Source organism: Zingiber officinale, chromosome 11B, assembly GCF_018446385.1.
Source record: "Zingiber officinale cultivar Zhangliang chromosome 11B, Zo_v1.1, whole genome shotgun sequence".
In the NCBI taxonomy this organism is placed as follows: Eukaryota; Viridiplantae; Streptophyta; class Magnoliopsida; order Zingiberales; family Zingiberaceae; genus Zingiber; species Zingiber officinale.
The window spans coordinates 88,570,769-88,642,857 of NC_056007.1; the positions used below are offsets into that span (position 1 = coordinate 88,570,769).

The window sequence follows — 72,089 nt, forward strand, 5'->3', positions numbered from 1 at the left end:
GCTAGAGTCGACAGTTTGATATTATCTGCTCAAACCTACTTGATTATAAGTTCTTGTGACTCTGATACGCACTCAGAATTGTAACAAGTTTACACCCAACAAATATCAAATGATCAATGTGGTTAACAAAAATTCTCATCATGAAATTTGTCATCTTATGTTTTTTCCTTCTAGTATTTTTACATAGGTCATCTCATACCAACGTGACTTTATATCTAAGTTCTTCATAACAAATGTAATCATAGAACAGAGCTTTTGGACAAAAATTAAAAGACATTCCATATTTAAGGAATCATCAAATAGTTTTTTTTTTTTTTTTTTTGTTTAGAATTCATTGTCCCATGGCATAATACAGACGACAGACATATAACATTTCTGACGTAATAAATAAAGATAGATTCTCAAAAATTTATATATAAACATCAAATGAGTATCTTTGTAACTAGAGAATATCCTTATCTTCAACAATATTATAACAGGCATACAATTATAGAATAGCTACTACGATATAAAAAAAAACCACTATTTCCCTCTAATCAAAATCATTATACATCGAATATTCTTTATAATTAAAATTATTTAAACTCCATCAAAAATATTTTAACTGAATTAAAATCACTTTAACATTTTTTTAGTAGCTTCTTAATAGTTACTACAATATTATATTAATTGTTAAAATAATTATAACAACTATCTAAATAATGCAATAATATTATATTTAAGCACTGTAATAGCTAGTTAATAGTTATTAAGTGATTTCTATTGAGAATCAAATTATAAATATTTTACTGTTGCACTTAGCCCCGGGGGTATTTTTAAGATAAAAGAATACATGATAGGACGCCCATTTGATATTTTTACATAACTATTAATGTTTGCCCCTTAACTTTTGTACCAAATCGATAATTAACGAGTAACAAATATCCATTCCAAAAAGAAAAACAAGGGAGGAAAAATGCAACAAAACAGTAGGCATAAATTTAAATATACTTAATAAAAAAAGATTTGAACAAGAGAGCCATTGATCACAGCATCAACAACTCCTTTCGTGCTTCACATGTCTTGCTACAAATGCTGGGAATTAAACTTGCTAGTGGCTTTTTCATATGCACATTAGAGTAAAAGAAGCCATCACGTTTTTTCAACGCTCTGGTATTCTTGGAAAAGAGCTAAATCATAGAAATATTTGTCCTAATATAGGAATCCAAGTCAGGCACTCAGTAAATAGTTCGGATCTTTTGTCTTGAAATAATTTTATCCCTATGTCTTCTTATCGATATGACGATCATGACATCCTTAAGATATGTACGGTATCCTTGTAATATATAAGACATCTTTGCGTGTAATATGACCTGCTCGATCGGCAAGGAAACATGGAGATAGAGATATTTTGGGACAGAGAATCTTCCGAACTCACCTACTTAGACATTTTCCAACTGTTAAAAATTGATCTTAAGATTTATTAAAGTAATCATCCATGTAGGTATACCAATTGAGTGTGGGATTGCTTTTTCATTAGCTCATGGTAGCAAAAAAGATAGAATCCGTCATCTAACGGTCTCACACGGTCGCTCTCGTAATCATCGATAAAGAGATAAATCGGAAAACTGTAGCTAATCAAAAAGGATTTTTTTCTTGATTTTAAATCCTGAATGAAGCAGTTCCAACCTATGCTTATGCCAACTGTAGAAAGATTTGCTTAAGATTGCCTGCTTGATTCTTGCTTGTTGGAGACGATCTCTGAGCAAAAATGGCAACGCTGGGCATCGATGTGTACAGGCAACTGATAGATATCTCAGCTCAGCTCCTTCAGGTGCGTATCCTTATCGTTGGACCGGCAGTGCTGCATTGAGGCCTGTGACCAGGATTTTAGTGCAGATTTCGTTCACCAGGACACGCAAATGTGGCCTTCGTGTAAGCAAGCTGAGCAGCAGCAGCTCTACGTAGGCGTGGTTGACTTGGAACTTGTAAAACACTTGTAAACGTAAGGATGGCATGGTTGGATCGGAGGAGGAAAATCTTGGCATTTTTTGTTGGATCACTAGTGGAAGATGACAAGGGAGGAGGCGTAGAATTTCAGAGAGCTGCCTCCCTAACATCTGGCTCTATACAGAACAACAATCACGTGTGTTTTTTCTCTACGAGGTTTTCCTCCTTAATTTCCGTCTTCTCGCTAAGTCCTTTCTCACCTTTGACTTGATGACTTCCACTTTGGAGGGGGATTGAGGTCGTATAAGACAAATACTATACAAACGTTTATCCACTTTAGCAAGTGAGTTTTAAAATTAATTACTAAATATTAAAATTAATCACTTTAACAATTATAAGTGACACAGTAAAAGTAGGGTTAAAATAGTAAAAATTAATATTTTGAAAAATCAGATCGATCATTGAACTGATGAAATGACCGGGTCAAAATTGGTAAGGTTTGACCGATCGAACCGATAATCACGCTTCAATCCTGATCGAACTTGTGATTTTGATCGATTTGGAGCGGTTTTGATTGGTTTTAAATGGTTTTGACCGATTTTTTTATTTTTTCAACTTTAATGGTTGATCGGACCGGATCAAGAGCCGGTTCGTGATTCAACCGGTTTGACCCGCCGATCCGATCCGATTTTCTCAACACTGGTAAAAATAGGTTAACATAGTGGTCAAAATCGTAGGATCAGATGGATCATGAGATCATGGATTATGGATCATGTAAGGTTGGTCAAGCGGACTTTCAGAGTCAGTTGGACGTGAAAGGCTGACCAGACTGTCCGAATGATCATTATCTGTAACTTGCAACTAAGATTAAGAGTCAAATACTAAGTTACCCGACCCACCGGCCATGCCGATTGGACTTTAGATCTGATCGGATACAATGTGCCTTTCCGGCAATAGTAAAACCTGATTAGGAATAGGTCAGTACCTTCACTCTATACGGTCGAGCTGGCGATATCCCGAACTAGTGGGGGTCGGTCGACTTATAGTGGGACTTACATACATGTCTTATCTTACTCTTTTAGAAATTTGTACTGCCGATAATAAAGAATGCCCCGCGCGTAAATCGTACTTTAAAAATTTGTAATCCGTCATATCATAGAGATTTGCGCGTTCGCTCAAGAAAAGATGTCAAAGGCACCTCTCGACTTGTCTTTTCTTAAAAATTTTTTTGAAAAACATGTAAATACTTTGGGATGCGTACATAGATAATACAGTGACATAATAAAAGAAAATTTCCATCTATAAGTAAAGATAGACAAAAATATGCGATATTTCATTATTCTCTCCTCTCTCTACCATTCTCTTAGCCTGAACTGAGTACCTTAAACGTCGAAAGACCATATCAAACACCCTTTTCTTAACTCGGCATTACCACTCCTTGTCTTATAAGACTGTACGAAATCTTTATCCAGTCAACAGTCAAATCATATTCCCAATAAACCGTCTTCTCAGCTCTGCAGAGGATGAATAAGTTTATGAAATTAATTTAATATATCACGAGATATCAGTCACACACGAGAGAAGCGAAAATTTTAAATTCCTTATTAACTCGAAATTATTAAAACCCTCTGTTTCCTTCGCATTAGACATGCCCAATATATCTTCCAGTTTAATGATTGGTTAGAAATCTAATTCAAAAAGCTTTTCCTTTTGGTGAAAGAGAAAGTTCTTTTCAAATAACGTAACATGTAACATGAAATTAGCTGGATTATTCTATGAGCTTAAATAGAAAAAAATGGATAAATATGTCTACGGATGCACTGTTATCCTATTCTTCATCGAGATTGAAATATATTTACATATAGCAAGAAAAATGAGTGAGTATGATATTATGATGTGGACAAGCACCAAGTACAATCGATGTCGTTAACGCTTAATCAAATACTATTTTAAGGAAACCCCTTCTCTTATGTTCATCTACTCCGAGATAATTAGTCCAATTTTGCGTCTAATTCAATGGACGTTCCACGCAAATTAAACGGCCTTTCAGAGCAGCCATCCACACCATTCCCTAGCTCCGGCCAAGCACGCCAGCATTTTCTATTATTATATAATATCCTTGGTTAAGTTCTTCACGTAAGCAAGCTTTCTAATCATCATCAGTACTTCCACTGCTGAAACAGAAGCAACACACACTCTGTTCTATGAATCGAAAGGTATTCACAATATCATTGATGTTATTGTGCAAAGAATTTCAGATCGTCCTGCACCTTAATTACTCGCTTAATTGATGTTTTAACAAGTTAATTGACTAATTAATCTTCCATCTCAAAGCTGCTGTTGTAACCAAATTATGTCCTCCACGGTCCACATGCTCTCCGCCGGCCATTCACTCTGCTCCGGCTGCATCCACTGGCCACAGACGTCGTCGACGTCGCTCGCGAAGCTCTCGGGGGCCGCCGCCGGGGGCGGCATCGGCGGGGACGAGAGTCGCTGCGTCTCGAAGGAGGCGCCGGAAGTCTCCGCGCTGCAGGGGAGCTTGCTCTGCTCGCGGATCCTCTCGGCGAGGCGCGGCATCCACACGGAGCGCACCATGTCCGCGAACCGCTCGCTGTCGACGTCGCACCGCATCTGCTTCGCCTGCTTCTGCACCCGCGTCCGCCAGTAGTTCTTGATTTCGTTGTCGGTCCTCCCCGGCAAGTGGCGCGCGATCTTCGACCACCGGTTGCCCAGCCGCGAGTGCAGCTCCAGGATGAGGAGCTGCTCCTCCGGGGTGATGTTGCCCCGCCGGACGTCGGGGCGGAGGTAGTTCAGCCACCGGAGCCGGCAACTCTTTCCGGTACGCCGGAGCCCTGCCCGAGGGCATCAAGTAATTAATTAATTAATTAAGCACCAGTCGATGCATATTAATTAATGAATCGAGAAGTACCGACCTGCGGAACGAGCGAGGGAGTTCCAGCGTCCCTCGCCGTGGGCACTGATGTAGTTCACGAGGAGGAGGTCCTCGTCCGTCGTCCAAGGTCCTCTTCTCAGGTCGGACTCATGATCATCCGGCGCCGCCCTCCCGCGGAACTCCATCAGAGGGTTTTCATGGAGTAAACAGGATAAAGGAAATGGTGATTGGGCTGTAAAGAATGGTCAGGTTTTTATAGAGGAATTGAATATAATTGGAGAGACAGACGAAACACGTCACTGACTAAACCGCATTGAAATTTAGTTGAAAGCGGCTATTTAAAAGCCAAAATAGTAGGCTTTTAAATTGACACGAAGCAGCGTAACGAGCGCTGCCTTCCAATTAAGCCTCGACGTTGCGTTTTCCTTTTCTCACTAGCTAGCTAGTAGTCCCTTGAGTATTCGCTGCCTGCGCAGCTCGCTCTGTTGCCTTCTTCCATGATGAGACTCTTCTGATCATCGATTTGGGGTTAGGTTTTGTGATATATATTTTGCTAAATAGTTACAAAGCTTAATTCTGAAGTTGGCTAGTGTGGGTAATAAAATTAAAATTCTATTTTGAAAATACATAGAGTTGATGATAAATTTAAAAGGAAAAAATATTTTCATCGGTACGAATCATTTTAAATAGAGTTTAAAAATAAAATTTTGAGGGTTTACGTCTAAAGTGGACAATATCAGATATGTAAATTTTTATAACACAACAAATGGTATCAGAATCACTGCCCAGATCAAATATCATGTGGGGTGACCTTAAATGAAGTTGAGAAATGTACGAAGCAGGTCAGAGTTATCGGATATTTACATAGAAATCTAGAGTAGGTCAGGATGATCCGATGCTCGAGGGAAGATCCGGAGCAGGTTAAAATGATTGGATGCTTGTGAGGAATCACGAAACAGATCAAGAATAATTGGATACTCGAGAGAAGATCCGAAGTAAATTAAAATTACTGGGTGCTTACGAAGAGATTTATAGCAGGTCAGAATGATTTAATGCGTATGAAAAATTTAGAATAAGTCAAAAGTAACATGATGATACTTGAGAAGAGTCTAGACAAAATAATAATAATAATAATAATAATTCTATTTTTAGGAAAGGATTATTAAAAATATAATTAAAATCCCATATTAAAAATACCTAAAAACAAATCATAAATTTAAAAGAAAAAGATATGTATCTTTATTGATATCAGTTAGTTTAGATAGGTTTAGATAAAATCTAAAAATTAAGGTGACGTTTATTTAGAGGTTTGGGAATGAAGGAATGGATTCATTCCCAAATTTTATGTTTAGTTGATGGAAATAGAATCAAGATTTTGGAATAAAGCTAAAAAATTTGGGTATGGATGAAACTTACTCCCTCCCTTGGGTTTTGATGAAATAGGAATGTGAATTAAGTTTTTGACAAAAATATCCTTAGTATATTTGTTCAATTTTTCTTTCATTTCACACACTCTCTCTCCTTATTATCTCTCGTCATATTTTCTCTCATTATTATCTCTTATCATACATTCTCTACCATTTTCTCTCTATATTTTCTCCCATCACACCCTCTCTCTCCTTATTTCCTCTTTCTTCATTCTTTTCCATTACACTTTCTCTCCCATTACACGCTCTCTCATCATTTTTTCATCATACTTTATCTCTCCTCAATTTATTTTACCATTCTCTCCTCATTTTCTCTCAGTATACTTTTTCTCTCTTCATTCTCTTTCATCGCACTCTCTCTCCTTATTTTCTCTAATCATACTTTAATTTCTCTCTTCTCAATATCTCATTTTTTCTCATCACACTTGCTCTCTCTTCATTTTTCCCATCACTCTTTCTCTCTCAATCAATTTTCTCTCTCATCATTATACTTTCTCTTTCCTCAATATTTCATTTTATCTCATCATACTTTCTCTCTCTTAATTTTTCCCCCATCACTCTTTCTCTCTTATCATATTTTTTCTTTTCCCAATCTCTCCTATCATGCTCTCTCTCCTAATTTTCTCTCATCATACTTTCTCTCTCTTCATTTTTTCTATCACACTTTCTTTCTCATCATATGTTTCTCTCACATTCAACTTTTCCTCCTATCTAATTTTTTTCTCTTATTTTTCTCTAAGAGTAAAAAATGGAATTTATGTTTATTCCGATTGAAAATATTCAACTAATCAAACATCATTTTTAAGAATGATACTCAAACTCATATCCATTTATATTTCATAATATTATTATACTCATTCTCATTCCAATTTTAAAAAAAGAACCAAACACCACATAAAATTATTAATATAAATCTAAAATAAATAATATCATACATTTATAAATTTCTTTCATTCCATCCATCCGACCTCATGACTTTGTACGATCATATTTAAAAACTCGATCCATTGATATTGTCATAACAATAATAAAAATTAAGTCTTATCCCAGCTGCTATGCTACTGTCGTCTAGTGAAATTTTAGTTGGATGCGGTGGTGTTAGATGAATCTATAAGGTCATTTTGACATCAGACGCTATCTTGACGCCACACTGCATTAGCTCTCTAATGATCAAACACGCAATATTCTAATATTTATTTGTGACAAATTTATAATATTTAGTGATGTGCTTTCGCATCTTTTTAGACCTTGAAAAAGGAAAATGGATATATTCCTTTTCTTAGGGTCAGTATAATTGGTGGAAAAGCTACTAGTGGAGGAAGGGCCCCCGTGAGGTCGAAGAGAAAATTAAAAAGGACACGTGCGTATTTAAATTTCCAGCGGACAAGCTAGACTTTTTCATTGGTTTTTTCTTCAACTAAATTTAATTCTATTTTTAGCATTTCTATTAGAATTTTTAATACTTTAAGAGCCACCTTAAAATATTTTAAGGATGACTTGGACAATATGGTTAGAAAATGCGTTTTTATATATAAAAAGGTATTTTTTTTAAATTTTTGGCAAAATAAAAAATAAACCTTTTGTTTTTTTATTGGAATCGGACGTTCTGTTTTTCATATATTATAAAAAGGACGCTCATTCTATGTCAATAATTTTTTAAAATAATAATAATATTATTATTTTTATTACTTAATTAAGAATGAGACCATTTAATAATTAATTTTAATAAAAGTTAAATTAAATTATGTTAATACTTTTTATTCTTTTCACGTTGAAAATAGTTTTAAAATTTATTAGTAATTTTTTCTAATTATTTTTTTATATAAAAAATACATATAGTAATAATTTTGTTTAGTCCACATCTTATGATTGGTAATACCGCGAGCGGAGAAGTTTCTATAAATATCTTGGACCGTAACGTTATAAAGCATACCTGATATAGGAAATAGTGGATGACCCCAGTGATAGGGCAGAAACATTAGTCAAGAGAATGTGACAGTCAAAAGCCAATAGAAGATGGTGGTCAAGGTCAGAACGACGGGTCCAAGTAATTCACTTCTCTTATCCTGGTTGATTTTTTACATCGGTCGAATATTCATGGCTCAACCCCCTCACTTCTCTTGGGCACCACCCTAGACTTACACTCGGTCGGCTTCTTAGTCGGTCGGACCTTCAGGAATCAGTCCTCTCACTTCTCCTAGGTACCGCCCCAGCCTTATGCTCAGTCGGCTCCTTAGTCGGTCGGGCCTTCATGGCTCATTCCCCTCATTTCTCCTAACACTGTCCCAGTCGACTTCTTAGCCGGTTAGATCTTTAGGGCTCATTCTCCTCACTTCTCTTAGGCACCGTCCCAACCTTACTCCCAGTCGACTTTTTAGCCGGTTGGACATTTAGGGCTCAGTCCTCTCACTTCTCCTGAATATCATCCCAGCCTTACGTCCATTCAGCTTCTTAGCTGATCGGACCTCTAGGTCTCAGTACTCGCCTCATGAGCACAGTCCCAACCTACTCCCGGTCGACATATAGAACAGTAAGATTATCCCTAGGCGACTCCTCACCGGGGACAACATTGTAAGAGAATCTCAATAGTTTATCAGAGTAATGGCTAGTCGTCAGGGAATATTCCGATGCTCTATCCAAGGAGAGTTCATCGTGCACTTTTTGTCATTTAACATTCCCTGGCATCCAACATTCTCTGAGGTTTAATAATTATGAAAATTATGAAAGACAGTATAAAAATGATGGCTCTTGTTGGCCAAATACACTCATCCACTCATACACTCACATCTAATGTTCATCTTCTTATTCCCGTATTTCCTTTCCATTGGGGTCCTGTTCTGACTTAAGTGTCGGAGGGTATGTGCCAAGGACCTCTTCCTTGGTTTTTGGAATCTATTGCTCCCATGTGATGGGTTTGCGTGTGCACATGTTCGTGATACTCCCAAAGGGCGGTTCTTCCTCTGCCTCGTGTGGAGGTTTGAGGTAATCGACGCACCTACGAGTCGTAATCTCAAAGTCCTCTCCTAGCCAACATCCTAGCCATATTGTTGGTCCTCCATCTGACTCAGCTCCCGTACAGGAATAAATTTGGCACCGTCAATGAAAATACATTCACCTATTCTGAAACGTGAAGATAAAGGACACCGATAAAATCAACATCCTATAACACCTGAGGAATACAAGTTATTCAAGGAGGCCAAGATGCGAGCAACCTCAGAAAAATAAACTGCAGATTCTCACCTGCGCTGTGTACCCGTGGCCTCGAGGGATGGGCTCTCTGCCTCGGACAGAAGGTCCAAGAGGAAGTAGTCATACGACTTCCCCCGGGCGTTGTATCGAGCCCCTGGTGAAGATTGCAATAAAATGGAGCGAACTCAGACTTTCTCGGCCGAGAACTCACCCAAAAAGGACTCGAAGACAAGAAAGACCCCAGTCATTTAGGAGACATTCGAATAACTTAGCATTCCTTTCTCTCAGGAGGTGCTCGGCGAGAAACTCCCTAGGGGTTTTAAGCCTTTGTCTATCAGAGAGTACGGAGGTAGAATGATTAGATGATCACATCTGAAAATTCCAAAATGTTACTCTCCTGCACCAATATAGCGACATCATAAAATGCCAAATGTTTTTTTACCACTTTTTCTGGCTCAACACTAAGATAGTTTGACAGATTGTCAGTCGGGCCTATCACTTATTTCAAGGAGTTCAAAAATACTTTCATACACCATTTTACCAATAGTAGGAGATATCAGAAGACTAATTATAGTTTATTTGCCCTTAAACAAGGAATCGCGGAATCTCTATGAGCATACATCAAGCATTTCCAATATGTGGCATTGGACATCCCTTCCGCCACCTCTGAGATATTAATACATATCTGCTTTCAAGGTCTGTTAGAGAGAGATTTCTTCCGAGCCCTCATCCGAAAATTTGCAAAGGATTTTGATGATTTATTGGGTAAAGCGATCAAATACATTAATATGAAGGAAACTCAAGCCGCTCGGAAGAAGGAGGTAAAGACTCCTGCTTTAACCGGGCGGGCAAACATGAAGCCACCACCACCTCCCGTCCATCCCAAGGACTCCCAACTGAATTTTCCCTTGGATCGTGGTAGGGGTGGCCTAGCAGGTAGGGGTCGTATGGACCCTTATCAACAAGTCTTCCTCATGGGAGGCTCGATACTTTACTTACCATCTGTCTCACACTCATGATACCGAATATTACCTCCAGTTAGCCCGGGACTCTCGTTAAGCTGTTGAACTAGGCTTCCCCTTGCTCGAAGTTGCGCCTCAACTCCTAAAGCAGTAGGCCGCTAATTCCAAGATTACAACCCAACCGATCAATCTGCCTCAAGGAATCTCAACAATCTATAAGAGTAATGACTAATTTGTCAAGGAATATTCTTATGCTCTATCCAAGGGGAGTTCATCGTGCACTTTTTGTCATTCAACATTCTATGAGGTCTAATAATTGCATAAATTATGAAAGACAGTATAAAAAAGGAGGTTCTTTCTATTGGCCAGGTATGCTCATTCGCTCATACGCTCGCATCTATTGTTCATCTTCTTCTTCCCCTACTTTTATTAATTCCCATCGGAGACATATTCTGATTTGAACGTCGAAGGGCCTGTGTCAGGGACCTCTTCCCTGGTTTTTGGGCTCTAACACTCCCATGTGATGGGTCTGCGTGTGCGTGCGTAGGTTCGTGATACCCTTGGAGGGTGGTCCTTCCTTTGCCCCGTGTGGAGGTTTGAGGTAGTCGGTGTACCTGCGAGTCCTAATCTCAAAGTCCTCTCCAAGTCAACATCCCATCCACATCGCTGACCCTCCATTCGACTCAACTCCCGTACAGGAATAAATTTGGCACTGTCTGTGGAAACACATTCACTCGCTCTGGAACGTGAAGATAGAGGGCACCGGTAAAATCAATGTCACTATGATGCCCGAGGAATACGAGCTATTCAAGGAGGCCAAGATGCAAGTGACCTTAGAAAAACAGACTGTAGATTCTCACCCGTGCCGTGCACCTGTGGCCTCGAGGGATGTGCCCTCTGGCTTGGACGAAAGGTCTAAGAGGAAGTAGTTATAGGACTTCCCCTGAGTGTTGTATCGAGCCTCTGGTGAAGGTTGCAATAAAATAGAGTGAACTAAGGCTTTCTCGACCGAGAACTTACCTACAAAGGACCTGAAGAGAGGAAAGACCCCATCCATTCAGGAGACATTCGAACAACTCAACGTTCCTTTCTCTCAACAAGTGTTGGACGAGAAACTCCCTAGGGGGTTTAAGCCCTTATCTATCGAAGAGTACGGAGGAAACAATAACCTAGATGATCACATAAAAAAATTCCAAAATGCCACTCTCTTGCACCAATATAGTGATGTCATAAAAACCAAGTGTTTTTGGCCACTTTTTCTATCTTGGCGCTAAGATGGTTTGGCAAACTGTCAGTCGGGTCTATCACTTATTACAAGGACTTTAAAAATGCTTTCCAACATAATTTTGCCAGCAGTAAGATATACCAAAAGACTAATCACAGTCTATTTGCCCTTAAAAAAGGAATTGCAGAATCTCTATGAGCATACGTCAAGCATTTCCATTAGGTGGTTTTAGACATCCTATTCGTGACCTTTGAGATATTAATAAGTGTATACTTCCAAGGCCTGTTAGAGAGAGATTTCTTTCGAGTCTTCATCCAAAAATCTATAAATGATTTCGGCAATTTATTGGGAAAAACGGCCAAATACATTAATGTAGAGAAAACTCAAGTAGCTCGGAAGAAGGAGGTAAAGACTCCTGCTCTAACCGGGGGGGGCAGACAGTAAGCCACCACCACCACCCGTCTATCCCAAGGACTTCCAACCGAATTTCCCTTTGACTCGAGAGGTAGGGGTGGTCCAGCGGATCTGGGCCGTACATACCCCTATCAACAAGTCTTCCTCATGGAAAGCTTGATACTTTACTTACCATCGGTTTCACTCTCATGATACCGGAAATTGCCTCCAGTTCGCTCGGGACTATGCTGAGCTATTGAACTAGGCCTCCCCTCGCTCGAAGTTGCACCTCAACTCTTGAAGCAGTAGGCCACTAATTACAACATTGCAGCACAACCTATCAATCCGCCTCAAGGTAAAGATAGCCTAGGTGGTCCGTTGAGCCGCATAGGAAAGGAGCTGATGGAGACCCGAGACAAGGAGAACCAGGGAAATGTTGTGATCCAAGATATTATGTAGACGGGTTCGCTGTTGCGTAGAGAAGAGGTATAAAATCGATTGGAGATGTAACTAGGTTAGCACCTTAGGGGATAGGGCGTATGAGATACCCGAAAGACTTATGTCCTACGATCATTATCTCTAAAAAATCAACGTGAACATATTCCAGACTCACACCCCAATACAAGTTATAAATTAGTAGGGCTCTCGTGCCGAACAACCATCCGGTCAGATGACCGTCCAGTCGGATTTCAGACTCTTACCCCAGTGTGAGTTATAAACAAGATAGGCTCTCACGTCTCAACGACCATCCGATCGGATTCTAGACACTCACCCCAGTGTAAGTTATAAGCGAACAGAGCTTTCACATTCCAATGACCATCCGGCCGGATTCCAGACTCTCGTCCTAGTGCGAGTTATAAGTAAGCAAATCTCTTGCGTCCCAACAACCATCTGATCGGACAATTGTCCGGTCGAATTCCAGGCTCTCGCCGAAATGTGAGTTATAAGCAAATAGGGCTCTCACATCTCAACTACCATCTAGTCGGACGATAATCTGGTCGGATTCCAAACTCTCACCCAGTGTGAGTTAAAAGCGAGCAGAGCTCTCGCGCCCCAACGACCATCCGATAGGATTCTAGACTCTCGCCCCCGTGCGAGTTATAAGCGATCAGGGCTCTTGCATCCCAACGACCATCCGATCAGACAATCATCTAGGTGGATTCCTGACTCTCGCCCAGTGCGAGTTAGAAGCAAGCAGGGCTCTCGGATCCCAACGACCATTCAATCAGATTCTATATCTCACCCAGTGTGAGTTATAAGTGAGTAGGGCTCTTGCGCCTAATGGTCATCCGGTCGGATTCCAGACTCTCACCCTAGCGCGAGTTATAAGCGAGCTTTACGCAATGATCATCCGATCAGATTCTAGACTCTTGCCCCTGAGCAAGTTATAAGTGAGAAAGATTATCGAGTCCTAACGAGCATTCGATCGGATGACCGTCCAGTCAGATTCCATACTCTCGCCCTAACACGAGCTATAGGTGAGTAGCGCTCTTGAGTCCCAATGACCATCCGATCATATTCCAGACTCTCATACAAATGTGAGTTATAAGCGACCAAAACTCTCGCGTCCCAACGACTATCCGGTCGAATTTCAGACTCTCACCCCTCTGTGAGTTATAAGCGAGCAGAGATCTCGTGTCCCAACGACCATTCGGTCAGACAACCGTCCAGTCAAATTCCAAACTCTCGCCCAGCATGAGTTACAAGCGAGCAATGCTCTCTCATCCCAACGACCATCCGGTCAGATTCTAGACTCTCACTCCAGTGTGAGTTATAAGAGAGTAGTGCTCTCGCATCCCAATGACCGTTTGGTCGGACGACCATCCAGTCAGATTCTAGACTCTCGCCCCAGTGCAAGTTATAAGTGAGCAGAGCTCTCACGTCCCAACAACCATCATGTAAGATGACTGTCCGGTCAGATTCAAGACTTTCACCCTACTGTAAGTTATAAGCGAACATGGCTCTCACGTCCCAATGACCATAAAATCAGACGACCATCCGATCTAATTCCAGACTCTCGTACCAGCGTGAGTTACAAGTAAAAAAAGACTCTCGCCCCTATAACCTCCTCGTCAGGAATAAGCTCCGTATAGCGCTTATTGCTACAACCTCTCCGCACGACTATTATCTCTATGACCACCTTGTCCGACTTTTATCTCTATAATCGTCTCGTCCGGTTCTTATCTCAAAAGATGCTTTGACGGGTGCTTAACATGTTCATGGTGATGCTTGGCAATACATGTTGAATCCTTCAACACCGCATACTCAATCTCATGATTTAATCACGGTAATTTAAAATGATAAGCTAACATGGAAGTCAATATATCAACACATACTACAAAGATAGTTTGATTAATCAAACCCAAAAAGGTATCCTTTGGCCGCTCTTGTCACGCCCCGGGGGGGGGGGGGGGGGGGGTCCCTGCCCGAAGAAATTTCGGCAGCACCTCCACTGTACGGCGGACAATATGAAACATTACTACATACAAAATATACATCAGCCACACTCGGCTGGAATATATATAGAATATAACTATCACAACCACGCAGTTTAATAAGCCTACATGGCTGAACGTAAACACATAGCAGCGGAAGACATAAAATGATACGAACGTAAAACTAACAACGGCACTAACAAAAAATGTTGCAACCACCCGACGGGACTCCAAAATTCATATCGAAGCATACAATACCAAGTTCACAAAACCAAAACATAAATAGCATTAGCAACCAAAACCGGAAAAGAAACTATCCTCGAGTGTGTCGTGGGACTGGCAGCTGGGACTCTCCAAGCATCCATGACTCATCTACCTGCTACCTGGCGAAAGAAAACCATTTTTGCAGGGTGGTGAGTATTGGAACTCAGCGGGTAAGGAAAGAGATAGTGCATGAACATACATATAACTAGAAAGTGAGCCAAGAGTATACAGTCTCATAAAAGAAATAGCAGATACTACAATAGAACCAAAATAAGCACTCATACCTGAAACCATATCCTATGTTAGGTATAGTAGGTAAGAACTGGTACTAATCTGCTACAGTAATATTCATGCTACAGAGGTAATAAGTAAGGTATATACATATTTCCAATGACTAAACATCTACAATGAGAATATATCTCAACCTAAGCAAGCATATCAGCATATGTGAACAATAACAGTAAGCAATACAGCATATATAGACAGCAGCAGTCAAAGCAAATATAATAACAACAGCGTATGCACGGATGGTCACTCCCGCCCACCTCTCCGCAGCCGGGTCAGTGACAGACTGTACACCACTCCAGCTACCACTCACACGAATGGTCGAGGGGACAGTTGCATAGTAGCTAACTAGCTACATCTGCGATGGGGTCCCTGCTGCTCGTACTCCAGCTACCACTCACACGAATGGCCGAGTGTGGCACGACAGGACAAGCGGCATCAACTCCAGCTACCACTCTCTCGAGTGGCCGAAGATGCGGCATGCATGTAATGACATGATGCGAACAATGCAACAGTCATCATATATATATATAAACAGAAACTGGTATGCTACATGAAGCCAGCATGCTCAATATCGCACATAAATAAGCAACAGTCAAAAAAAAAAATACAAACATGGTATCTAGTATCTGCTACTGATCATGGACAACAACAAGAGACTGTATGGATATAAAAATGAGTAACTCAAAGATTTTGAGTGGAAGTATCAAACATAGGGAAAATTATGAGTAGAGTCAAGGTAAAGCAGTTCTTATCCAAAAATAGCTCATGCACCAAGTTCAAAGGACTAAAGAAACAAAGCAAGAAATATCCGCCTTTATACGTGGATCGTGTCAACCGTCTTCAATCAACGTCCTGCAAGTCACGTGATATACAATTTAGCTAATCATGTTATACATCAACTAACTAAACCTAGTTCCCAAAACTGATAAGGTAACTCTCTATCGCGATGATTATTAATCAACACTAATCGTCGGTTTACCTTGATTAATCCAACCAGTAAATCCTTAATTAAAATCCACACCATCTAAATCTATCCCAAGAGAAACCAGAATCACTAAAGGCAGAGACTAAATCACAGAACTTAAATTAGCTATAAGGAATTAAAGTATGACCACGCAAATCCGGCAACCTAACATGACACAAGGAACAATCAACATTTGAATTTATTACAAAACCGCAACAGATCGAACTAAAGTCTCCATTTGCCAAAGAACCAGATCTACTTCTGCCAAGGCATAGGCAATCACAAGGTAACGAAAACATTCGTGAACCCAAAACTGTCAATGGACTAAAACTGCACAGAGAGCAAATCAACACTATCAAGAACAGCAACAGAAACACCGAGGTAAAAAAAATGATGGATTTACCATCGTCCACCCGAAACTTCCGAAAACTCAAGGAGAAAACAGATTGTTCTTAAAATTGACTCGGGAACCTCAAGAAACCAAAAACAAAAATCCAGAAATCCACCAAAAGTACAGTGATGCAAAACTTGAGTTGACCATCGTCCACCCGAAACTTCCGAAAACTCAAGGAGAAAACAGATTGTTCTTAAAATTGACTCGGGAACCTCAAGAAACCAAAAACAAAAATCTAGAAATCCACCAAAAGTACAGTGATGCAAAACTTGAGTTGAAATCCACACTTCCGAATTCATCCAGCAGCATTCCGATTCTGTAGCTATAGGCACGAACACATCCAATACAAGGAACGATGAATCATCTAGGAGGAACAGCCTACAACTCAGAGGTCCGCATCAGAGCAAAGGGAAGAAGAAAGGCTAGATCAAAAGAAGGAATCAAGCATACCCTATTGCCCCAAATCCAGGTCAACATCGGCTTCGATTTACAAGCAACAAGAAAAACCGAAATCTCATATCTACTAGGGGAAACCGACCTGTCAGATTCGTTAGGGCACGGCTCGGGAGAGATGAGGATGGGCGCCTGGGGCTCGGTTACACCGGCACTGGTGCGGCGTCTCGGTGCTAGCTGGAGGAAGCAAGGTCGCGGCTGTGGTGGCCGCGTGAGAAGTAGGGCCGCGAGAGGTTGAGGATTCGGTGGCGTGAGCTCAACGAAGAAGGCGAGGAAGGCCAGGAGCGAAGTCGGCGAGATTAGGGCACCAGGTCGCGAGCTCGTTGAGAAGAAGAGAGGAGTTGGCGTCGCAAGATGATGAGAAGGGAAGGGATTCGGCGACGGGGAGAAGAAATAGGGCTCGGGAGAGGGAAATAAAATAGTTAGAAAACTTCGGTTTGATTTAATCAAACCCTAAGTACTTTCCTTAATCAACTCCTACTTTCGAGTATTTCTAAACGGACTTTTTCCAAAACCTATAATTTTATTCCCTCCAAATATATCCTACGGGCTCCAATTAAATCCCAGAAATTTTCTAAAAATTCCTAAAAATTCAAATAAGATTATTCGTCCATTAAACCCTATTATTTAATTATTATTTGGGCGTCGTATTTTACAGCTCTCCTACAATTCTTTCATTCGGTAGAACATTCGGTAGAACATTCGTTAGGTGTTCTTCCTGGCATAGGTGTCGGACTGCTCCTCCCACCCCAGTTATGAGCGGGTGGACGAACTACAACCCAAATAAAAATAGGTCGTTTGCCCCGTCTTCAAACATTTATTTGACTTATTCTTATAGACATGCAAGGCAAATTGGGAAGACGCCAACTCATATTTGGTTCATGTTAATTCGGCTTGAGGGAGCTCAGTTCAATTGCTCTTAGGTCCAAGTCATGTTGCTATTGCAGTATTATTCGATCCTTGGCCTTTGCCTCCATGGAGAGGCGGGATATCACAGAAGCATGCGTTATTTCTAGGTCATATAGTTTCATAGCCCTTTGCGATAAGCCTCGAGAGGCTTTTTTCTTCAGAGCAAACTTAGCTCGGACTTTAGACTGGGCAACAAGCAGACACGCCTCAAGTTCTCTTTGGTTCGAGTGGTGGAGATTCAGGGTATGCAATACTTCTACTAATGATCCCTCCTTTTTAGCAAGTAGTTGAGTTTGATGTTTCACTTCTAATTGTAGCTGTTGGATCTCTGGAATCATGGCTTGGAGATGGGATTCCGACTCCATTACCTTGAGGGTTACGCCAAAGAATGATGAGGCATCACGAGGATATGGGGGAGAAGGGTGTTAGAAGCCTGGGGGAGGGACCCCTTTTTAAAGAATGATCATGAGATGCAAACTCTACAATCTCATGGGAAGAAGAGCCATCTCCCAGGGCCATTGGATCAAAGTGAACCATCACAGAAGATTGTGAATTATTGCCTGAGAAACGTATGGTGGGCAGAAACATGACGCTATGGGAAAGGAACAATATTTATGACAATAGGAAGAGAAGGGGCGCACCATCACAAGTTCTTTTCTTACTTTTATAAAGTCGGCAATCTATCAAGTCCGGTCAGCAACATACGAGCATCTCCTACATGGCTAAATAGCAAGACATTGAATAGACTATGTGTAGGACCGTTGCGACCAACCAGAAGGGGGGTTGGATAGCCTGCAAACACAAAGACAAAACCAACCCTTATCGAACTTTTAAACTAACACTTATAAAATAAAGTAAGCAGAAAGTAAATCATAAAAACGAGGCACACGATATTTACTTGGTTACAATCGGGGAGGTTGTTAATTCAAGATAAATGTAGCACTAAATACTCCTTCAGGCAGAGAAGCCACGTACATCAATGAAGCGCAGAGACAGAAGCTTAACTAAAATTGAAGCGTACAAGCGTTGGAAATACAATTCGTGAGTTCGTTAAAAAGCTTCTGGACCAAGGCTATATTTATAGCCTTGGTCGGGGCGCCTGAAAAAGTCCGGGCTCCCTGGGGGATAAAACTTTATCCCCAGCGTTCAGATCGAGTCAAATCTCGATCTGGTCAAAACTTGACTTCCGGGCGCCCCGGAGGGGTCCGGACGCTTTGGACAGCTCCGGGCGCCCCAGAGGAACAAATCAACCCCCGTTGACTTTTTCAGCCCCGGATCTTCTGCTCCGGCTCTGTTCGCCTTAGATAGAATCTTCCGCTCAATTGAGTGATTTCTGCCATCCGGAATAGAGCTCACCCAAACTCAACTTCCGGTCTTCTCGAGCGGGCTTCCTCTCCGGCTTCTCATCCCTCGGAATCGCTGTGTGCTTCCTTCTCATCCACCAGCGTACTCATCCGCAGTCTTCATCCCTCGGTCGCACCCCGTCCCGACTTTCTTGCTAGCTGCGTCTCTTGCTCCCCGAGCAATCTTTCGCTTCGGCTTTCATCCCTCGGAACCACCGCACACTTCCTTTTCGTCCGCCGGTGTACTCTTCCGCAGCGCGTCATCCCTCGGACGCACCCGCTAGCTGCGTCTTCCGCTCGACTACCTGTGCTCCTAAACTCCTGCACACTTAGACACAAGGTTAGAAACACACAGGACTAACTTAACTTGTTGATCACACCAAAATAACCTTGGGGTTCCAACACTATGGTCTAGTCAGTCAGACATGAGTCTCCTTCGACTAGACTTAAAGGGGATGCTTGTAATACTGAAAATAGTGAATGTGATAGGCAGAAACGATAGTCAAGAGAATATGACAGTCAAAAGTCAGGAGGAGTTGGTGGTCAAGGTTAGGAACTAGGGGTCCGGGCAATTGTCTCACAACCTTTCACTCTTACCAAGGTTCTATCCGAACCTCAGTGTGAGAGTACTCTAAAATTAAATTTTCTAGCGGTGAAGACGCTGCTGCGACTCAACTGAGGTCATCAGTTCTATATTTTACGATGACTCCTCGGTAATTTCTTTTTCTTAGAATTCTTCTAAATTTGTCTTAATATTTTCATTTAGAATATCTCTTTTATATATACAGTAGGAAACGAAAGAATACTGGTGTTGGGCCCTCTAACGCTAGTACTGACCCTAGATTTCCCACAGATGAACTTAGAGTCAAGTTTGAGTCAACCATTTATATGGCCATTAGGACTAAATGTATAGATAGATCGTTCTTTCTAGTTTCTTGTGCTCCCGTTATGGAGGTTATAAACCACTATAAATTACGGAACCTTGTTGAATGTACTAGTTCGGTAAACATAAGTCTGTGTGCTGAATTTTATAACAACCTAGTGAAAGTAGACGATCTTACCTATACTACTAGAGCAACGGGTACTGATATCACGCTATCCCCTACAACGATCCGGGAGTTTTTAGGGTTACTTCCATCCACTTGTTCCTTTTTGTGCTATCCTCCCGGGGATCTTCCATTCGGGGATCCCTACTCACATATCACTCTTGATACGATTTATTCGTATTTTTTTGGGGGAGAGCGAGTACCCACTGTGACCCAGTTTAGGTCGGTAGAACTTCGAGTCCAGGACTACGCCCTTTATAGGGTCTTAGTCTTCTGCATTTTACCACTGACCACACGGGACATTGTCGTGATGCGCTCATTCCACTCATTTTTACTCTATGCCCTGAGTCATAGGTTAGATATTGACATCAGTCTACATATCTTCTCCACCATTATCTACTCTGCTGGATACGTGACTAATAGTCGAGTCCACATGCCTTTTTGTCGCATTCTGACAGCATATATGTCCTCGTTGGACATTGATGTCACTAGAGGAGACATTCTCTATATGACTGAGTTTGACGTCATAGCAACTAGGAACTTCTCTCTAGCTAGTATCCACATAGATGAGGGCGACGGTACTATATCTTGGCGGAGGGGGGCACGGCACCAGCACGATCCAGACGCATAGGGGGAGGCCGAGCAGGATGAGTTCATGCTTGCACTGTTTCCGGAGGAGGCCGCTCCACCCCAACCACCAGCTCGAGCACCACGTCACGCACCACGCACTCTAGCCGACCGCATGACCGGACTAGAGAGAGCCATGGCGAGTCTCCAGCAGGAGAACTTTGACTTTCAGCGTGACATGCGGCGAGAGGTCTCCGAGTTACGGGCTGACGGGCAGACTCGACACACTGAGCTGATGACACTACTTCGCTCCTTGGGATCTGGACCACCCACTTCCTCATCTCAGTAGCTCTACTTATGACACCTCAGTTATCTACATCACGTGTAGAATACTTTTGATCTATCCAGTGTTCTTTCTGATATGGATTGATTATGTTTGATCTTAATAGACTAGGAGTTTCAAATTTCAAAAATATTTTTTTTTTCAAAAATGGTTATTCTCAACTTATAGGTTAAAACATATTTCGCTTTCAAAACTTTCCTATGTTTAGATTTTTAAATATATTTTTAGCCTTAGATGATCCGGTTGTAAGAACAGGGGCCCCCCGTCCGGAGAAGTCAACGCCACGGGGAAGCCAAAGTAGCAGATGGCCGGGCGGATAGGGGCGGGTTCGACCGGCCGGGCGGCTGGCCGGCGTCTAGATGATGGTTGAAGGTGTCTCGTCGAAAGTCAGTGTTCCGGCGCTCAGCGGATAAGATCGCAGGGCCGATCGGAGTGCACGCTCAGCCAAAGCCATCAGGTAGCACTGCTAACAGTCTCCACAAAGCACGTGAGTAAGAATCTCCCCAAGTAAACCACCGCATACGTCCGGCTGGATGTTTCGGAAGTCGGCCGGCTGGACTCTCTCCAGGGAGTAAGGGTAAAAGGACAAATGACATCTTTTTCTGACAGCGGGTATGGTCCACATGTAGGCCATACTTCAAATCTTATGACGGGGTTCCGCTGTCCCATCGAGGACAGGCTTGGACTGTAGCAGTATGGGTCAGGTAAGCTCACTGACAAGTCCTTACTGGGGTATGGGCCGCTGACACGTGTACACCTCGGTAGGTGTACACTCGCTTCTCCGCTGCCCTATATAAAGGCCCTCACCCTTCGCCGGAGGTACGCGTTTAACATCTTTGGAGCCACTTTTTTCATCTGCTTGCCTGACTTGAGCGTCGGAGGGTCGCCGCCGGGAACCCCTTCCCGGCCCGACTTCTGTGCAGGTTCGCCGGAGGTTCGTGCAACCAGTCGAAGATCCACGTCAGCCACCGGAGAGCGCCACGTGCCCAGCGTCCGTTGATTCAGCATTCGGACAGGATCAATTTGGCGCCGTCTGTGGGAACGCTCCTGCATCCGAGCGGAAGCAATGGACAAGACTGGACGACCGCCCACGATGATGCTCTCCACGAAGTAACTCGACGCTCTAATCAAGGCAAGAGCAGCTAATGCGCAATCCGAGCGGCTGAAGCAACAAACAACGTTAGCATCAGGTGGCCGAGCGGAGGCAATCATCCCCGAGCGGAGGCAATGATCCCAGAGTGGACGCCTCCCCCAAGACAATGATCCAACCGGCATTCAAGGGGGAGCACCGCCGAGCGGATGAAGATGGATTGGGACTTGGATCAATCATGAAGCGCAAATCATCTCCAGCCGTACCGAGCTGGGTGAGAGGTGCACCGATGTAACTCATTTTTGTATATATGCTAGTCGCCTATGTCCTTGTAATGCAGGAAGCAAAAAGATAAAAACGCATTGAGCATTATCCGTCGAACGGCCTACTGCGTGAAGACCCTGTGCCGTTCGGCCGGGCGTATAATTATACGAGCCAAAGGCTCGAAGGCGAAGACCCCGTGCCGTTCAGTCGGGCATATAAATTACACGAAGTCAAAGGCTCGATGGTAAAGACCCCGTACCGTTCGGGCGGGGTGTATATTATTCGAAGCAAGATCGAGGTCAAAGATCCCGCGCCGTTCGGCCGGGAGTATGTTAGCCGAGTCGGAGGCTCAATGACGAAGACCCTAGGCCGTTCGGGAGTATATAATGAGAATTAGCCTTAATAGGCCGTCGAGTTCCGACGTTAAATATCGAGAGACGAGCCGACGTCTATAAACGTTCGAGCGGAAGGTCGTCGAGCTCCGACGTTAAATATCGAGAGACGAGCCGACGTCTATAAATCATCCGAGCGGAAGACCGTCGAGCTCCGACGTTAAATATCAAGAGACGAGCCGGCGTCTATAAACATCCGAGGTGAAAACTGTCGAGCTCCGACGTTAAATATCGAGAGACGAGCCGGCGTCTATAAATGTCCGAGCGGAAGACCGTCGAGCTCCGACGTTAAAGATCGAGAGACGAGCCGGCGTCTATAAACGTCCGAGCGGAAGACCGTCGAGTTCCGACGTCGATATCGTACGACCGACTCTACGTTCCGCTCGGCTCAAGGCCCAAAGGTCTAGTCGGCTTATAAGCGGCCGGCGGAAGACCGTCGAGCTCCGGCGTTAAATATCGAGAGCGGCGCCAGCGTCCGAGCGGAAGAGCGTCGAGCTCCGACGTTAAATATCGAGAGACGAGCCGGCGTCTATAAACGTCCGAGCGGAATACCATCGAGCTCCGACGTTAAATATCGAGAGACGAGCCGACGTCTATAAACGTCCGAGCGGATGACCGTTGAGCTCCGACGTTAAATATCGAGAGACGAGCCGGCGTCTATAAACGTCCGAGCGGAAGACCGTCGAGCTCCGACGTTAAATATCGAGAGACGAGCCGGCGTCTATAAACGTCCGAGCGGAAGAGCGTCGAGCTCCGACGTTAAATATCGAGAGACGAGCCGGCGTCTATAAACGTCCGAGCGGAATACCATCGAGCTCCGACGTTAAATATCGAGAGACGAGCCGACGTCTATAAACGTCCGAGCGGATGACCGTTGAGCTCCGACGTTAAATATCGAGAGACGAGCCGGCGTCTATAAATCATCCGAGCAGAAGATGCCCATAAAAGGGATGCAGTTGCCCCAGAAACTCGCTTCAATATTGTTAGCGCATCTCTATGGTCCGCTCGGCCCAGCACTCAAGGGTACTTGTCGGGATCTAGCGAGCAATTTCTGCGATCAGAGCTTAATATTAAGCAGTCGAAATGTTACATATTTAGCCGAGCGGAAGGGCGAGAAGACAACATATTCACTAGCAAAGAGACAATACGTGAAAGAAAAACATTGCATTAAAATTAGAACTCAAGGCCGAGCGGCCTAAGTACAAAAAAGGTCATTTTTTGGCCTAGCGACCCAACTACACCTACAGACGTCTACTCAATGAAATCATAGAGGTCCCTGGGAATGTTGCTCAGAAGCACCACTTGATCGCCGGCCGGAATATTAGTAGACTCCGGAAGAAGACCCTTAGACTTCAGATAAGTGGTGGTGGCGGTCATAGCCAAGTCGAAGGCTGTGTACATCCGCTCGCATATTTTCTCCGAGAATTCAGGCGAGCGGATGTAGCTCTGTCTTAAGGCAGCGAGGCGACTCGGCTCGGCATCTTAATATTCTTTGAAAGCCGCCTGGGAGCAAGTAAGGGCCTCATTCAGATTCTGAAGCTTGGACGCGTCGGCCGAGCGGTCCGCCTTCTCCCTGTCGAGCTGCTCTGTCAACTCCTTTATCTTCAGCTCCAGGCCCCGAGCCTCCACGTTCTTTTTCTCCAGATCGGAGATAGCCGTATTTTTCCGAGTGGTGGCCAAAGTTATTTTTGTGTCGAGCGACTTGACTTGTCGCTTGGACTCGGCCAAGGCATGGGCCTGATCGGCCGTCTTTTTTTGCTCGGCAGCCAACAAAGCTTGAGCTTTCTTCAGCTCCTTTTGCAGCTCGGCATACGAAGGGCCCTGAGAGTCAGACGGACCGCTAGCTGCCTTCAGCTGCCTTAACTCCTCGTCCACCATGGCTAGGCGGTTGGAGACTACGATCTCCTCCACCCATCTCTGGCAAAAGAAAATTGTTAGCAGCCGATCGAAAAAATGCAGGCAGAACTTCAGAGAAAACGATCTTACCCCCGTAGCCTCCTGCATGTGGCTATTGACCAGGTTGCGGAGGGGGATCAGCGCGACGCGCTCCCAAGCGTCGGCCCACATCTCGGCTAGGCGCCCCTTCAAAGTGATGGTGTGCTCGGGCACGGTCGGGCGGTCGGCCTCGGGCAGCAACTCTTCAGTCGGGAGATGAAGAGAGACTCGTATAGTGCGGCCGTGGCCGGGGATCGTCCGACCGGCGGTTGGAAGGGGATCAGAAGCCGGCGCAGAAAACTGGAATGAATGGTTGAACGTTGGACGGAATGACGAGCGGGCGGAAGGGTGCTCACCGGAGTAGCCTCGATTGGAGCAGTCGGCTCATCCCATTCAGAAGGCGTCCGGTCGGACGAAATGGCTTCGACCTCTGGCGCCTTGCCCCGAGCAGTCGTAGTGACCCGCTCGGATGGTTGGACCGCGGAGGTAGCCGACCGAAGGGGAGTCTCCACTCGGTGTCGCTTTTGTACAGGTGGCTCTCCCTCCCGAGAGGAACCTTCTTCGAGGACAGTTGGTTCCCCAGTGGGAGTGGCTACGCTCGCCACGTGCTGTTGAGAAGCCGGAACAGTTGACTCAGCCTGAGTCCCGCTTTCTCCTTCATGGGATCCGACCGGCTGGATACCGAGCGCTTCCATTTCTTTGGCCGCCGCCGCTTCCAGAGCCGCCGCCTTTCTCTTCAAAATGTCGGCCATCACCGAATCCATGACGATGTCCGCTGCAAAGGAAAAAAAAGAAATCAGTTAGCAATCAAAGCAAATACCAAAGTAAAATTCTTACCGAATCCGGTCGGAAGAGGAGTCCGTATGGGACTCAGACCGAAGATGTACATCACTCCTTCGTGAAGGAGCTTATTGATGTCAAGGCGCAGACCGGCTAGCATATTTGCAGCATGGAGATAGTCCGGTCGAGTCTTGAATTTCTTCATCTCGGGAGTGGGGGATAGGCTGACCTGCCACTGGGTCGGGAAGTTGGCCCGATCGGGCATTCGGATGTAGAAAAAATAATCCTTCCAATGTTTATTGGAAGAGGGTAGTTTGTTGAAAAAGACTAAGCCGGACCGAGCTTGGAACATGAAGGTGCCCGACTCAGCTTGTTTGGGGTAATAAAAATAAAAGAAGACCTCCGGTCGGAGGGGGATGTTGTGAATCTTGAACAAAACAACAACACCGCAAAGGAGACGAAAGGTGTTGGGTACCAGACTGCCGAGCGGCACACCGAAAAAATTACAAACATCTATGATGAACGGATGTACAGGGAAACGCAGACCGGCGGTAAACTGGTCGCGGAAGACACAGAAAGCTCCGCGCGGCGGCCTATGCGGCCGAGTGGAAGGACCGGCTAAACGAATTTCGAAATCATCTGGGATTTCAAAATTGTCTGTCAGAATATCGAAGTCCCGCTGTTCGAATCGGGAATGCATGGTAGTGTACCATGGACCGAGGGGCTGTTCTTCGGGATGGGAAGAACTAGCCATGAGTCGATCGGGAGGAGTCAAAAAGGCAAAAAGGCAGGAGAAAAATAACAGACAACGAAAAGAAGTTTCAAGGATTGGAACTAGGGAAAGAAATGCGGATGAGACACAGGAAATGAGGAAGAAAAGTTATAAAACCTTACAGAGAGGAAAGGGATCAAGGAAGGGGCGCCGGAGAGCGTCGGAGAACAGAGACGGTATCGCCGAAGCTCTAAGCGCTGGGGACAGGGGTTGAAATCGCGGAGGCAAGTGAGGGGAATGGGAGAGAGCGAAGATTTTATATGGCGGAGGCCGGGCGGCCTCCGCCGTTGGATCCAGGTCACGGGAGTCAAAGTGCACATCGCGTCGTCCATTTCGAACCGTCTCGATCCCATCAAAGCACCACACCGCCGCCGCCGTACGATGACGACAGTTGGCCACGTGGCGTTTGGTCATTCGATGCATTTAATGAGCGCATGCTCAGCCTTAATGCCGAAGATTGGCACGGGTTACGAGTAGATCCGAGGAAGGTTACTGTTGACCAACCTTAAAGGCCATCCCTGCGGGAAGCCGATCGGAGGAGGAGTGCCTGAAGATGCCGCCCGGCTAGGCTACTAGTCCAGTCAGTCGGACTAATCGCCTCCTTCGACTGAACATGAAGGGGAGGCAAGTGATCCGGCGGTAAGGATGGGGGACCCCTTCGAGGGGAGTCAATGACACGCAGAGGTTAAAACTCAAGGGCAGTATGAGGTTTGGCCGATCGGATAAGGGGCGGGTCAACCGGCCGAACGGGTCAGAACAGAATCAAAGACAACTCGATGGGGAGTAAGCCATCAGGTAGCACTGCTAACAGTCTCCACAAAGCACGTGAGTAAGAATCTCCCCAAGTAAACCACCGCATACGTCCGGCTGGATGTTTCGGAAGCCGGCCGGCTGGACTCTCTCCAGGGAGTAAGGGCAAAAGGACAAATGACATCTTTTTCTGACAGCGGGTATGGTCCACATGTAGGCCATACTACAAATCTTATGACGGGGTTCCGCTGTCCCATCGAGGACAGGCTTGGACTGTAGCAGTATGGGTCAGGTAAGCTCACTGACAAGTCCTTACTGGGGTATGGGCCGCTGACACGTGTACACCTCGGTAGGTGTACACTCGCTTCTCCGCTGCCCTATATAAAGGCCCTCACCCTTCGCCGGAGGTACGCGTTTAACATCTTTGGAGCCACTTTTTTCATCTGCTTGCCTGACTTGAGCGTCGGAGGGTCGCCGCCGGGAACCCCTTCCCGGCCCGACTTCTGTGCAGGTTCGCCGGAGGTTCGTGCAACCAGTCGAAAATCCACGTCAGCCACCGGAGAGCGCCACGTGCCCAGCGTCCGTTGATTCAACATTCGGATATTTCGCTTTCAAAACTTTCCTATTTTTAGATTTTTAAATATATTTTTAGCCTTAGACTAGCTCAAAATCCTTAGAAAGCATGTACCTATAGGACTAGTTTTGAGCATCTCACCAAAACCCTAGGCTTACCTTGCTTGTGTTTGACGAACATAGAAAGGGGTGAGATGTATAGACCACTTGCCTAAGACTTAAGATGCTTATTTCAGTGCATCGATATAAGTCTGGGCGTTAAATACAAAATATACATTAATCAAGTTTTAGTTAAACTTAACTTGACTAACCAAGTGAAAGCTGCTATCTTCTGATAAGTCAGTCAGTAACAAACTGGTTAGACATTTGATTTAATGTCAGGTTCAGGGGGAGAAATAAAACTACTTCGATTTTTCAAACTTAATTTTGAAAACCAAACTTTTCAAGTATGTTAAACCATGTTTTTAAAACTAGTACTCGTGAACTTTGAAATTTGATTCTGGAAAAAGAATTTTACAAAATTATTTTGAAAACTCCTTTGTTTTAAAAATTACTCTACTTTGAATATTTTTAGCAAATACTTTCAAAATTTTATGTCAAGTTCAAGGGGAGGAATTAATTAAAATTTTCCCTTTATTTAAAAATATTTTAAATTTGTTTTTGAAAAATATTTTCTTAAAAATTTCTTAAACCTAGTTTTGAAAAACTAAGCTGTTTTACTTTTTATTGAAAATTGATTAGACTTAGTTTTTGAAAATTGAATTTAAAACTCTAGTTCTTAAAATTTGATTTTACTTAATTTTGACATTTTAATTTGAAAGTTAAAATTTTACAAAAATTAGTTTTGCTTTGTTATTTGATTTTGAAAACTTATGTTTGAAAACTTTAATTTTTAACTTTGACCTTAAAAAACTATACTTGGAAAATTAGCTATCTCTCAAACTTAGTTTTTGAATTTTGATTTTGAAAAATTATGTTTGAAAACTTAACTTTTACCTTAAAAACTATACTTGAAAAATTAGCTATCTTTCAAAATTACAAAGTTATAAATCAGTTATGTTTTGAGACTTAGTTTTTTTTTAAGATTTAAGAAATAAAAGCAAAATAATCTATGTTTTAAACTCCCCCAGATTAACTTTACATTATTTCATACTTTGTCTGAAATCTATGTGTATGCTTACTTAATCCATGCTTATTTTTGATGAATGCCAAAGGGGGAGGGTTAGGTGGTTAAGTTAGCTAAACCAATTTGAAAATACAAACTAACTTTAAAACCACATAAATGCATGTTGTTTCTTGCATATGTTTTCACTAACTTAACCAGGTTGTCATTCCATCAAAAAAGGGGGAGATTGTTGGTGCAGTTAGCACTAGCGATTTAACCCAGGTTTTGAAGAATGACAAATCAGGTTAAGTTAGTTTGTTGTTGTCTGACACTTTGATCAAGTGTGCAGGAGAAGTCCAGACAGGTCGACGGGCTGACCGGATGTCTGGCACGAAGCCCAGCTAGGTCGACGGGCTGACCGGATAGTTGGCACGAAGTCCAAGCGGGTCGACGGGCTGTGTAGTTGAGTCTGCAGACCTGACAATTGATGGGGAGACCTGGTGAGTTAAGAGACAAGTCAATTGACTGCAAGCGGTAAGTGAGGTAAGTCACTGGAGGGGAGTGACTGCGATGACGCGTTCCCGGGAAGGGAACATTAGGCGTCGATCCGACTTAGATCCATTTCGGATATCTAAGTCGAGATCGTGACTAGATTCCGGTCTCGAAAAGACGGAATCTAAGTCATACTCTTTTCTATTACATTGTTGAACTTTAACTGTGCTAACAAACTGTTTTACAGGATATATATTTACCTCGGACTAATCTATTTTGCAAGAGGAGTTCCTGGAAATAGGAGGTCCGGGCGCCCGGAGGTCCAGGCGCCCGGAGGTCCAGGCGCCCGGAGGTAAGTTTTATCCAAACTTACGCGTTGCCACGTGGAGCTTGCTGGTTGGACCTGCCACGTCCCACCAGGGCGCCCCGAGCCTCATATAAAAGAAGGGTCAGAGGGGAGCTTCAGAACAACAAAAAGAAAGTCTTCTACTGCTCTGCGCTCCAGCGACGCTCCGACAATACGCTTCTTTCCTCTTCTTTAATCCTTGTCGGTATTTTCTTTATTTTGCTAAGCATTCCTGTACTTTAAATTGTAATCATCTTTCGAACTGCTAGTGATTGGCCAACGAAAGTACTCACGGAGTACGGGCCTTCGAGTAGGAGTCGACACAGGCTTCGAACGAAGTAAAAAACACCGTGTTCAGTTTGTCTAAGTTTTTTATTATTCCGCTGCGCTTAACTCTTATTAACGCTGTTTTTTCTAATCGATATTCACCCCCGCCCTCTATCGATGTTTCACGATCCAACATATATGACCATGTTCAAATTAATCATTATGAGATATTGAGCTTATTTAATTGAGTGTGTCTACTTAGGAATCAAAAAACCTAAAAATTGATAAGGAGATGACACGGTCTATGCCTCATGGATCAATCTAGATATCAAGGATAGAATGATAAGTCGTACAAGATAATAGACACAAAAATGTTAGGTATAATCTCAATATTCTCATCACTTAGGTAGCAATGATGCATTGCTAGATGTCACTCATTACTTATGTATCTGGAATAGTGTTAGATACATTGCCAATGTTATGAGAGGCTATTGGGTCACACACAAATAACATATTGATTTGGAGATGTATTATAGGGTTAAGTTTAATCTGAATTAGACACATTGAGTTATACTCGAATGAATTCGGATTTTACTCATTGAGAAATGAGTTAGACTCATTAGTTTATTGAGTTAATGGTTAATCCAATATACTAAATCAAACCTATTAAGATTAATGAATATTAAAAGAGATTAATACATCATTAATCAAAAGGAAAATCAAAAGATAAAAACTTTTTGTATTCATTAGATGAGTACAAAAGCCATTTGTAAAAGTACCTTTAGGTGAAGTAACCTTTTTAGTAAAATAACCTTTTGGCGAAGTCACCTTTTTGGTAAATGTACCCTTTTGTGAAGTAACCTTATATATGAGAAGTAACGTTTTGGGTGATGGTGATATATTTTGGTTTTTGCTTCTTCTTCCTCTTCTTCTCTTGGCAAAAGAAACAACCTTAGGTAGTCACTAGCACGACAAAGGTTGTTTTTCTCTGAACCTGAGTTCGTACGACGAACGTGGAAACATGTTCGTATGGATACCGTAGAGGCGCGATCACTTGATCGTGCTGAGATCCAAGAGGATAAAGTTGCTATCAGGAGTTCATATTTACGCACCAAAGGTAACTATTTTATCTTGATAGAGTAGAAAAAAATGTATATATTGTATTCGCATGGATCTTTGGAGGGATTATTATTTTTCCACTGTGTTTATGTGTTGTTTTTTTGTAAAAGAAACCTACACCAGCCTACTCCGGTCGACTTATAGAACCGTCAGATTATCCTTGGGTGGCTCCTCGCTAGGGGACATAGTTGTCAGAGAATTTTAATAGTCTGTCAGAGTAACGGCTAGTCATCAGGGAATATTCCGATGCTCTACCCAAGGGGAGTTCATTGTGCACCTTTTATCATTCAACATTCCCTAACAATAGACATTCTTTGAGGCCTGATAATTGCGAAAATTATGAAAGATGCTATAAAAATGGAGGTCCTCTCCGTTGGTCAAGTACACTTACACGCTCATACACTCACATCTACTGTTCATCTTCTTCTTCTCGCACTTCTTTTCCATCGGGGTCCTGTTTCGACTTGAGCATTAGAATGTCTATGTCAATGACTTCTTTCTTGGTTTGTGGGCTCTAATGCTTCCGTGTGATCGATTTGCGTGTGCATAGGTACGTGATACCCTGAAGGACGGTCCTTCCTCTGCCCTGTGTGGAAGTTCGAGGTAGTCGTCGCACCTATGAGTCCTAATCTCAATGTCCTCTCCAAGTCAACATCCCAGCCACATCGCCGACCCTCCATCCGACTCAGCTTCCGGACAGGAACAAATTTTGCATCGTCTCAACCTTACGCTCGGTCGACTTCTTAGCCGATCGGACCTTCAGGGCTCAGTCCCCTCACTTCTCCTCGGCACCATCCCAGCCTTACGCCCGATAGGCTTCCTCGCTGGTCGGACCTTCAGGCTCAATTCCCTTACTTCTCTTAGGCACCATCTCAGCCTTATGTCCGGTCGATTTTTTAGCTAGTCAGGCCTCCAGGGTTCAACAGTCGCCTCCTGGGCATTGCTCCAGCCTACTCTCGGTCAGCTTATATAATGGTCAGATTATCCTCGGGTAGCTCCTCGCCAGGGGACAACGTTATTAGGGAATCTCAACTGTCTGTTAGTGTACTGGCTAGTCGTCAGGAAATATTTTGATGTTCTACCCAAGGGGAGTTCATCGTGCACTTTCTGTCATTCAACATTCCTTGACACCCAACATTCTCTGAGACCTAATAATTGTAGAAGTTATGAAAGACAATATAAAAAGATATGTCCTCTCCATTGGCCAGATACGCTCACACGCTCATACACTCTCATCTACTGTTCATCTTCTTCTTCCTGCACTTCTTTTCCACTGGGGTCTTATTCTGAGCCGAGCGTCGGATGACCCATGCTAGGGACCTCTTCCTTGATTTTTGGGCTCTAACACTCCCGTGTGATCGGTCTATGTGTGTGCAAGTTTGTGATACCCCCGAGGACGGTCCATCCTCTTCCCCGTGCGGAGGTTCTAGGTAGTTGGCGCACCTATGAATCCTAATCTCAAAGTCCTCTCCCAGTCAACATCTCATCTATATCGCTAGCCCTCCATCCGACTCAGCTCCCAGATAAGAATAATACATTTCTCGGCCTTTTGGCTAAGATCAAGTGTAATATATGTTCTTATCAGTTTAATATATGACATAAAAAATTAAATTAATTTTTTATAAGGGAGTCCATTACAATAGATTGCTTCTAGGGTTCTCAAGTGTCGTCTTTACGTTGCATTATTTCATGGATCTGACATACCCTTACCAAATCTAATTTATGGGTCTGGACATTAATTTACTTGTATTTATGTATTCTCTCTCTATATATATTAGCATTTCAACTATTAGTAGTAACTCTACATGGTAGTAATTACAATTCATAACTCTTATAATATTGACAGCATAAAATAGTTTATTTTTTATAAATACCTATCAGTATTATATGTAACAATTACTAAATCATAATTACTATAATTATATAGTTATAAGTAGATATAAACTCATACCTATTATAATTATATAATAATTATAAAATCATAACTTCTATAATTGTGTAATCAAAGCTGCAATAATTTTAAAAGTAAACTAAATAAAGATAAGATGACAATTTAATAATAAATAATTTTTTTTCGACTTTAGTGATCCTCTTTTAATTTTTTATCCTTTTAACTATGATGATAAAATACGCTTAGTTCACCTCCAGTGTCTCAATTAATCCGTTTCCCAGTCAACGAAGAGATACATTGCAATGGTAGAAGGGTTCGATTCACTCACAAAAATTGGGCTGGATTGATGTTAGACTGTCGATCTAGGCTCATCCGCGCTTTCCGCGGGCCGGGTCCATCTGTCGCGGACTCGGTTAAAACAGCAGGAAACCTCAATGAAAAAAAAACAATTGAAAAGGTTAAATTGGAAGTATATAATATTAAACACTACACGAGCTAAACAGCTGCCCGTGGGGCCGGTGTCTTGGGTCGTCGGACTCTCAAAGGAGCGCACGAGCGTGAGAGAGGAAGGAAGCTCCGCGAGGGACGATCGGAGGATGGCTCCAGGCGCTGCAGCGGCGGATACGTCGACGCATGCCTACGGCGAAGCGTCGTACTGGGACCAGAGGTACAGCAAAGACCGAGGCACCTTCGATTGGTACCAGAAATACCAAAGCCTCGGTCCGCTCTTCGATCTCTACCTCCGCCGCCACCATCGCCTCCTCCTCGTCGGATGTGGGAACTCAGGTCCTCTACCCCTCTTTCTTGTTTCTCTTTTAGGGTCAATTATTTATTCCTAGACAGCTCGATCTCTCATCTCCTAGATCACTCTTTCTCATGTTGCGGATCTTGCAATGGAAGAGGATAAAATGCTGGGTCTTAAACACATCAGAGCGATTTTTTTTTGTTTTTTTTTCCTTTGTATTTCGAATCTTGGCTCGGTATTGGTCTGGTATGCTTGAGTTCAAGTTGTTTTGAAAGGGAGAAATTTCCCTTCCTTATGCTTCATTTAATAGGTCTGGATCTGATCTGTGCGTAACCACTAACTACTCAAAATACGAACGCGGATTTGATCATATTCTAGTATTCTTCTTAAAATCATGGATGTAGACCTCAATGATGCGAAAGATTTAATCTTTAGCAAGGTCGGATGTATCGATATGTTTGGCATACACGTGCTCAAAAATCTTGATTTTGATCTGGTAAACAATTCAGATTTGATCACTGAATTGAGATCGACTATAACGTTATCTTGGCTAGTAGAGCTTCGGATTGCTCTTGATGTTTTTTCTTTAAAATTTTTTTGGCAAAGGACAATTGCTTTTGCTGTAAATTGGTTTTAGAGTTTAGTCACTGAGTTGTCTGTTAGGTTCACTGTTGGCACCACTTCTAAAAACACGATCAATTTGTTTTTGTTAAAGATTGCTAAAAAAAAAATTCCGTTCAATTAGTCTTCTTAGATCCCTCACCAATAACTGAAAAATTACTCTAGCTTATTTCATGGTTTATATGTATTTACAACATTACTTCTCGGCAATGATTTAGTTTATCTGAGATTGTTAAATTTCTAACAGTTCTTGGTGAAAGCATGGTTGATGATGGTTACCAAGATGTTGTCAACATTGATATATCATCTGTGGTGATAGAAGCTATGCAGGAAAAGTATTCTGATAGACCGAGGCTCAAATGTATCCTCTAGTATATAATAGCTATCTTCCTCTACTATTTCTAGCTGACAAGCATCTGGGCTTAATAAATTTTTTTAGTTCACATTGTGGTGTTTATTTCTCATTAGTTAGATAAGTAGTCATTCTCTGTGTGCTGCTTCTTAATTATATTCACAGATATCAAAATGGATGTACGAGAAATGAGTTCTTTTGAATCAAGTTCATTTGACGCTGTTATTGACAAAGGTATTCGTGCAATTATCACTTCATCATCAATTCTACTGCTTGTATTTCTTGAGTTTGTTTCAAGTATTGATAATATTTTCACAAATTAGTGCAAGGTTACATTTGAACTACTTTATAAATGCAGGAACTCTTGATTCTCTCATGGTAAGTGTACCCTGGCTCATGCTTGTCTGGTTTCACATATTAATAGTAGAAGATGTTGTCTTGTAGTGTGGACCTAATGCTACAGAAAATGCAACTAAGATGTTGAAGGAAGTTGGCAGGTAAACCTGTTCCCTAATTATATCAATAAATTTATCTACCAAATTTTCGTCATTTTGTGACATCCATATACAATATCTGTCAGGGTTCTCAATGACAAAGGAGTATACATTCTGGTATGCTAAATGGATTTTGCTCCATCTATGAAAGAAAGGAAGTAAATATTATGGCCAACTCTTTTATGTTTAATGCAGATCACCTATGGCGATCCAAGTTATCGATTGAATCTGTTAAGGGGTGTTGAACTTTGGAATATAAACATGCATGTAATAGGTCAGTGACTTTGTTTTTATTTGTTTCAGCTGTTGACTCTTAATTTGGTTTTCTAGTATGATTTGAAATGCACATATGAAAAGAAAAAAAAAAATCTAAATGAACAAATAGAAGGTTTAAAGTGAGTGGAATATGCCTCAATTCAATCTGGGATATATATCACGGTGGCAGCAATCCAAATGCGAGATTCTACTTGCATAAGAACTAAGATTCCTCTTGAGTTTCATGGGTTAACAGAATCTACTGATAAATCAAATATGACATTTCAGAATTAGGATGAGGTAAAAGTTTAGAAATCTAGGGCCATGGTTTTAGACCTCTGAATTAAGGGATCCGATGATAAGTGACTGTGGTAGTATCTAAGTCAGAGTCATGTGATACTCAGGATATCATATATTTTTCCTGAGTTCTGATCAAATTAAGTTTCCATCATCACCTAAGCTCCTAAAAATGCCAGCACTTCAGTTGAGAACACATTTGTCTAGCGAATGTATATTGCTGGTACTAGTTAATTGGCAGTTCATTCTCAAATTTGCCAAAGTTCATTTTCATCATCATCATATCTCTCCATATGGTGAATCATTGGGATCAACATCTAGGACCTTCTAAGATTTTGTGCAATTGTCACACCCAGATCTTTATCTCAACGTTTTATTTCTTATTTCTATTATCACTCTGTTAATCAGTACATTTGAGGCTCTATGTAGACGTATCAATTGTGTGAGAATTGATAATTGTTCCCCCACTGCCCCTCCTCTTCCTTCCAGATAGGACAGAGAAGACTCCAGGGCAGAAAGCTTGGGAATTGACCACTCCATTGCCATTGAATGAGGATGGTAGCTCGGTTTCTGCAGTTCTTGGTTCAAACCCTGAAGTCCATTACATATATGTCTGTATCAAGGTTAGATGTCTCTATCAAGTCCATTATTCATCACCTAGTTATATATATTTTTTGATTGTTTTCTTTGCGGTTTCAATTGGGCATTCTTTACAGGGTGAACGCCGATGAGCAAATCAACGTACACACAGATTCTAGAGGTAAAAGATCCCATGATTATGGACCTTGTACTACCACGACACTGCAGTGAAGGAAAGAATCAATTTATTCCATTTCTGTTCCCTGAAAGGACTTGAGCTGGATTTTCAAGTTAATTCTCGTGATGAAGTTTGTTGTACGTTTACTCTTCTCTTCTTATTGGTTTGTGTATGTCATCGTTTTTAAAGATATGAGAGGCTAGATTGGTACTCTTTCTTGTCACATCTTTCTGTTAGAGTTTGCTGAAATTAAACTGTGTGCATGGCGATGTCGCCTTTCTTTCGTTGAACATTCCTAATTCATTAAACAATGATATTGTTGCCCATTTTTGTTTGTAGTTCTTATAGTAATGCATGTTATTGCTGAGCCTCGTCTTCTCTCTCTCTCTCCCTTCCGAGATGATAAATAATGGTATATTTGTCACATGAAGTTGCGGATCGAATCTTAGAACTGTCAGGGTATAAATCTTCGGACCATGTACAACTCATCTCACTATCACTTATTCTTTCGACTGTCATAATTTATCGTCCTCATGATGATTTGAGGTCGGATGTGATGAGGACATTGAGGACGAGCGATTTATCTTTTATCATGTTAATATATTTATGTTGATTCCCCGGGTAGCTTCTGGAGTATGCAAACTGATCGTCGAGGCTAGTGTTCGACACTATTTCCGTAAACGATATTGCTCCGCTACGGTGCTTAACGGATTGTTGCAATTCGTTCCCAAGATACAACGACGACGAACGTCTCGGAATCGTAGCACTCCGACTTCCGAGACCAGCGAACCTTTTAGTAGACTTCTTGGACTCTTGAATGCACAAGATGAGATGAATGCTTGAGGAAGAGAAGAGAGGATTGAGTGAGTATTCCATCATCTGGAGGGTTCTATTTATACTGTAAGAAGAGGTTGAGTGTCCTTTGGGTGAGTGGATGTGTTCCTTGGGCTGGATCGATCTAGATCATCTATTCTGAAGGGTTGTAACCCTTCACCAAGCCCACTTCAATCTCATCCATCAGATCTGAGGAGTTGTGACCCTCAGATCCCGCCTATTGTCATCGGCCATCGGATCTGGATCCATTGATTCGATGCTTCAGATCAAGTCTCATCCCAGGCCGTCAGATCGTTACTCTTTGCGATCCAACGCTCTAGATCGCATCACAAGCGATCCATCATACCTATTTGATCAACGTTGATCAACGGTAGCCATCCATTCCCTAAGTCAACTGTCCAGTCATCTCCCTTTGGCCACGAGGATGTCGAGATGCGCCACGTCGGTGCAGGCGACACGTCACCCGAGTGCCCGCGTATCTGATGTCACGGAGTATAAATTTAAGCTCCTCAATGCTCCTCGCGATGATGCGTGCGTGCGGTACAAAGTGCGCCTCTAAAGCGCCCATTGCGCGTCGGCGGGTGGCGGGCTCACAGGTGCGAGCACTTGCTCGCCCTGGGCTAAGGGGTCACCTGTCCTTTTATTTTTTGTGTTAACTCCATTAACACATCTTCATTAATAAGTAGAGAATACACATCGAAAATTTCCGATGTGGGACTATTCTCCCATGTACTTTATTAATGAATAATAAATGTTATTTTGGGCTGACTTTAAACATTAATTTCTCAGTCACCCTTAATCGGTTTTGAGCAAATTAATAGTCTAAATCTATCTACGCGAATCGTAGATTTCAATTTTGAAGTCAATTACGACTTTCAACAATTGATGGCTTCCTTCCTCTAAATCGTTTTGGTCCATTTAAGGCCCCAATATCCAACAATCCCCCACATGAATGGAAATTAATGCAATGCGTGTATGCATGCTGACATTTTACAAGAGTCCAATCGATAAGTCACTACATCGGGAGAAGTAGCTTGTGGCTTTGAACCTTCCGTAGTGAAATGCTATCGAGTATACTAGGCTGCGCAGTGAACGTGATGTCTTGAACTGCTCAGATGTTGGTGTATACTTAGACAATAACACCCACACAGAGATCTATCTCACCTACTTTAGGTTCTCATGGTTGGTTCCGTTTCGACCATGGATACCATCTTGGATTCATGAGTGTTTCATTGAAGCGACCTGTCTTCACACTCACATAGGTGACACTTCTATCAAGAGTATCCTACCATACTCCACCTTATCAGGTATAGAAGTCACTAAAAGCATAAGCTTAACCTCACTACATGAGGTAGGACAGCACAAATTCATCCTAGGATTGGGATAGAGATAAACTATCTAATGTGCTGGACCACAACTTCTGTAACTTCGTTGTCCTATTGAACCAAGATCTTGGGATCTCCAGTCAACAAGGTTGGGTTACCGCTACAGTCGTTTTAGTTGTAGATTTTTAATCCTATTCCTCTTGATGAGCAGTATACTTGATCTCGACTCAACCCCTTCGTTAGAGGATCTGCCAAATTATCTTTGGACTTAACATAGTCGATTGCAATCAGTCCATTCGAGATCAACTGCCTAATGGTATTATGTCTACGACGTATATGTCGTGACTTCCCATTATACATATTACTCTGTGCCATTCCAATCGCCGATTGACTATCACAGTGGATTAGTACGGCAGGCACAGGTTTCACTCAACTAGGAATATCTTCCAAGAAATTCCACAGTCATTCAGCTTCCTCAGGTGCTTTGTCTAGTGCTATAAACTCGGATTCCATAGTTGACCGAGCAATGCAAGTCTGCTTAGTGGATTTCCAAGATACTGCTCCCCCACCGATCATGAATACATATCCACTAGTGGATTTGGAGTCTTTTGTATCTGATATCCAATTAGCATCACAATATCCTTCCAACACAGCGGGATATTTTCCATAATGTAATCCATAGTTCATAGTATATTTCAAATATATGAGAACTCACATCAATGCTTTCCAATGGGTGTCGTTTGGATTACTTGTAAAACGACTCAGTTTGTTGACCGTACAGGCAATATCCAGACGTGTGCAGTTTGTGAGATACATCAAACTGCCTATTATCCGAGAATATTCCAACTGCGATATGGTCTCACCATGGTTTTTCGCTAAGTGTTGACTTAGATCCATAGGTGTTTTCACTATAGAGAGATCGTACGCATTGAATTTTTTCAATACAGATTCTACATAATGGGATTATGTTAAAACTATCCCTTCTGATGTCCTGAGAATTTTAATTCCCAATATAACATTTGCTTGACCCATATCTTTCATATCAAAATTTCTGGTCAACATTTTCTTTGTAGTCATGATTACATCATGATTACTGCCCATTATTAGCATGTCGTCTACGTATAGACAGACAATTACATAGCCTTCAGGTGTGTTTTTGACATAAATGCATTTGTCACATTCATTTATTCTGAATTCGTTTGACAGCATTACTTTGTCAAATTTTTCGTGTCATTGTTTAGGCGCTTGCTTAAGTCCGTACAACGACTTAACAAGTCGACACACCTTTTTCTCATTTCCAGGAGCCATGAACCCTTCGGGTTGTTCCATATAAATTTCTTCTTCCAACTCACCATTTAAGAACGCAGTCTTAACATCCATTTGATGTATTTCAAGGTCATACAGTGCTGCAATGGCTATTAACACTCGTATGGACGTAATCCTTGTCACCGGTGAGTATGTATCGAAGTAATTAAGACCTTCCTCTTGCTTGTACCCCTTGGCTACAAGTCTGGCCTTATACTTGTCAATTGATCCATCAGCTTTATACTTACGTTTTAGTATCCACTTACAACCTAATGGTTTATTACCAGAAGGAATGTCTACTAATTCCCAAGTATGATTATTCATGATAGACTCAATTTCACTATTGACAGCTTCTTTCCATATTGGAGCATCGGGTCTAGAGAGAGCTTCACTTAATGTTCTTGGTTCCATTTCTGACATGAAAGTCATGAAATCTGGCCCGAACGATTTCTCAACTCTAGCCCGTTTGCTACGACGTGGCTCTTCACTTTGATCGTCAATAGTCCTTTTATAACAGCTAAGTTCGGTAACGTCATTTTTGTTTGAACTTCCGTTGTTATCACTTTCAACGTTTCCCTTTTTATTTGGGAATATGTTTTCAAAGAATATCGCATTCCGAGATTCTATGGTTGTTCCCACATGTATATCAGGAATGTCTGATTTGTGAACTAGGAAACGATATGCACTACTATTATGGGCATATCCGACAAATATCGCATCGAACGTTTTAGGTCCGATCTTTACTTGCTTTGGTTTAGGTACTTCGACCTTTGCCAAGCAACCCCACACTTTCAAGTATTTGTACGATGGCTCGAGCCTTTCCATAGTTCATATGGAGTTTTATCATTTTTCTTATGAGGGATTCTGTTGAGAATGTGATTTGCCGATAATATTGCTTCCCCCTCACAAGTTTTGAGGTAAGCCTGAATTTATCAACAAGACATTCATCATTTCTTTTAGTGTCCGATTTTTACGTTCGGCAACACCGTTTGATTGAGGTGAGTAAGGCGCCGTTGTTTGATGGATAATGCCAGATTCTGTACAAAATTCATCAAACGGTGCACCATATTCTCCACCTCTATCGTTTCGAATTATTTTAATTCGTTTGTCAAGTTGGTTTTCAACTTCTGTTTTATAGGTTCTGAACGTCTCTAGGGCTTCGTCTTTACTTCTTAAAAGAAAAACATAACAGAACTTTGTGCAGTCATGAATAAAAGTAATAAAATATTTTTTACCTCCTCTAGTTTGCACAAATTTCAAGTCACATAGATCATTATGTATTAACTCTAGAGGAGTTGTTGTCCTTTCCACCGAATGAAAAGGTAGTTTCGTCATTTTCGCTTCCACGCACACTTTACATTTGTGCGTTCCGTCAACATTGACGTTTGGTAATAAATTTAATTTGACGAGACGTTTAAGAGTATTATTATTCACATGTCCGAGTCGATCATGCCATAAATTAAAACACTCAACAACATAGCTGGAAGCATTTATTTTATTACCATCAAAATTTCGGAGTACAGACATTACAACCATTTTGAATAGACCCTTTTCTAGGTACCCCTTTACTACGAAGACACCATTCTTCGTAAGTACAAAGTTGTCTGACTAGAACACTAGCCTAAATCCGGCCTTGACCAATGCCGCTCCAGAAACTAGGTTCTTACTGATGTCGGGAACATGGAGTACATCAATGAGTGTTAGCTCATTTCCGGACGTCATCTTCAGAACAACCTTTCCGAGTCCAACAATTGGCGACGTCGTGGAATTACCCATATAGAGCTTCCTGCCATTTATCGGAGTATACTTGGAGAACATCGCTTTATCGGAACAGATATGACGAGTTGCTCCAGTATCAATGAACCACTGCTTCGGGTTGGTATCCACCAAGTTGGCTTCAAATACAACCGCAGTGAGATCCAAGTCCTCAAGAGAGGTTGCGACATGATTCGCAACATCCTTTGGCCCCTTGGTTGGCTTCTTTGGGCGTCTGCAGTCCTTAGATAGGTGTCTTGCCTTTCCACAGTTGTAGCAGGAGCCTTTGAACTTCTTTGCTTGAGCCTTCTTCTTGAACTGCTTCGGCTTTTTGGCGTTCGGTTCGACCAGGTTGGACATTTCGTCTATAGTCCGCTTGGTTCCTCTGGAGTCGGATAACTTTCGATTATCCTCCTCTATTCGTAGCCTCAGGATCAGGTCTTGCAGCCCTATTTCCTTTTGCTTGTGCTTTAGGTAATTCTTGAAATCCTTCCATGACGGAGGGAGCTTCTCAATTACCGCAGCAACTGCGAATGTCTCGTTCAGCTTCATGCCTTCGGCGTCCAGATCATGCAGTATTAATTGCATATCTTGGACTTGAGATTAGACGCTTTTTGAGTCCACCATCTTGAAATCCAGAAACCGACCGACGATGAATTTCTTCAATCCAGCATTTTCGGTCTTGTATTTCTTCTCAAGGGATTCCCACAAAGATTTTGTCGTCTCCAGAGAACAATATACGTTATATAACGTGTTGTCCAAGGCGTTGAGTATATAATTGCGGCACAGAAAATCTCCATGAGACCACGCATCGCTAGTAGCCTTACTACCTTCCGTAGCGGCTGGCGTGTCTTCGTGCAAAAATCGTACAAAGTTTAGCGTTGTTAGATAAAACAACATCTTCTGCTGCCATCTTTTGAAGTCGGTTCCGGTGAATTTCTCCTGCTTTTCTCCGTACGGAATGGTTGTCGGAATGACGGTCGGAACGGCCGTCGGAATGTCGTTGGTAGCCATATCAGTTTGCAGGAAATATCGTTTACGATTGTTGAATCCCCGGGTAGCTTCTGGAGTATGCAAACTGATCGTCGAGGCTAGTGTTCGACACTATCTCCGTAAAGGATATTGCTCCGCTACGGTGCTTAACGGATTGTTGCAATTCGTTCCCAAGATACAACGACGACGAACGTCTCGGAATCGTAGCACTCCGACTTCCGAGACCAGCGAACCTTTTAGTAGACTTCTTGGACTCTTGAATGCACAAGATGAGATGAATGCTTGAGGAAGAGAAGAGAGGATTAAGTGAGTATTCCATCATCTGGAGGGTTCTATTTATACTGTAAGAAGAGGTTGAGTGTCCTTTGGGTGAGTGGATGTGTTCCTTGGGCTGGATCGATCTAGATCATCTATTATGAAGGGTTGTAACCCTTCACCAAGCCCACTTCAATCTCATCCATCAGATCTGAGGAGTTGTGACCCTCAGATCCCGCCCATTGATCCGGATCCATTGATTCGATGCTTCAGATCAAGTCTCATCCCAGGCCGTCAGATCGTTACTCTTTGCGATCCAACGCTCTAGATCGCATCACAAGCGATCCATCATACCTATTTGATCAACGTTGATCAACGGTAGCCATCCATTCCCTAAGTCAACTGTCCAGTCATCTCCCTTTGCCCACGAGGATGCCGCATAGGTACTGCCACGTCAGGTACGAGCCTGACACGTCACCCGAGTGCCACGTAGGCACTGCAATGTCACCTGGAGCATAAATTTAAGCTCCTCAATACTCCTCGCGACGATGCGTACGTGCGAAGTACAAAGTGCCCATTGCGCACGTGGCGGGTGGCAGGCTCACAGGTGCGAGCACCTGCTCGCCCTGGGCTAAGGGGTCACCTGTCCTTTTATTTTTTGTGTTAACTCCATTAACACATCTTCATTAATAAGTAGAGAATACATATCGAAAATTTTCGATGTGGGACTATTCTCCCATGTACTTTATTAATGAATAATAAATGTTATTTTGGGCTGACTTTAAACATTAATTTTTCATTCACCCTTAATCGGTTTTGAGCAAATTAATAGTCTAAATCTATCTACGCGAATCGTAGATTTCAATTTTGAAGTCAATTACGACTTTCAACAATTGATGACTTCCTTCCTCTAAATCGTTTTGGTCCATTTAAGGCCCCAATACCTAACAATTTAGAATTTGCATTGATATCAAACTAAAATTAAATTTAAAAAAATTGCAACAGCTTGCGCCTTCGTCGCCGGTTCGACCGACTTTTTCCCGTCCCTTCGATGCGGCCTCTGTCATTTCTTCGTATGCTGTCTGTTCGCCGCCTCTCTTCTACCGTCGTCTTCCCTCCGACCTCGGTCGACCCCGACCTTCTCCTCCGCCTCGCCACCGTGCTTTACCAGCATCAGCAAGCCCCTGACGCCACTCTCCACGCCCGCCTTCGCACGATCCCCCTTCCCTCCTCCCCTCCCCATCTACACGAGCTATTCCTCCAGGTCTGCAACCGCTTCTCCTCCTCCTGGCGTCCCGTCCACCGCTTCCACCTCTTCCTCCTCCGTTCCTTCCCCTCTTTCGCCGATACGCCCATCTCCGCCTCCAAGATACTCTGGGTCTACGGCCTTGCTCGCAATCTCGACCTCCTTTGGCGCTCCTTCCTAGACGCTTCCGCGTCCGGCCTCCTCTCCCCTGGCGCCATCTGCGTCGCCGCAGCAGCTCTCGCCGACGCCCGTGAGATCAAGAAGTGTGTTGAGATCTTCCACCACCTGAGCGTCCACCACGAGTCGCTCTGCAATGTCGACACCCTAAATAGAGTAGTCCGGACAATTTGTGAGAAGAAGCGGCTACCGGACGTCGCCAAGGCCGTAGTATGGAAGGTGAAGCCCATCGTCGCCCCGGACGAAGCAACCTACCGGTTCCTCGTTGTCGGGTTCTGTCGGGCGGGGGATCTAGTGGAAGCATCCAAGGTCTGGAACCGAATGATCGATACGGGCGTGGAGCCGGACACGGAGTCCTACGAGGAGTTTGTGGTGACCATGTTCAAGAACAATCGCTTCGAGGACGCGATGCGGCTCTTTAAATCGATGCGGGAGCAAAGGTATCATGATCTTGGACTTGAATCTTACAGAATTGTGATAACTTGGATGTGCCAGGAAGGGAGGGTGATGTATGCATCCATGTTGCTCGGCGAAATGCTCAAGAGAGGGGTGGAGATAGACAGCCCCACATTGGGGGCTCTGGTCTACGGCCTTCTTGCTAGGAGAAAGGTGAAGGAAGGCTACAAGATCTTTAACAATGTAGCAACACCTGACATAAGCCTCTACCATGGCTTGATCAAGGGCTTGCTTAGGCTGCGGAGAGCAGAGGAGGCTACCCAAGTCTTTAGGGTGATGATAGAGAGGGGCTGCGAGCCCATCATGCACACATACATAATGCTACTGCAGGGGCACCTGGGTAAGAGGGGGAGGAAGGGGAGGGATCCCATGATAAATTTTGATAGCATCTTTGTTGGGGGGTTGGTGAAGGCTGGGAAGACACTGCAGGCTACCAAGTATGTGGAGAGGATAATGTGGAGTGGGGTTGAGGTGCCAAGGTTTGACTACAATAAGTTCTTGCATTACTTCTCTAACGAGGAGGGGGTCTCCATGTTTGAGGAGGTAGGGAAACGGTTGAAGGATGTTGGTTTGTTCGATCTCGGCGATATTTTTTTAAATTATGGGGAAAGGATGGCTACTAGGGATAGAAGGAGAAAGGCCATGTCACCACGTAAAATTGATATATAGGTGTGTGGTTTGAATGCTAGTTAGTGATTGGTATAAATGCTATCATTTTTCCATATACCAACAAAGTTATGTTCTTGTATATTAGTCAGATTTCCTTCATCTGTCCTACACGACATTCATGAGTTACATCCTAGAAGTTCAAACTTTGCAATGGACTATAGTTTTTATACATGTTTGTAGTTAATCTGTCTGATTCCTTAGGAGTGGCAACTATAGAGAACAATGAACCAGCAACAATCGAGACCGTTCAGAGCTTATAAACTGACTGCAGATGTAGTTAATGTTGGCTGAATCACTCTAGTTGCTCTATTTGTTCATAACTTTTTAAAATTGTTCAGTCAGTAGAAACAGAAAATCGAAGTAATGAATTTGAGTAGCTGCTTGAAAAGCCATTTGTAAATGAGCAAAATTAATTCAAATGACATCAGAACTGAAATTGGATTCATGGCTTCCATGTCATCTCCTCTTTGTGTCTTTGAGATTGAACAAGGATCCAGGATGGTGAAAAGTAAAGTACAAGTTTAACAAATTGGTTCGACTAATTATATATGCATGTGCAATAGAGCTGTTTCAATGTAAATTTTTGCCACATCAGTAGTCGTGTGTGATGCTAGTGTCCTGGCAAAGGTGAGGGTTAAATAACATATTGCAGTTAACTTGCAGAGATAATCTTCTTAGTGGAATATTGGATCATCTTTCTCTCATATTAGTATCTAAAGCTTTCTAGGAAGACAGATTTGGCTGGTCACATACAGTTCTCAACAATGACTTATTCTATCTCTGGATATGCAGGTAAGGACTTGGATACTTCAATTCGATTTATTACTCCGTTAAGTATATCCATTTTGCTTGTTATCTAATAGTACACTCGAATTTTTTTAATCAATATTTCTCTTCTGATGGCAGTTTTCTTCCCTTTTAAGTTTCATCATTCTTAATCATGTTTCTTGCTTGATTATTCTTTATCTATTCCGTTGTTGTTGTTGTGAAGGGATTTTGTGAAATCAAAATTATATGCCAATGAAAAGGAAGGGCCACCTAGGTAATGAGCTCGAAGGGGCAAACATTGCCCCCTTGGGGCGGTGCAGTGGTTAAGACATGAGGTGTTGTCATATTAGGTTATGGGGTCGAACCTCAGCGCGTCTGAGCATGCATTTCCCATGCCTTAGCCACTGCACTAATAGCTACTAGCCACACATGATTTACCTTCTCCCTCTTAGCCTAGGAATGGGGGGGGGGGGGGGGGGGCGCTGGAGTGAGCGAATCACTTTTTACCACATCGAAGGGGCAAACATTCAAAAGGAAATCAAAAGTCCATCAAATAATACCACTTGGAAAGTGTCTTGTGCTATTTTATAAGGTACAAGTAAAAAATCAAATGTAGCCTGTTTTATTAATAAGGAATGCTTGATAAATATAGACCATCTATGTTCATCCCTTCAACTGTTTTCCTTATGTTCAAACTGTTCGCTGTGAATTTTCTCTCCTCTTTCTTTGTGGGTCAAGCTGTTCCTCTTCAATACATATCAGAAACATCTTAAAATTCTTGTCATAACTATCTTTGAATAAATTCAAAGAATTTTCATGGTGTTCTACCAATCCTCTGAGTACATTCTTCCCCTCTGCAGTTCTCTCAAACGTGAAAGGTATTGCTAAGGTACTGGATTTTTGTGCTTTTTATATATAACAAATAAACATCATCCAAGTGGGACAGCGTTAGACTGAAGAAAGTATCCATTATAAAAGAGTTTTTTCTTAAAAAACATGTGTATGCACTTTATTTCCTTTGTTGATGTACTCAATGATCCAACAGAGTGTAGCATCAAATTGTAAGACCCACCATTATTTTCTAATCCAAGTGAAATAATGGCTCATTTTCTTTTGTACTTGATTATTGTTGCAAATGTTGGCCAATTGATCCATCATTTAAGATGTTGTTGCAAGGCAAATTTCTTTGTTTACTTGTCAGATCAAGGTAGGCGTCTTCATGATTCCTCTTTTATTTTAGTTTAGTTGTTATAGGTGAGGATGCATGACAGGGGACAAAAAAGGAGGTTTTTTACTGCTGATATACTGGTTTATTTTGCTGCAAGATACGCATATTTTAAGACATTCTTTATTATCTATATATTTTCTATATGAAATGACTAAATATCTTTGATAGAGAAGATATACTGTAAGATAATTAAGTTGCCTTGTCTAAATGGTTCAAAGCCTTTGCTACTCTGCTTGGTTTCCTAAATTGATTCGGATTTTGAAAACAAAAATAAGGGGAAAAAAATCTCAAATATGAGGGTGTTGGTGAACAAAAACAAAACCCTTCATTAGATTTACTTTAAAATTTTCAAGTTTTTAGTCGATTATATACCCATCTTACCCTCCACACTGCTCTATAAGCATTTAAATTTTTTTTTGTCATTTTATTTTACTTGTAATTCTATAATTTAATATTTAAAACTCTAGAAATTTATTTGGTTCAAATTATCATGTATAATTTTGATTATATTAATCATATAATTAAGATGATGAGGAATAAGATATAATCTAATATTATTTTGTTTAATTTAGATACTGTAATGAAAATTTATTTGTTTAAAAGTTTTATTCTAGAGATATATGTTTGATTCAAATTATCATGTATAAATTTGATTATGTTAATCATTTAATTAAGATGATAGGGAATAAAATATAATATTATATTATTTGGTTTAATTTAGATAATATAATGAAAATTTATTTATTTAAAGGTTTTAGTTTATAATCTGATTTAATATTTTATTGTACTCTTTTGTTATAAAATTAATTATATATATTAATTTTTTTCTTTTTAAATTTTATTATTATTTCTTTTAACTTTAGGCTTTCTCCTTTTGTGTTTTTAACATTTTTTTAATTCTACATTTTTTTTACGTTTTAAAAATATATTTTTAGTATATTTTTTACTTTACTATATATATATATATATATCATATTTTTAAAAATACAATTTTATTTTTTAAATAAAATATCATATATTTTTATTTTTATTTAATTTTTATATTTTAAAATAAAATTTTCATTATAAAAAATTTTAAGGGTATTTTTAGTTAACAAATTCCTTTAATTTTGGAATCAAGAAAAATATCACTTTTTTAAGATTTTTTAATTCTGGGTTGTATGTCATTTTTGCTGATGTGTTGGGCATGAATTATTTGGGAATCCTCGATTATCTAAATCAAATTAGATTTTTTTTTATAACTTTAGATAAATAACTAAGATTATCAAGGATAATCTCTAATCAAATACACCCTATAAGTATAGGGTAACATAAGTGAAAAAAAAATTACACATGGTGTGCATGAGCCGTGCAACATAAGATGAGCAAGGTAACAAGACTAATATAGGAAAATGTTATCCCACTTACCTTTAGATCAGATCCTCTGGACCTCTTTCCCTGATCAATTAATTTTTTCGGATGCCTTTTATTTAGTTAATTCATCCGAAAAATTTGTCATCTAAATTATCTCAATTTAGTGCCTAAATTATATATATATTTTATCTTATCAATATATTTAATTAGATTTTTTTTTCAAGGATTAAAGTTGGAGAAAAAATCCAATTAAATACATTGTTAAGGTAAAAAACATACAACAAAAAAATATATTTACGTACCGAATTGAGGTAATTTAGATGAAATTTTTTCGGATGAATTCACTAAGTGAAAGACATCTGAACTCACTTTCTGTATGCACTAAGTGTAATTTTTTAAAAAAAGAAAACTTTGGGTTTAGAATATAATATTTAGGTTAAAGAGAGTATGAAAAATACACATGGTGTGCATGAGATGTGCATCATAGGTGAGCATAGTAATATGTGTATGTGGGGTGCCCGAAAGTGATCCGAATATCGTGCATGGGCGCATGAGTGCACATCATCGATGTATATATATTCAGATGTCACACCCGACCAATTTTAGGATAGATGGTCTAACCTCACATTTCGGTCATCAAATAAATTCAGGAAGCGCGATGGTTCTTTACCTGACGTCTCAATTTTATTAGTAGTTCAAGTGTGTTTTGTATAGGAATAGAAGAAATGCACTATCTCTATAGACTTATACTGAAGTAAATGTGACATTGTTCACCCGAAGTGATCCGATATTGTTGGCTCCATGGTAAATATTCATGGAAACACTTTTGCCCTAGTGCATTGATCCTTGCATGGGGAGGTTAGGCATACCAACGAGATATTTTATATTTCCTAAGAATTAATCACGAAATCTATTAAAGTAAATATTCATACATCAACCCACGGGAGGACAAAAATACTAAGTTATAAATGAATGTCTTGTATTGTGGCAAAAGATGAATACGCTCGTCCCCAGCGTCTCCGTCAATCCGTTTCAGGATCAACACGGAGGAGATAAATTACGGACGACTACTGACTTTTAAAATAATGACTAACAAATAAGAAATGTAAAATAAATGTTTTGTATTGTGGCAACACTAGTCCCAATACAAGACATTTATTGTATTGAGATTAGTGTTACCACGATACGAGACATTTATATGTCGTGTTTGAAGCCTCATCTGAGTCGTTAATTGTGAATAAAATATATCTTTTTATATATAGGTTTTTGTCGGGGGCTTTCATCATACTACCGTCACCCTTCATTCTTCAACGCGATAAGCTGGCTCAACATAAATCTCAGTGACCGGAATCATTGCCCCGTGCTATATATGGGCCACAGGAAGAAGAAGACAAGACAGGTTAATGGAACACAGCACTACTCCTGATCCATGATTTAGCTGGCCACAGCTACGGTAACGATGCATCCTTCATGCTCAAGTTACTGCGCCCGATCGAACTCATAAATCACCAGAATACCCATTCCAACCACCGACCAGATGAGGGGAGAGAGAGGACGCAACCTACTGCATGAAGCTGAAGTTTTTTTCCCTGTTCGTTCAAATTCTAACAACTGCCAGTGTTTGAACTTTGAATTAGCGCAGAACTTATTAGCTGATGATTTGGTACACTGTCTTCTATCCAGCAGAACTTTGAAAAATCCGAGGATAAAAATTTAAATCTCGACAAAATCGGGAAAAAAAATTCTCTCCACACTAATCAATTACAGCTTCTCGATTTTAATGTGGAGCCGACTCTATAATTTGGAGTGCCCTGCACTCTGTTTCTCTCGGTGGATACGTAAAGAAACGCCGAGGCCACAAGCGCCGCTTCACCTACAACGCGATAGTGATCACTCCACACTCGAACCTTTTCCGCTCTATTTAAGGCGGCCCCCAACTCGTTCAAAGTGCGTACAACTCGGCCATACCAAACCATGAGCTTCTCCGTCACCAGAATCTCCCAATCTTTCGTCGCTCCGGCCGCTCCCACTCCGGATGAGACGCTCTTCCTCTCCATCATCGATCGCGTCGCCGGCCTCAGGCACATGGTGCGGTCGCTGCACGTGTTCAAGCACGGCCGCGAGGCTGCCAAGGTGATACGGGAAGCGCTGGCCAAGGCGCTGGTGCCGTACTACCCCTTCGCCGGCCGGTTCGTCGACGACGCCGAGCGCGGCGAAGTTCGAGTCGCGTGCGCCGGCGAGGGCGCCTGGTTCGTGGAGGCGACCGCCAACTGTAGCCTCGAGGACGTCAGGGATCTCGACTTCCCGCTCATGATCTCCAAGGACGAACTGCTCCCTGTTCCCGGCCATGAGTTTGACCCCATTAACCTGCCGTTGATGATACAGGTGACTGAATTCACTTGTGGAGGCTTCGTGGTCGGCCTCATCTCCGTCCACACGATCGCCGACGGACTCGGCGCCGCCCAGTTCGTGAACGCCATCGGAGACATGGCTAGGGGGCTTCCGAAGCCGGCCGTCGACCCGGTTTGGTCTCGGGAGGTCATCCCCAGTCCTCCCAAGCTGGCTCCTTCGGCTCCTCCCCTGTTCGACACCTTCAAGCTGGTGCACACCACGATGGACGTCCCCGAGAGCGCCGTCAGCCAGATGAAAGCCAAGTACCTCGAGCGCACCGGCCAGCGCTGCTCCACCTTCGACGTCGCCGTCGCGAAGCTGTGGCAGTCGCGCACGCGCGCCATCGGGCTCAGCCACGACGCCGACGTCCACCTCTGCTTCTTCGCCAACACCCGCCACCTGATGCAGCAGGCCCTGCCGCGCGGCTTCTTCGGCAACTGCTTCTACCCGGTGTCGGTCACCGCCTGCAGCGGCGAGGTCGCGGGGGCGGAGCTGGTGGAGGTGGTGAGGATGATAAGGGATGCCAAAGCAGGGCTGGCGGCGGAGTTCGAACGGTGGGCGACAGGGGACTTCAAGGCGGACCCCTACGAGCTCACCTTCACCTACAACTCCTTGTTCGTGTCGGATTGGACGCGGCTGGGGTTCCTGGACGTGGATTACGGCTGGGGGAAGCCGCTCCACGTGATCCCCTTCGCCTACTTCGACTTCATGGCGGTGGGCATCATTGGGGCGCCGCCATTGCCGAGGACAGGAACGCGGATCATGACGCAGTGCGTGGAGAAGGAGCAATTGGAAACGTTCATGGAGGACATGATCGGTTCTTCGGACGGGGTAATTAATTAGCAGATGATATGCGAGGATCGATTATCTATGCTTTATATGAATTGGATTTGAATGCAAGAGGCTTGGTGATTAATTACTCTTGTTTTAGAGTTGAATGTTCTTTTTCCAGATTGTTGGGATTTGATAATTTGTTCCATCTGTATTGCTATATGAAATGAGATTTGCACCGAATTAAATAATAAATCGAGAGCTGATGAAGGAGACAAATTTGCTTAATATATATTAATTAAGTTGGTGAGGAATATTATTCTTAGGAATGAAATAACAAGAAATGGAATAAAAAAACAGATAGTTAACTGTCCGTCAATAAATGAGCTGATGTGAGCACTAGAGGATTAGAATGATGTCGGAATGAATCTTGACCGGTAATCTCGACGCTTAAATTAGGATTTATGTGGGAGGAAAAGGATGGAGTAAGAGAGAATAGGGTGGAGTCGAAGCAAGAATCTCGAATCCTTTTCACTTACCCTCTTTAGTATTTATATAGTTACATCTCTACGTCAGACATTGTGTTATGTTCTTCTCCATTATTTTCGTATGAGTTAGTAGGAGATTAAATCTGACAGTCATGAGTTGCCTCCCCATCCACGTATTTGTAGGAGGATATATTAGTATATAAGAGATCAGCTCTAACAGCTACTTTTCCATTCATATTTTTCCGTGTTCTATAATATTCGCTATCAGACGGTCTCTCATAGAAGAAATGGTCTCATTCTTGAGGCAATTATGTTGCTTCCATGTGTGTCTTACATGTTCAATGGGTCTGAACAGAGGATAAGGAAATGACATCGATGTTGAGTGACATCAAAAATATACTAAATCGGCGATGAGATCCGAAACATAGAGGGTTTTGGCAACTGAGACAGAACCAGATGTAATGATACCGGGATTTAAGATTGGGGCATGGAGGGTGTTGATGATTGAGATCGAGATATGGATGATGCCAAGATATGAGATGAGACATGGAAGGTGTCAACAACTATGACCAAGACATGGATAATATCGGGATATGAAATTGTCGATGATTAAGGTTGATACATGGAAGATGCTAGGCCATGAGACCGAGGCATGGAGAGTGTTGGTGATCTGAGACCGAGACGTGGAAGGTATTGTCGATCTAAGGCCGAGGTATGAAAGGTGTCGTTGATCTGAGGCTGAGGCATAAAGGATGTCTCTGATCTAAGGCTGAGACGGAGAGATATTTGGATATGAGGTTGAGGTGTGGAGGGTTTTGGGAGAGAGGTATAGAGAATGCTGGTAATTTGAGATTGAGACGTAGAATGTGTCGAGGATTTGAGACAGAGACGAGGAGATATCTCAAAAATTTGTTGATTAGCCAAACAAATTTTTGAGTGGTATGCTGAGTAGCCATTGCCTGCCTAGAGCTAAACTTAATGGTCAATAATTTCATTGACCATTTAACAAATTTCTTTATTTATTTTTATATAAACACTTTTTTCACCGAGGAGATCTCAATGCAAGGATGTGTAAAATTTTAATGTACTAGCACTGTAACTAGGCCAACAAACACCAACTATAGGGAATGAGATTTATCTTTTAGATGAGTTACACTATATATCTTATTTAAATAATATTCTCTTTCGGTCAATTGCATCATCGTGTTCTTGCAATACAGCTGCAAGGCGTGGAGGGTGTTGACAACTTGAGATCGAGATGAGAAGATGTTTGGATTTGAGATTGAGACAGGAAGGATTTTAGTAACCAGGGCCGAGACATAGATGATGTTAAAATTTGAGAATGAGATGTAATGAGTGTTGGTGATCTGAGGCTGAGATGTGGACGGTGTCGATGATTTGAAACCGAGATGTAGAGATATATAGATTTGAGACTGATGCGTAAAAGGTTTTGGCAACTAAGGCTGATTGTCCTAGGATGAGTACACTGAGTAGATTTTATCAACTCGAATCTCATCAGGATTGGGTCATGTTTGACTCATCTTAACTTTGATGATAGATCAACACGACTTCTAGCCACACAGAACATCTGGAGGCACCACAAAAGTGTTCTTGGACTTTATCTTTCATTTAGACCTTGAGGTTGAAAATCAGTATCACAAAACACTAGAGCTCTCACATGTCACTTGTAGAATGGCCTTTAAATTGCCAAGCATATCCTTTTCCCAAGAGATATAAGCTGATTGTACCATTAGTGATTGTGTTAAATCTATTTGTGTTCCTTATCAACTATAAACTTTTTTTTTAAAAAAAAACTGGCATTCAACTTTATGTTAAAATAGTTCGTTTTAACTGTTCTAAACTGGATCGTGGTATCTAAAATATGAGGTGTGGTATATATGTATTTCTTAGTAATTTCATCAAATCTAGATTTGAACCTAGTTTTGTCTTTACATGTTTCTGAAATTCCTCATTCCCTGCCTATTGATTCATATATCGATATCTTTCAAAAGTGCTACATACAGGTAAGCAATTTTTGTTGCAACTACACTGTCATGCATCCATGTCATTTTACTCTTTCTGTTATTAAGTCGTTGAGTACTGGATTAATTGAAAAGAAAATGATCAGAAGACTTATTTTGAGTGTCAAGTTAAGAGCTGTTAGTACGTATTACTTGAAATTTGCTGTGAAAAGTGAGTCCTACGCTGTTGTTTGTATGAGATATAGCTCTCTTAATCAATCTTGTTTGTTATCGTTTGTGACAAAACAACTACTTCTAAGTCGACTATTCGGATCTCTATGGTTAGCCAACAAATTTTAGAGTGGTCTGCTGAGTAGCTATTGTCTGTCTAGAGCTTAATTTAATGGTCAATAATTTAATTGACGAATTTATTTATTTATTTATTTATATATATATTGATCCCGTCCGGAAGTTGAGTCGGATGAAGGCGGGTCTCGACGTACTGGAGGTTGATGGAAAGTCGTTGTGGCGTCTGATCTAACTGACACTCTCTGGAAGGGTTCACACGGGCGGATGACGAAGGGTGATGACCAAGATGATGACGCTAGGGCTCTGCGCACACTCAGCCGAGCCCACGAGTCGTTAGAGACCAGAAACCAGGGAAAAAGTCCCCGGGTCAGGCTCTCCGACGCTTAAGTCAGGTACTTTTTCCCCAGAAGTACAGAGAAAGGACGAAAAGTAAAGATGAGTAAGAAATGACGAGTGAGCGTACCTGCATAAGGGACAAAGCTAAGCATCACTTTTTATACTGCAACGGATGTTTTTGGGCTCTGGCGGGTGTCAGGGAATGTTGGTTGTCAGGCTTTGTCTGGCGGTGAATGACACGCGACACCTCCTCATAGGCTGGCGACAGAACCAAAGGGGTAATGAGCCCCGACTGTTAGTATATTCCCTGACACACTGATTATTCTCTGACAGGCAGTTACGATTCCCTTGCTTGCTTGTCTGGTAGTGCCTGACATCCTCCGCTCGTGATTGCTACGCTGAACCTTTACACTTACTAACCTCGTTCTGATATCTTGCTAACCCCGATCTGACATCACCTCCAAACCTGTGCTTTGAACCTTGTCCTATGCATCTGACTTCGTTTGTCCCAACCTGTATGCCTACCTCCAACTTTGCTTATCTCGGTCCATGAGGATATTGTTGTTTAGTCCTAGGAAAACGTACTAGTTCCACTGTATAAAATTTTTTTGTACAAGAGTCAAATATTTCCTTAAATAACCTATTGTGTTCTTTAGAAGTTAAATTAGGAATCGCAGACGGAACTTAACATCATTGATTCCAAATTTAACTTATCTATTCTTAATGGTTTAGATTTGAATCGCAAGTGGAACTTAACACTATTGATTCAAATCTACCTAAGTTATTAATTCCATAAATATTAATTTTCAAAATTGGCTTCTAGGACTGCATGGCGAGGCACATGACCTTCTTGGATATGGGAGCAACCACCACCGCCTAGGCAAAGCCTTTTAAGGAAAGTTAATATTTATTTCCTTAAATAACTCTAGGTTAACCAAAAAGAACAATCGAATCACAAATTCAAAAAATTAAAGAAAAGAAACACAACCTCGAAACAAATCCGAAAACTCTAGAATCATATGCCTCTTGTGTTTGGTATTTCCAAAAATAACTATACAAAGAAAACTAGTATGATGCGGAAAACAATTACTAGTTATACATTTCTTTGTAAGCAAAAATAACCTCTTGATCTTCTACCGTATTCCTCTTCTTATCTCGGACGTTGTGTGGGCAACGATCTTCCGAGACGAGAACCACCAAGCTCCTTCTTCTCCAAGCTAGATTCGGCCACCATTAATTCTCCATGAGAAGTAAAGGTCCGGCCACCACCACCAAGCTCCAAGGGATGCTAGAAACGAAGTCTTCTTTCTCTCCTTCTTCTCCTAGCTAGAACCGGCCACCATGGACTTCCCTTAAGTTGATGCCGTCGGCCACAAAGGAGGGAGAGAAAAGAAGGAGAAGAGGAGACCCTAGGGTCGGCCACACCAAGGAGGAAAAGAGAGGAAGAAAAGAATAGAGTCGTTCACCCATGAAGACACCTCTACTCCCTCTTTTATAATCTTTGGTCTTGACAAATAAGAAAATTTAAATAAAAACTTCCTTAATTCTTTTGCCATGAAAAGGAAAATTTATTTAATTAAAAACAATTTTCTCTTCTCAATTTACAATGACCGACCACTTTAAAAACAAAACAAGGAAAGTTTTAATTAATTAAAACTTCCTAATTTGTGTCCGGAAATTTATAAAAAAATTCTCCAATAATTTTTCCCTTCATGGTGGTTTATAAAAAGAAAATTTTATAAATTAAAATCTTTCTTTTAAATATGTGGATAAAAAGAAAGTTATCTCTAAAAATTAAAATCTCTTTTAATCTACAAATAAGGAAAGATATCAAATCTTTTCTTAATCTTTTATAGAAACTTATAAAAGAGAATATTTAATTTTAAACTCTCTTTTAAATTATGAACATGGTTAAAAAGGAAAGTTTTCTTAAAATTAAAATCCACCTTTTAATCTACAAATAAGGAAAGATTTTAAATCTTTTCTTAATCTTTTGTAGAAAGCTATAAAAGGAAAGATTTAAATTTTAAACTCTCTTTTAAAACCATGATATCCACATAAGAAATAATTTTAATAAAAATCTTTTTTAATATTCTAGTGGCCGGCCACCTAAGCTTGGGACCCAAGCTTTGGCCGGCCACCAACTTGGCTCATCCACTTGGTCTTGGCCGGCCCTAGCTTGGGTTCCAAGCTAGCTTGGCCGGCCCCATTAGGATGGGTAAGAAGGTGGGTATGTGGTGGGTATAAATCTCTATATACAAGAGGTTACGATAGGGACCGAGAGGAGGAATTGGTTTTGGTCTCCCGATGAAATTAAGCTTCCCGTGTTCACCCCGAACACACAACTTAACTTCATCAATAATAATTCATACCACTAAAGAATTATTATTGAACTACCGCACCAATCCCAAATTATATTTTTGGGTTCCTTCTTATTATGAGTGTGTCAGTCTCCCTGTGTTTAAGATGTCGAATGTCCACTATTTAAGTGAGTTACTGAAAACTCATTTAATTAATATCTAAGTCCAAGAGTAGTACCACTCAACCTTATCGTCATGTCGGACTAAGTCCACCTGCAGGGTTTAACATGACAATCCTTATGAGCTCTTCTTGGGGACATTATCAACCTAGATCACTAGAACACAGTTTCCTTCTATAATCAACAACACACACTATAAGTTATATCATTTCCCAACTTATCGGGCTTATTGATTTATCGAACTAAATCTCACCCATTGATAAATTAAAGAAATAAATATCAAATATATGTGCTTGTTATTATATTAGGATTAAGAGCACACATTTCCATAATAACTGAGGTCTTTGTTCCTTTATAAAGTCAGTATAAAAGAAACGACCTCTAAATGGTCTTGCTCAATACACTCTAAGTGTACTAGTGTAATTATATAGTTAAGATAAACTAATACCTAATTACACTACGACCTTCCAATGGTTTGTTCCTTTCCATCTTGGTCGTGAATTACTGTTTTTAATTTATAAAGAACCGATAACACGATCTTCTGTGTGTGACACCACATACTATGTTATCTTCAATATAAATTAATTGAACATCTACATTTGGTATATATAAATGTAAACACTTGACCAATGTAATTCTTATAAATGTTTATACAAAAGCTAGGCTTTTAGTATACACTCCAACAGATATAAATCCTGACCTGTATGCATCGGTCTGCTTCCACTAATCTTGTGTTCTGACCTGTGCTCTTTGATCCCTTTATCCCATGCCGTGAGGATATAAGTCCAAACCTGTAAGCCAGGTCTGTAAACCGACCTTCTTCTGTCCTTTATAATCTATGGTTTGTACATCCCGACTTATACGCCAGGTCTGTATACCGACCTGCTTCTATCCTCAGTTATTCATGGCTTGTACGTCTCGACCTGTACGCCAGGTCTGTATTCTGACCTGCTTCGGTCCTCTATTATCCATGACTTGTACGTTCCGACCTGTACGCCAGGTCTGTATTATGACCTGCTTCTGTCTACGGTTATCCATGCCTTGTGCGTTCCGACCTGTACGTCAGGTCTGTATCCCGACCTGCTTCTGTCTGATGTTATCCCTGATTTATATTTCCCGACCTGTAAGCCAGGTCGGTATTCCAGCCTGCTTCTGTCTACTATTATCTATGGCTTGTACGTTCCGACCTGTACGCCAGGTCTGTATTCCGACCTGCTTCTGTCTGCTGTTATCCCTGATTTGTACTTCCCGACCTATAAGTCAGGTCTGTATTCTGACCTACTTCTGTCTACTGTTATCCATGACTTGTATGTTTCGACCTGTAAGCCGGGTCTGTATTCTGACCTGCTTCTATCTACTGTTATCCATGGCTTGTACGTTTCGACCTGTACGCCAGGTCTGTATCCCGACCCGCTTCTATCTGCTGTTATCCCCAATTTATACTTCCCGACATCTACGCTAGGTCTATATCCCGACTCACTTCTGTCTGTTGTTATCCCCGATTTGTACTTCCTGACCTGTAAGCCAGGTCTGTGTGGCGCCGGAGGCCCTTCCGCGCCTTTGCCTGTCCTGTGGGCCCAGTCCTTAGCTATACCTGGCCTGTGGGCCTTGTCCTTGACTGCTATCGAAGTTGGATCTTGTCCAACTCGCCATCCTATTCTTTGACTGCCCCGTCAGCTGAGATTTTGACCACGACCACCCAAGCTTGACTTCTGACCTACATGGGGGCTAGACTTCTGACCTCCACGTAAGCTTGAGTTCTGACCTCCACGGGGCCTGAACTTCTGATCTCCACGTCAGCTTGACTTATGACTTCCACGGGGACTGGACTTCTGACCTCCACGGGGGCTGGACTTCTAACCTCCACGTAAGCTTGACTTATGACCATCCTGCGGTCTTGACTCCTAACCACATCATCTTACTGACCCCACGATAATGCACCCTATCATATATAAAGAGAAGAACTCCGCCCATGATGACTGATCATGGCCGGTCCCAAGCCCGGATAAAGAAGGAGAGTTATGTTAGGTTGTCAGCCAGCGTCAAACTATGACAAATATTCAATGAATGAATCCATTAAACTATTATACTAATGATAGGTTGTTCCCCGGAAGGAACGCGTTGTAGAGTCCGACTGTAACGTCTCGGCAAGGACCGCTACATCTCTAGAACTCGGGTGTACATGCAAGAGTTCGCGTTACAGGGTCCGACTGTAACGTCTCAGCAAGGACCGCTACATCTCCATGGAACTTGGGTGTAGTGTTAAATAGGCAAGAGTTCTCACACCATAGGTTAGATAAAAACAAATATGATAGGAAAACTAATAATCTAATATTTGAAACATAAAATATAGGAACTCTTACTGGTAAATCAATGGAGGTAGTAGATATGATGATTAGGAGAAAAATTAGTATTTTATGTGTATAAGAGACAAAATTGACAGGTGAGAAGGTAAAGATGATAGAGAACTCGGGTTTTAAGTTATGGCACACTGGAAAGAGTAAAAATTTTCTTATGATTTTTTAAGGAAAGAGAAGAACACTTAGTCACATTCAAAAGTGGGAATAATAAATCGTAAATTGGCTTTCTTATGGTTAGGACCTGCTAGTACTCCCTCACCAAGTGTCCAGTCAATCCCTTTGACCCACTTGAACTTCCACCAGATGTCTGGTCAACCTTGACCCATCTGGATTTCCTCGTGCCAAGTATCCAGTCAATCCCTTTGACCTACTTAGACCTCCCAATACCAGATGTCTGATCAACTTTGATCCATCTGGATTTCCTGTGCCTGGCTTCGCTCACAGGACTTCCCTTTTGCCTAGCTTTACTTACTAGGACTTTCACCTGACTTCACTCGCCAAGATTTCCATCTGTCTAGCTTCACTCACTAGGTCTTTCACCTGCCTTCACTCACCAGGATTTTCCTTCTGCCTAGCTTCACTCACTAGGTTTTTCACCTGGCTTCACTCACCAGGATTTTCTTTCTGCATAGCTTCACTCACTAGGACTTTCCAATCAAGTATCCAGTCAACCTTGACCTACTTGACTTTCCTTCACAAACTCCTCACATGGACAATTGCACCTGTAATCTCCATGTGTTGTCTTCATGTATTGTCAAACATCGAAACTCAAACATCAAAACTCGAGCTTGACCCAATTCAAGCTCAGTCAACTAGGTCAATCTTAACCTAGGGAATATTGCACCAACAATCTCCCTCTTTTTTTATGTTTGATAATATCACTTTTAAGTTAGGCTAATCCCATAGCCTCAACTCCCTTCATGTCAATATATGAATGATGGTTTCCTTCATTCTTTCCTTTTCCCAGAGGGTAAACTCCCTCTTCAAGTATCTGAAGGCCTAATTTAACCACACATTCTCCCCCTATTGGCACACATCAAAAACTCTCCCCCTGAAAAGTTACCCAACGTTGTTTACAACTTCATTCGTTGTTCACAACATAATAACGAAGGTTCCATACCCTTAATTATTCTTAACGCTCATCCTTGAGCATATACCACTTGGTATATTCACACATGATTCAAATGAAGGTCTCATACCCTTCATCGTCTTCAAATGCTGTTCCGTGAGCATACACCACATGAATAATGAAGATATCCACTCTCCATTACATTCAAATGCCCAACCTTGAGCATTTTCGCTAAAGAAGGTTAACCACCTTCCAAGGTGTATGAAAAATAGTTTTCATGTCCTTAAAGAGTAACTCCCCCTAAAGACATGCACGTAACTTCCGTCATTGCACCAACAATGACTTGGAATCTCTAATCCTTTAGGAAATCCAAATTTAGAAGTTTTGAGGTTCAAAAATTCAATATTTAAATCAAACCTCAACCTAAACCTCTACTTAGTCTCCCTTAACCAATCTGTCATTGTTTTCATCATGAAAACTCCCCTTAAATGTATACAAATGTGTTTTGAGGGGTAAGGAATGATTACCTAGACTAAAGGTGGTTCAAGATGCTGAAATCAAGTTTGCCCAGCCAAAATCAGCATTTCCAATCGATTGGAGTTGGGTTTCAATAGATTGAACCCTGCTTCAATCGATCCACTGATCGATTCAGTTAGTGTGGATCGATCCAGTGAGCTTCTATTCGTGAGAAGCTCACTCTCAATCGATCGCCCGATTGGGTGATCGATTGAAGGTCTGAAGTTGCTGAAATTTCATTTCAGTCAACTTCATAAACCCCTAGAAAATTCTACAAAATTCCAAAAATCATGAAAATTCATGTAGACATTATTTAGGGTATATATTATCATGGAAAAATAGTTTTATAAGAAAATACTTCATATTTTCAAAGATTGACATAAACTTGAAAACTTACAAAAACTTTAGTGTTTTCTTCAAGTTTATACCTAACTCTTCAATGATGATTACTATCAAAAGATAGTCTTCATCAAGGTTTTCCTAAAGTATTTTAAAATGATTTTCAAAAACAATATCCAACCATGTTCTTTGGGCTCAATGCACATGACTTGTACATTAGCTTTCCCAATGATCGGAAAGCACATAACTATGTGTTTTGATGAACTTAAAACTCAAAGAAATGCACTAAATCAACATCTTGAGTTTTGTTCATCATCATAACATCTCACTTGTATTTAATGTGTACGAAACCACATATGAGTCATCTTATAATTCTTTAGTGAGATGTAATATCTTGGTTTTGCCCTAATCTAGGGATCATGCATATCTATCTAGGCATTTTGAATAATGAACATCCACCAAGGATGTTATTTGTAAGTAAATGGCATTTGTCCTTAATTGCAAGGAATTTAAACATAATGCATGATATGTTATGACATATATCAAAAAGAAATAATTTTCAAAAAGAAAATTTCCTATAACTACATGATGTATGTATGACATGATATGGTATTTTTGTGTTTTTCATAATAAGGCATGAATGCAAGAATAAATATGATGTCATGACATATGATGGGCAAGCAATGCATGAAAAATTAACATAAATGAAATACCTAGATTATCTATCTAAGTATCCTTAATCCTTAGCTAAATTATAATTTAAAACCTAGATTGCCCACTATTTCCCAAAAAAAAAATGCCAAAATTCAATTATGACATTTCTTTTGATTTTCCTAATTTTGTGTCAATTTAAATTAAGCAAATTCCTCAAAATTTTGGCACAAATTACTCTTTTAAAGAGTAACAAATTAAAATAAGGCTTAGATTTGCTTTTAACTTCCCAATAAAATGCCAACATCCCAACTTGGTATTTCTTTAGACTTAATTTCTTATGCCAATTAAAATTATATCCAAATACTCAAATTATGGCACATCTTACTCTTTCCAAGAGTAAGCCATTAATTCTTATCATTTTCAAAGGTTAACAATAATCTTGAAAAATGCTCTTAGAGTGTCAACTTCATCATGATTGGGTTAACTACCCTTTCAATTAGAGTTGACACTCTCTAACCCATCTAAGGGTTAGAGAAAATGCTCCTAGGAACCCAACACCTATTGGTGCTCCTTGGATGCTCTAGGTACTCACTAGGAATAGCCTTCCTAGATACCTTCCTAGTGACCTTGTTAGGCTTCTTAGGGTCTTCGTCACATTTTCTAGGTCAACCCTAGGGATTGCTTCCCTTGTGACCTTTTTAGTGATTTTCTTAGACTTTTAGAAGTCTTGGTTACGTTTGGTGTTGCAAAAATACTTCTAGGGATAACCTCCCTAGTGTTTTTGACTTGATCATTTGACATAGAGTTGGTTCCATAATTATATGGAACCATTTGGTAAGAGGGCACATCCCTTTTAGTTTTAGGTTTGTATCCCAAACCCCTATAGCCCTTGAATGACTCTTATTGTGTTAAACCTAGGTTTTGCTCTTTTTGCCCTTTTAGGATACTTTCCATCCTTTTTAGGGTCTTTTCCATTTTATTAAGCCATAACCTCAAGACTTGATTTTCTTCTCATAAATCCCTAATTTTTAATTTTTTTTTTAAATCTTTGAGCATTTTTATTTCTAGGCTTATAAATATGGTCCTTAGTGTTATTGCCTAACATTTTACCTACCTTCCTAACCCTAGGTGCGGTAGTCTTAGCATAGAGAGTCATATGTTTTTCTTTAATGCTATCATGCTCCCTATTTTTATGGTAAATAACATTAAAATGATAAAAATTGGAATTAGCATGCTTTTTACCATTATTTAAAGGAGTATGCTCAATAAATGATATCTTTCGTTTTACCTTGGAGGCTCCTCCTTGAGTTGTGCTTCCTCCTTAAGCCTTGACCGCTTTCTTCCCCTTGGGACATTGACTCCTATAGTGTCCCTTTTGATTGCAAGAGAAGCACACGATGTGCTCCTTGCTATTCTTTGTTCCGGGAGCGGTCTCTTTGGGCTTCTCCTTGCCCTTTGGTGCCACTTGACCCTTCTTTTTGGCCAATTTAGGGCACTTGCTCTTGTAGTGCCCATGTTCCCTACATTCAAAATATATGATGTGATTTTTATTTTTAATGGAAATATTTTTACCTTCACATGTAGGGATGGCACTTGATCCTCCATTTAATGATTCTTGATCTTTGGAGGATGCAATGTCTTCTTCTCCATTTGACCCAGATGTAGAAACTTCTCCTTCTTCTTGATCCGATGTCAACAAAGGTCGCTCCCCCTCAATCCTAGAGGTGGAGGCTTCTTCATCTTCCTCTTGTACATGGAACAAAGAATATGCTCACTCTTTGCCCTTTTCATTGTATTCCTTTGAAGATGAAGCTTCTTGGTATTCTTCTTTGGAAGTTGAGCATCTCTCAACTTCGGAATTCTCCTCCTCTTGGTCTTGCTCCAATGAGTCGCTCTCTTTGGATTTTTCTTGGATTGGTACAGTGGAGGGGATCTCATGAATTATTTCCAATTTGCTCCATAGCTCTTTGGCATCTTCAAATTCTCCAATTTTCTCCAAGATATTGCTCGGCAATAGATTGACCAAAAGCTTGGTCACTTTGTCATTGGCCTCACATCTTTGGATTTGCTCTTGGCTCCATTTGCTCTTCTTGAGGATTTTGCCCTTTGAATTTGTTGGAGTATTGAAGCCTTCCATAAGAGCAAACCATTACTCTATCTCCATCATAAGAAAATTCTCGATCCTTGATTTCAAAGAATCGAAGCTTATAGATACATATGGTGGAGACACCCTTGTGTCGAATCCAATGCCATCTTAGAATTCCATCTTAAAGTTGAGCTTCTCTAATTCTTTTACTTTGATGAAATTGCTTCAACTTCTTCACCCTCTAGCTTTGTTGCCCCTTCCGGCGATGATTCCGGTGAAGAGCGGTCTTGCTCTGATACCACTTGTTGGGACTGAAATGTAGCTAGAGGGGGGGTGAATAGCTCAGCACGATCTCGTGCTCGTTGTTACTTGTTTCTTCACAGATATGCAGCGGAAATACAAGAAACAAACACACAACGCTAACTCTAGGGATTTACTTGGTATCCACCTCAATAAGAGGTGACTAGTCCAAGGATCCACACACTCACATACCCTCCACTATGTAAACACTCCTTTTCGGTAACTACCGAAGGCGGAGAAGCCCTACAATACTCTCAATACAACAAGAAACACAGAGAAACAAATACAAAGGAAAGCTTACAAGATTTGTACAATGAAACCCTAACCCTAGCTTCTTCTTCTTGTTGTAGACACGCCTCTTGACTTGGATGTCTCTCCAAGATCCTTCAAGAACTGGCGGTGAGAGTGGAAAAATGCTGTGGAGAAGCTGTCGTGATCGCCTGTGGAGAAGAGAGGAAGAAGTACGCTCGCCAACGGCTTTATCTACGCCAACGGTCGAATCCCAATCGATTGGATTGCTCCCAATCGATTGGGGAGGCTTTGGATCGATCGGTCGATCGATTCAGAGTGCCTCTGTGCTCCTGGGAATTGCTTGGATCGATCGGCCGATCGATCTAGGGCTTATCATGCAGAATCGCAGCTCCCAATCGATCAGCCGATCGATTAGAGGCTCCCAATCGATCGGCCGATCAATTGGGAGGCTTTCTGTGCGATCGGCGATTCTCCCCAATGGATCCACTGATCGATTGGGAAAACCTTTGTCGCGGGGACTCACCCAATCGATCAGCCGATCGATTGGGCATGAGCTAATCGATCGGTTGATCGATCCAGCTCAGGTTTTTGCCCAAAACCAAGTCCAAAGCCCCCTAAACCAACATCCGGTCAACCATGACCTGTTGGTGTTAGGACCAAAAGTAGCTAGAGGGGGAGGGGTGAATAGTGTTAGGATCTCTTCGTACGCGGCTAGAGAGGGGGGGTGTGAATAGCCGCCCCAAATCACTCGTTTCTTCCTACAATTCGTTAGCGCAGTGGAAAAATAAACTATAAACGAAAGGAAGAATATCAAACCTTAACACAGCGATGTACGAGATTCGGAGATGAAACTTCTACTCCTCGGCGTGTCCGTAAGGTGGACGAAGCCTATCAATCTGTCGGTGGATGAGTCCCCGGAAAACCGGCTAAATCAAACTCCTTGTGGGTGGAGAAACCTCGCCACAATCACTTGCAACAGCAAGCTAAGAGTACAAGAGAATAGCAAGAACAAAATACAATAGGAATGTAAACACAGTAGCTTGCCTTCTCGTCGACTGGGGTCCCGGATGAAGTAGCAACTTCACGGACAGATGCAACAAGCAACTCAGCAGCAGCTGATCCAGTCGTGGAATGAAGCTCACGCGAAGCTTCGACAAGGAGGAGCTCAACAAAGCTCAAGCACTACAGCACTTCGCAAGAAGAAGGAAGAAGAAGAAGTAATTTCGCAGCAGCAGCCCTCGACCCCTTTATACCTGCGAAGAAGACACAGCAGAAACTAGCCGTTGCTACGCAACGGCTAGAACCTGGACCGATCAGGCTTCAGCCTGATCGGTCTGGGGCTTGCCTGATTGGTCACGGGGACCGATCAGGCCCTGTGCTGATCGGTCCCCAGACCGATCAGAAGGCTTCACAAAGAGTTGCCCAACTCTCTGTGTGGAATCTGATCGGTCCTCGGACCGATCAGGCTCCATGCTGATCGGTCCCCAGACCGATCAGTAAGCCCACAGCCTTCTGTTTGTTATCTGATCGGTCACCAGACCGATCAGATACACAAATGTATCACTGGATCGGTCTGCCGACCGATCTAGAGCTTGGTTTTTGCCCAAACCAAGTCCCAAACCTTCCAAATCAATATCCGGTCAACCTTGACCTATTGGTACTTCATCCCTAGCATCTGGTCACTCCCTTGACCTGCTAGAATTCCTCGCCAAGTGTCCGGTCAATCCCTTTGACCTACTTGGACTTTCCTCAACACCAGATGTCCGATCTGTTAGAGTGTATACTAAAAGCCTAGCTTTTGGTATAAACATTAATCTAGAAATAAGAATCGCATTGGTCAAATGTCTACATTTATGATAAATGTAGTTGCTCAATTAATTTATATTGTAGATAACATAGTGTGTGGTGTCACATACAGAAGATCATGTTATCGGTTCCTTATAAATTATAAACAGTAGCTCACGACCAAGATGGAAGGGAACAAACCATTGGAAGGTCGTAGTGTAATTAGGTATTAGTTTATCTTAACTATATGATTACACTAGTACACTTAGAGTGTATTGAGTAGGATCATTTGAGGTCGTTCCTTTTATACTGACTTTATAAAAGAATAAAGACCTCAGTTATTATGGAAGTGTGTGCTCTTAATCCTAATATAATAACAAGCACATATATTTGATATTTATTTCTTTAATTTATCAATGGGTGAGATTTAGTTCGATAAATCAATAAACCCGATAAGTTGGGAAATGGTATCACTTATAGTGTGTGTTGTTGATTATAGAAGGAAACTGTGTCCAAGAGATACTAGGTTGATAATGTCCTCAAGAGGAGCTCATAAGGATTGTCATGTTAAACCCTGCAGGTGGACTTAGTCCGACATGATAATAAGGTTGAGTGGTACTACTCTTGGACTTAGATATTAATTAAATGAGTTGTTAGTAACTCACTTAATTAGTGGACATTCGATATCTTAAACACATGGAGACTAACACGCTCATAATAAGAAGGAGCCCAAAATGTAATTTGGGATTGGTGCGGTAGTTCAATAATAGTTCTTTAGTGGAATGAATTATTATTGATGAAATTAAGTTGTGTATTCGGGGCGAACACGGGATGCTTAATTTCATCGGGAGACCAAAACCAATTCCTCCTCTCGGTCCCTATCGTAGCCTCTAGTATATAGAGATTTATACCCACCGCATACCCACCTTCTTACCCATCCAATGGGGCCGGCCAAGCTAGCTTGGAACCCAAGCTAGGGCCGGCCAAGATCAAGTGGATGAGTCATGTAGGTGGCCGGCCAAAGCTTGGGTCCCAAGCTTAGGTGGCCGGCCACTAGAATATTAAAAAGGATTTTTATTAAAATTATTTCTTATGTGGATATCATGATTTTAAAGAGAGTTTAAAAATTAAAAATTTCCTTTTATAGTTTTCTACAAAAGATTAAGAGAAGAGATTAATCTCTTTCCTTATTTGTAGTTTAAAAGGATGGTTTTAATTTTGGTACAAACTTTACTTATTTGTAAATCATCTACATGTTTCAAAGAGAGTTTAAAATTTGAAATCTTTCCTTATTTGTTGATTAAAGGAGGATTTTAAATTTTAAGAAAACTTTCCTTTTTAACCATGTTCATGATTTAAAAGAAAAGTTTAAAAATTAATAATTCTCTTTTATTAGTTTCTATAAAAGATTGAGAAAAGATTTGATATCTTTTCTTATTTGTAGATTAAAAGAGATTTTAATTTTTAGAGATAACTTTCTTTTTATCCACATGTTTAAAAGAAAGATTTTAATTTATTAAATTTCCTTTTTATAAACCAATCATGAAGGGATTAAATTATTGGAGAAATTTTATAAATTTCTGGAGACAAATTAGGAAGTTTTAATTAATTAAAACTCTCCTTGTTTGTAGCTTTGGTGTGGCCGGCCATGTAAATTGAGAAAAGGAAAATTATTTTAAATTAAATAAATTTTTCCTTTTCATGGCAAAAGAATTAAGGAAGTTTGTAATTAAATTTCCTTATTTGCCAAGACCAAGGATTATAAAAGAGGGGGTAGAGAAGGCTTCATGGTGAACAACCTCTATTATTTCTCTCCCTCTTTTCCTTGGTGTTGTGGCCGGCCAACCTCTCTTCCTCTCTTCCTCTTGGTGGTGGCCGAACCTTCTCTATTTGCTTGGAGCTCTTGTGGTGGCCGGATACTACTTGGAGAAGAAGAAGAAGAAGGAGAGAAAGCTTGTATCCCTTGGAGCTTGGTTGGTGGAAAAAGATCTTCATCTTTTGGAAGCTTTGTGCTTGGCCGAAACTTGAAGAAAGGAGAAGAAGGTGCTTTGGTGGATTCTCATCTCAGAAGATCGTTGCCCACACAACGTCCGAGGTTAGAAGAGGAATACGGTAGAAGATCAAGAGGTCTTTCTAAAAGGTATAACTAGTATTTTTTCTTTCCGCATCATACTAGTTATTTTTGGAAATAATACCAAATACAAGAGGCTTACGATTCTAGTATTTCGAATATATTTTTCGAAGTTGTGTTCTTTTGTTTTATTTTTCCTTGTGATTTGATTGTTCTTTTCGGTTAACCTAAAGTTATTTTAGGAAATTAAATATTAGATTTCTATAAAAGGTTTTGTCTAGTCGGTGGTGGTTGCTCCCATATCCAAGAAGGCCATGTGCCTTGCCACGTCAGTACTGGGAACCAATTATGGAAATTAATATTTAATGGAATTAATAACTTAAGGTGATTTGGGTCGAACGTGTTAAGTTCCGCAGGAGATCCAAGTCAAAACCTAAAAGAACAAATAGATTAAGTTTTGGATCAAACGTGTTAAGTTCCGCAGGCGATCCAAAATTTAATTTAAAAGAACACATGGTAGCTAGGAAAAGGTTCAGACCTTTGTACAAAATTTGTGTACAGTGGAACCTCTAGGCTTTCCGAGTAGCAACCAACACGATCATCCTTGATCTATCTGGATTTTCCCTTGCCCGGCTTCACTCACCAGGACTTTCCACCTGGCTTCACTCACCAGGATTTCCACACTGCCTAACATCCCAGTTAGGACTTTCTCACTGCCTGACTTCACTCACCAGGACTTTCCAACTGCCTAACATCCCAGTTAGGACTTCCCACTGCCTGGCTTCACTCACCAGGACTTTTCCACACTGCCTAGCATCCCAGTTAGGACTTTCCCACTGCCTAGTTTCACTCACCAGGACTTTCTACCTGCCTAACATCCCAGTTAGGTCTTTTCCTCGTGCCAAGCTCCCTGCTTGGACTTCTCCGTGCCAAGTCTCCATACTTGGACTTTTCCAGTGCCAAGTCTCCATACTTGGACTTTTCCCGTGCCAAGTCTCCACACTTGGACTTCTCGCGTGCCAAGCTCCTGCTTGGACTTTTCCAGTGACAAGTCTCCATACTTGGACTTTTCGCGGGCCAAGCTCCCTGCTTGGACTTTTCCCGAATCAGGTCAACCAGGTCAACCTTGACCTAAGGTTGCACCTACAATCTCCCAAACACCTATTCTTGTCAAACATCAAGAATAGAACTCTCTCACGAGTGTCAAACATCAACATGCAATTCAACTAGGTCAACCTTGACCTAAGGTTGCACCGACAATCTTCCCAAGTCAAACATCAAAATACAACTCGAGTAAAGTCACCTCGAGTCGGGTCAACCAGGTCAACCTTGACCTAAGGTTGCACCAATATCTCCCCTTTGATGTTTGACAAAACCCATAATCAAGTTAGGTTAACCCGATAACCTAACTTAGGTTTTCCAACCATCTTCCAATGTCCAATGTTCTTTCCTTGAACATTCTCTGGACATTCTCCCCTTAGGTTAACCCGATAACCTAACTTGGGTTCTCCAATAATTCTCCCCCTTTTTGACACACATCAAAAAGAATTCCAATGTTCTTCCTCGAACATTCCTTGACATTCTTCCCCTAGCTTAGGTTAACCCGATAACCTAACTTGGGTTCTCCAATAATTCTCCAATGAACACTCTCCCCTTTTTGACACACATCAAAAATAGAGAATCAAGGTCAAGAGTTTCCTCCTAATGAAAGTCCCATACCTTTCATTGAAACTCTTAATTTCCCCCTTGATACTAAACTCAACAATCAACTTAGTGACAATCCTATGTCACTAATTCTCAAAAGTCTTTAAGGAGAAAAAAACTCCCTCTCAAAGTCAACTCCCCCTTGACAATTAGTTAAAAACTCCTCCTAAAGGTCAACTCCCCCTTGACCATTGCACCAACAATGTCTTGGAGAGTTTCAAACCTTTAGAAACCCGAAACTCAACTCCCACAGCTGAAATTTCAGACCACAGTCGAAATTCAGTAAATTCAGCACGCCTGATCGGTCACCGGACCGATCAGAACCCCTCTGGATCGGTCCCCAGACCGATCCAGCCTTCCCTGGATCGGTCCAGTGACCGATCCAGCCTTGGACAGCCTCGAGTTCTGATTTCCTTCTCCCGAAATTCAGAAACTCACAACAAATTCCAGAAAATTAGAAAAATTGTGAAATTTTGAGGATACATTCCTCATATCATACACTATCAAGGAAAAATAGTTTTCTATGAAAATAGTTTCCATTTTTCAATCTTGATACAAAGTTCAAAAACTTTGAAATAGTTCAAGTTTAACTCAACTTTGTATCACAATGTTCAATGATGAATGCCATCACTAGGAAAGCTTCATCAAGGTTTTTCAAATCAATTTTAAAATGCTTTTAAAACCATTTGAATTTAGGACCATAATCTTAGGGCTAGATGTACATGACTTGTACACAAGCTTTCCCTATGATCCTTAATTTCTTGAATTAGGGTCATCTAGGTACAAGGACTATGCACCTTGATCCTAACTCATGATCCTAATATCTCACACACATCTAAGGTGTATCAAACCACATTCAAGTCAATTTGATGTGAGATATGGATTAAGGTCAACTTAGGCTAAGTTCTCATGCATTTTCTAAACACCAATTTGATCTCAATATCAAATTATATGTTTGTCCTTAAATCAATTTCATTGATTATAATGCAAGAGATGATGACATGGCATATAATGATATCATAAGTAAAAATATGTGCCAATGTAATGATGTCATGGCATGGCATGGCATATGGCAACCAATCATGGCAAGTTAGCACAAATAAAATACCTAAATTCCCTATCTAAGTATCCTTAGCCTTAGCTAACTTAAAATCTAACCCTAGATTGCCCATATATCCCTGAGAGAAAACCAAAATCCCAATTATGGTATTTCTCTAGGTTTTCTTGAATTGTGCCAAATAAGATTAAAATCGATATTTTTCAAATATGACACAATTTACTCTTCAAGGAGTAAATAATAATTCTTTTTCATTTTCAAAGGTTATCAAAACCTTGAAAATGCTCCTTGAGTGTCAATTTCCTCAAAGTTGGGTTAACTACCCTTCTAATTGGAGTTGACACTCTCTAACCCATCTATGGGATAGAGAAGACGCTCCTAGGAACCCAATACCTATTAGAGCTCATTGGGTTCACTAAATATTCACTAGGGATGACTTCCCTAGCAACCCTCCTAATGACCCTCTTAGGCTTTGA

General features: G+C 41.5%; 4 protein-coding genes, 1 long non-coding RNA gene and 1 pseudogene across 5 annotated transcripts; 4 read left to right on the plus strand and 2 right to left on the minus strand.

The window, feature by feature from the left end:
- Positions 1–4,134: 4,134 nt before the first annotated feature.
- On the minus strand, positions 4,135–5,053 carry LOC122034444 (transcription factor MYB2-like). The gene is made up of 2 exons (XM_042593698.1): positions 4,863–5,053; positions 4,135–4,781 (listed from the first exon to the last, which is right to left on the minus strand). The coding sequence occupies exons 1-2, from the start codon at positions 5,005–5,007 to the stop codon at positions 4,258–4,260; spliced, it is 669 nt and encodes a 222-aa protein (XP_042449632.1). The 5' UTR covers positions 5,008–5,053; the 3' UTR covers positions 4,135–4,257.
- A 9,568-nt stretch (positions 5,054–14,621) lies between these two features.
- LOC122034598 lies at positions 14,622–17,265 on the minus strand. Its single transcript, XR_006126737.1, has 2 exons — positions 16,902–17,265; positions 14,622–14,836 (listed from the first exon to the last, which is right to left on the minus strand). It is a non-coding gene; the product is annotated as an uncharacterized LOC122034598 (long non-coding RNA).
- A 15,176-nt stretch (positions 17,266–32,441) lies between these two features.
- On the plus strand, positions 32,442–32,618 carry LOC122035459 (annotated as a pseudogene).
- A 666-nt stretch (positions 32,619–33,284) lies between these two features.
- Positions 33,285–36,692, plus strand: LOC122034887 (EEF1A lysine methyltransferase 4-like). The gene is made up of 9 exons (XM_042594247.1): positions 33,285–33,586; positions 34,414–34,527; positions 34,684–34,752; positions 34,877–34,896; positions 34,963–35,015; positions 35,099–35,129; positions 35,208–35,286; positions 36,054–36,187; positions 36,281–36,692. Exons 1-9 carry the CDS (start codon positions 33,397–33,399, stop codon positions 36,293–36,295), a joined length of 705 nt encoding a protein of 234 aa, XP_042450181.1. The 5' UTR covers positions 33,285–33,396; the 3' UTR covers positions 36,296–36,692.
- Positions 36,693–43,760: 7,068 nt separating this feature from the next.
- LOC122034427 (putative pentatricopeptide repeat-containing protein At1g26500) lies at positions 43,761–45,417 on the plus strand. The gene has a single exon (XM_042593677.1). It carries the CDS (start codon positions 43,840–43,842, stop codon positions 45,334–45,336), a length of 1,497 nt encoding a protein of 498 aa, XP_042449611.1. The 5' UTR covers positions 43,761–43,839; the 3' UTR covers positions 45,337–45,417.
- Positions 45,418–50,617: 5,200 nt separating this feature from the next.
- LOC122034428 (acyl transferase 4-like) lies at positions 50,618–52,102 on the plus strand. The gene has a single exon (XM_042593678.1). It carries the CDS (start codon positions 50,660–50,662, stop codon positions 51,917–51,919), a length of 1,260 nt encoding a protein of 419 aa, XP_042449612.1. The 5' UTR covers positions 50,618–50,659; the 3' UTR covers positions 51,920–52,102.
- The last annotated feature ends 19,987 nt before the right edge of the window (positions 52,103–72,089 follow it).

Coding starts and splice junctions, on each gene's coding strand:
- LOC122034444 (XM_042593698.1), bottom strand. CDS start 5,007: ATGGAGTTCCGCGGGAGGGCGGCGCCGGATGATCATGAGTCCGACCTG. Junction 4,782..4,862: donor CTCCCTCGCTCGTTCCGCAG/GTCGGTACTTCT, acceptor GCCCTCGGGCAG/GGCTCCGGCGTACCGGAAAG.
- LOC122034427 (XM_042593677.1), top strand. CDS start 43,840: ATGCGGCCTCTGTCATTTCTTCGTATGCTGTCTGTTCGCCGCCTCTCT.
- LOC122034887 (XM_042594247.1), top strand. CDS start 33,397: ATGGCTCCAGGCGCTGCAGCGGCGGATACGTCGACGCATGCCTACGGC. Junction 34,528..34,683: donor TGATAGACCGAGGCTCAAAT/GTATCCTCTAGT, acceptor TTATATTCACAG/ATATCAAAATGGATGTACGA. Junction 35,016..35,098: donor ATGTTGAAGGAAGTTGGCAG/GTAAACCTGTTC, acceptor AATATCTGTCAG/GGTTCTCAATGACAAAGGAG.
- LOC122034428 (XM_042593678.1), top strand. CDS start 50,660: ATGAGCTTCTCCGTCACCAGAATCTCCCAATCTTTCGTCGCTCCGGCC.